Source organism: Homalodisca vitripennis, chromosome 6 (genome assembly GCF_021130785.1).
Source record: "Homalodisca vitripennis isolate AUS2020 chromosome 6, UT_GWSS_2.1, whole genome shotgun sequence".
Classification (NCBI taxonomy): domain Eukaryota; kingdom Metazoa; phylum Arthropoda; class Insecta; order Hemiptera; family Cicadellidae; genus Homalodisca; species Homalodisca vitripennis.
This window is the reverse complement of record NC_060212.1, coordinates 48,748,988-48,821,076: the sequence shown is the minus strand read 5'-3', so window position 1 is coordinate 48,821,076 and position 72,089 is coordinate 48,748,988. Positions and strand designations below refer to the sequence as shown.

Here is a 72,089-nt window from a genome sequence, read left to right as displayed (position 1 = left end):
CACAGCTAGTATTTTTTCAACTGTTTGTTTTATGTATGTGTAATACTAAGCTACTAATGAACACGTGAATATTAATTTCATACTTCTAACTGGAAAACCCCATAGTGTTTGGATGAAAGCATATACAGTATAATATATTTACTGTCTACCATTCTTATAATTATAAATACTTCAAACCATCTCTATTTTGTTTCATTCTTTAATATAAATAAACATTGTTTTCACATTAAACTTTGAAATAAAATATATTTTCTGCCGAAACTCACAACTGAGTTTTTTTATAAGACCCCTAATCCTATTATAGAGTCCTGATTTAGTGACAAATACACGAGGGGAATTATGGGCTTTAGGCTTTGCAGTCCGTAAAGTAAGAGATTAAATTAAATCTAACTCAATTTGGGAAAATTGTACAGCTTAATGTGCAAATTAAACTCATAGCAATATGATTCCGTATAGATTTAGTGAATAAATATTTTACTAAAAAGTTTTTTATTACTTTATAATTGAGATAACAATGTATCCCAATCAGTATAGTATAAATAGACCCATAACATTCCTCCACTTAATTTTCATTATTTACAAATATAATATAACATACAGAAATAATTTGATTTCAAGTTTTATATGAAACCCATCAGTTAAATCAAAATATTGTCAAATTCTTTAGAATAACTTCCTGAGCAAAACTTGTGTTTTAGGAAAAAAAATTGTTTTTAAATAAAAAATATAAATGACTCCTACATTTGGTTGTATTTCAAGTCTACCAAATTCACTTTTAAAGTGTAAGAGCTTCCTATCGATACCGAATATAAATCCTGTATGTATAAAATAATAATAACTGTGCTAATTTCAAGAAATTTCATTAATAACACAAATATTCTATGAGAATAGTATAAAAATTATACAATGTAATGTGAATTTTAGATGAAACAAATAAATGGGCTGCATAAGGAATCTGTTCTTCCAGTAAAAAGAACTAAAGGTATCTTTCTGCATGGAATTTGGCGGGTGGATTCCTTAATACATACCTACTTTTAAAATGTTAATGTAAAAATTGTAGTGTTATTCTTTTAAGAAAAGTAGTGTTAAGTACATTATGTTTAGTATGGCATTATACTTGAATTTATCGAATAAAAATTATTGTTTACCTATTTATGCTTAACATAATAAACTAAATTGATGAAAAATATAACATTTACTACCAGTATTTGTTTTTAGTTTATAATATATGAATTTTTTCGATTAAAAATTAAAATTGTTTTAAAAACTCTTCAATTTATTTTACGTATTTTAAATTTATTTAAGAGTATTTGTTTTTTTATAGTAAATAATAATTCGACCGAATTCATACTTATATAAAACAAAAATCATTACGTTCGTAATTTTTAACATATCATTAAAGGTAATTACTATGAATATTCTACAAGTAACTTCGAAGTTGAACTAGAAGTTCCAATAGCACTAAAGGACAAAGCGACTAAATCATCGCAGTTGTATGCATATCTTTTGGTATTGTATACGCTTTCCTGTATGGTCTAAACACACACGATAAACGTCCTAAAACAAGAACAAAAAATCGATTTTGAGTACCTCTGGAGCCACAATCAGTTTTACGCAACGCTCGTAATGTGCTGTACATTTTCGATCCATAAAAATATGTGTGTTTATCTTATGGTAGTTTTAAATAGCTTTTAAATATTTAAAGCAACAAGGCGATACACCCGAACCAGAAACGTTTTCTCATGCAACATCAATCCTACTAAATCTTTAAATACATGGATTTGGATTATCGATATCATAGAAGGAAAATACCGATTTAAGTTACTTGGAAGTAATTGTAAACTTCCCCTCCACCCGCTCTTAAAGGTCATGTATGGATAAGCTTTACGTTTACAACCCATATGTTTGTAAGTACTCATTTTTGAAGTATTACCTTTTAAGAACATTCACTCTCTCTGTAGAATCAAGACTGTGGTCGCCATTCTTAATGTATCTTTACCAAACTTGGTACGAGTATTCTACAAGTGAAAGACCTAGTCAGGTTCGTAGTTCGACGAAATAGGGTCATGAGCGGTGAAGCTTCAGGGTCAAATCCTTTTACTTTACAAAGGGCAATAAAAGGGGGTAACATTAATTTTTCAAATGGGAAACCTCTATTCTGTGATTAGTCATTTTTAATAACTACTTAAAAGAAACACAATGGCACTAAGAAAACACCTCAGCAATGTTTATAGCAAAAAGTGTTGGTTAATAACTCCTTACATTGGTAGAGGTAAGGTGCTGTGCACAAAAAAAGTTTGGTTTACACAGAAAAGATGTACTTTACACTCAAAAGCTTAGTTTACCTAGAGGTAGTGTACTGTCCACTCAGAGGTTTAGAACATTTGTCATAAAAAATAACAGCTGTTACATTTCTGGTCAGAAATATAAATTGCTCGAACCAGAACTGATCAGCGTATAAAACTCAATGTGAAGCCACTAATTCTACATAAGTAAGTATATCATGCTACATTTATGAGGTTAATAGATAGTTTGAATAAAAACTCGCAGTTTAGTATTATGACTTCTCTTAAGTGATAAGCTAAATGTTTTAGAACTTAAGTGGTACATTTTTAACGATAATTTTTGTACTATAACGTCACTACATAAATGAGTTTTCTATTGAATTGTTTGTTATTATTCATTCATATAATTAATAGATGGTATTGAGAGAAATAAATATAATTAACATCCATTTTCTGTTCCAAAAGTTGTATCCCTTCATCACTGTAAGTAGGGAGTTGTCGTTTAGATTTGTTTATAAGTCTGTAGTCGCAGAGTAATTAACACCCTAAGCTTAACGTGTTAATTGGTCCTTGGAATGTTGAAAGTGTTGAATGAACACTTCACTCCTAGCTGCCATTTAGAAATGAACTGTGGACTGCAGTAATATAACATGAGCTATCTTAAAGGTATTCAAAACAAAACTGTACATTTTAATATGTTAAATATATATATATATATATTGCTCCCGGCGGAGCAAGTACTTTTTGTGATTCAATGTTTATTGAAATTATATATATATATATATATATATATATATATATATATATATATATACATATATTATTGTGATTAATAGTTTTTTTTTATTTGCGCTATATTTATTTTAAGAAACTGTTTTTTTTTAAAGATTTTTATCTTTAAATGTACATAAGACTATACGTTATGGTTAGCTAATATTACAAATAATTTTCTTATGTAACATAAATATTAATTTTCATTTGTAGGCCGGTATGAAAACAAATTCAAATTTTTGGAACCGTAAATAAAATTTTTACTTCAGAGCATCTAAAACGGATTCTTTAAAATCTGAAATCTACTTATCCACTTATCTTCTTTGAAATGAACTTGCATTCAGCTAACAGCCTTGCATTGTAAACTAGTATTAACTTATTATTTTCTCAATTTTAATATCGTATGAACTGTTACACGATATCTCGAATTTTTATTTTAGATTTTGTTACAAATATGTCATAATGTTTTACACCCGCTAGTGGGTTGGTAAAAAATTTTAATTATCAATATTGCACTGTGACACTGTATATTGTCTTTAATATTATTAAATTTTTACCACAACGCCATAATTTAGCAGAGAAGTGCACCATTAGTTGCACAAGAAATTGTAAGACGAAACGAGGACAATGCAGTGAATTATTTTCTCACTGTATTGCAATATTTTAATTAATATAATAATTTAGTAATTAATAATATTTAATACGATAATATTAACAACATTTTATTAGTTGCCACTAGGATGATGCATCGCTGTAAAACTGAAAACTGCCTAAGTGGTCGTTTCAACCCTACGTCGCCGACACTGAGACATAAACACCAATCCATAGGAATAAGGAGATGTACGCTAGGAAAAGTGGGGATGAGGTGGTTCCAACCGCATTGGAAGAACTTCGTTTAATAGTCGCTGAATACATCTGAAAACTAGAAGTAAGAGGTTCTTGGTCTAGTGCAGGTAGTATACATGCTCAAACTTGACCACTTTGACTCTGTAACACCGTCCTTGCCTTTTATTGACACCTGAAAATCACGCTTCGATGGCCGCTGGGTGCTCGGACCCATACGATACATTGACAGTTCAATACATTCATGAAAGTATTGTAGCAATAAACCAAAAACCCACTATGCATATAGTACCTTAATCAGTCACTTAGGATATCAGAGCAGAATACCAGTGAACGTCCTTAATATTACAGACAAACATTTATCAAAAATTATCACCTAAACTTTCTGTGTTTGGACAAAAATTCATTAGATGCAATTTCTCGCTTATGGTAATTATGAATTCTCTCAATTGGATACTGACATTTTCGTCACATTTGTACACTACTTCACACCTATTTTCGCTCTATTAAAATTGTCAATTATTCATTGAATACAATATAAAGGGAGATATGTGGAAATCATTGTAAGTTAAACTGGTGTTCAAGGCCTCACAGTTTACTGTAATTCTGTGTAAAAGTTTTGATCTAACGAATATATTCGAAGTATATTTCTCCTGTAAATTATTTTATTTAGATTATATAGATCCCCAAATAGGGACTTATATTTATTAAAAAATAAGTTCTTTCAAATTTTCTGTTTTAAGGCAATGGATTTTATTATTATCGATGACTTCAACATTGATGTCTTGGCCACACTCAAACTGTGACCGCACTAAGTCGCAATGTTCTCAATTTTTTATTAGGTTCGGTCTGGTAACAAATTAACAAGAGTGACATATAGATCGAATACAGCCATCAAACAATGTTATAAAAGTTTTGCGGCTGATTCTAATTCTGTTCTTTCTTTTATCTTTTAGCGTAAGAAACCATAATCATATAATGTATTCGTGAGTTTAAACTATAATACTGAAAATACCCATACATTTTAAATGTGTTCCATAAAAGTATGGTTGCCTTTTTTTCATAACTGAGAATAAAAATAGGAAGAAACTATATCTCTGAAAAAGTTTTCATTCAAAATTATTAGTTCCAAATAATAGTGCTGCATGTTTCTGAGTTAGGAAAAACAATTCCCCTATTGAAAAACTCACTGTTTGGGCTATTGAACTGGAGGGTAATATAATTTAGCGTATGTCTTGACTTTTCATAACCCTTTTACTGCGTGCATTATTATAAACTGTAGCATCTGAAATGGAAAACAGATGTTCGAGGTTTGCCGCATAACTTAGTAGCAAACAGCAGGTTGCGAGCAACCTGTCAAGGTAAATTAATATTTCAAAAGGTGTCTCCCAGGGTTTATTATCTCGGACCATTTCTTTTTCTCATTTACGTCAACACGTTATATTCATTAATGCAAAATGAGGAGGTGTTTTAATATGCGGAAAATGCGACTCTCAGTTTATTTTAATACGAAACAAATACTAAGGTTACAAGCATATGCTGAACTATAGAAAACATAGAAAACTTTCAAAGTTCAATTTAAATAAAACTCTGTTAAAACCTACATGATCAGATTTTGTCTCCGTCACCCAAACATTTACAGCGTACGTAAAACAGGGCATTTGGGATTATAGATTGATAATATGGGGCAGCTGCATTAAATAAAACATTTGTTTTGTATTTAAAATAGGTGAGAAGGCTGTTTGAATCATTTTTGTAACTATTATCCAGAGAATTGCCATTGAATTGGTTGGTTTAGTGACCTTTCTCAGCCTCTATAATCTAGATGTATTTCTTGAAAGAAACTTTCTGTTTTCACACGTACTCTGTTGTTTTTATTTCAATGGGGCACTGGGATTAAAATAAGCATTGTATCATTGTTTAATTTTTCCTTTTATGATGCAAAAAACAAGTAAATGTATCATCATGTCAAATGTGCTTTGACCCCGTAATATGCGATTATATACATGTATTACCTGTATATCAAACAAGAATGTTTCTAATGTTTGTAACTGCACATGATTAATTAGGAATGCATACGTTTTCTAACAGTTTTTGAAATGAGTTTGCAATACAATTGTGTAAGAGATTTATTTTTGTACTATAAGTCAGTATATCTAAGAGAATTTATTGCTGTTTATTGCAAATAACATAATAAAAAAGAATTTAAATGAAAATAAAAGAGTTATGAGTAATTTCAATATTAATAATGCTATGGATTAGATACTCCTGGACGCTCGATGTACCATATTAAACCTGATAAAGTGTCTAGTTGGCAATTTTCCAAAGTGTTAAAAAATTGTAAATAAATATAGATATTTAATTTTCCATAGTGAAATCATTCATAAGCTGAATGTATTGAAAGCAATCCTTTATTCAACTATCACAAAACCCAATCCAATTAGTGAGGTGTTAACACACATATCTCTGCCACCGCTTTTGTAATTAATTAATTATCGACTTGATGGAGGTGTTCGTATCTAACACTATTTCCTTGATAATATGCTCATCATTAGTGAATATATTCATTATAATATCTGGCTTATTCTTAATCATTTTATTACTTTCCTTTATTTAATTATCTTAACGAAGTAGTACAATTTCCAAGCTGTTAAATAACTTAACTGCATTAAAAACTATATAAAGATCACATCATCGGATTTGGTTTGCGTGAATGGAATTAAATTTTGTAGGATTCTTAAAATTTACTTAGAGATTTTGCCTTGCCTAAAATTTCATCCTCGTTATTTGACATTCTTCTACATAATTAGTCTTTTATCGTGGATGTAAGGACAAATTTTTTTTTCATTTTAAAACATTTCATATTTTTAATCCAACTTATTTTTACTTAGAATATAAAAATTACAACATGACCCATATTACGTGTTTTTACAATAATTTTATAATTTTGCACCTAAATTAGAATATTTTTATAAAGAAATAGGTTTTTGAAATTTTCAAAGTAGGAATGCCACTTCTGGTCAAAAGACTGAATGTTGAACATTTACTTTAGAATCCCAGTTAATATCAAACATTATCCTTTTATGATTGTTACTACAGTAAGCTAATTTATTGTTGTTCATTCGTTTTACTTATGGTAAATCTATTATTGAGTAAAATCATCTTTCTGCATTCAGTCCAACCTCTACCATTTCTGATACGTGAAAATTGTATCGAGCGTCGATTACTGAAACACGTCAAGTACAATGGACGGAAAATCTATTTCATCCAGCAGTTGTGTCGGGCCTAAAACATATGGAAAAGAATTTAGTTTTCCTCGATCATAACGCATTTGACTGATATTGCAGATCTCCCAGTTGACGTTTGGTATAGGTTAGTCGCAATAATAGATTAGCTTAGAAGATCGGGAAGTTTCTAGTTTCTGGCACTACCTGTGTCTATTGTAACACAAGTAACTAGGATTAAAATAGGAAAGTATTGATATTGTATGAAAAGAAATATCTATGGAGACTTGTATTCAAGTTAGAGTACAATGTTATTTGGGTACGATTATTTTAGAATAGTTCCAAACAAATCAGTCCTTCCTATACTGTTTTCCTGAGGTGCCTTATATTATGACAAACTTACAAATATCAAGTTATAAATGAATTTACATTAGTTTAAGTCCTCTAATTATATATAGAGACTGTGATGATTAAAATGTATGTGTGTGTGTGTGTGTGTGTGTGTGTGTGTGTCTGTACAGACAAATTAAGTGTAAAACTGTTAAGCATGGCTGGGGTGTTTTATTTGGGGTAGAATGATTTATAACAGAACTCTTCATTTTCGATGTAAATAAGACAAATGACAGGAAACTTACATAACTTCTCCTGCGTTAAGATATGACATTGAATTGACGGGAACAATGCGCAAAACTATAGCAAGTTATTAATTATCTATGTGAAAGTTTGATGTATAAATATTTAATATATTTAGGAAGAGTAACTTTCTAGAACACAAGTTTAAGAGATCTAATACAATACATAATGGGAACAGTACTGCTAGTATAATTTGGTACGACAAAGAATAAAGTAACAGAAGAAGAATCAATAAAAATTTTAAATTATAAGAAAAAATACGGATGGTTATTTTCTCATGATATAGAAGGACACAAGATTGTCTACCATGTCCGCGCCGTGAAATAAGCCCGTAAGTATAATGTAAGTATAACATTTCATTGCTGTAGTTAAGTTTATACACATTGATGAAACGTTTATTTTTATTAAATGGGATACAGCAGCTTGACACTTCCTTAAACAGATGAGTCACGATCCCTTGAAAAATATAGAATGACTTATAGTACTTCAATATAAAACTGAATTATATTAATCTGTTTTGAAGTAGAGCGTTCGGATAAGAATCTCATAACCCAGTAAAATCATTCCCATTTAAATGTACTTGTCATTCTAAGCCGCGGGGAATTGATATCCGTGTAATATCCCACAGTCACGTGACCTCGTCCGCTCATTGAATTTTCATATTGGACCAATACCTGAGGAGAGTTTAGAGTGGTTGTATTTTAAAAAGAGAAATGACCTTTACAAAATTATACATTAAACGACCATTTTCAATATAACAAAAAAATGATTAACTTTGAAAAGACAATGTTTCTTATTTTAACAATAAAATAATTATAATTTTCCATTGCACATAATTTTACTGTAGACCTAATACTTATAACATGCTCTGACTAGTGCAAATATATTTTAGTATCTAAGTACCTTATCCTCTGGTGGATAAATCCGATTAGAAATAGTTATAACATATTAATTTTTTTATTTCTAAACAATAATATTTGAAGTTGGTGTTATGTGAACATAAATCAATTATACTATTGAAATGTTAACAATTGCTTTTATTTATATTGTTGTAATCCTTAATCGACATTTAAATTTTTTACAAACTTAAGTAATTATTAAATTATTCTTGTATAATATAATTTTGATAATAGCACATTTCAGAATAGTTTACTTATAACTTAAATAATTTTGTTATTTATAAATTCAAGCTAATTGGTATATCCGAAAAACATTCAAAAGCCAACATTTCAAATATTATTAGTATTTAAAACTTAACATGGTAAACACATATATATATATATATATATATATATATATATATATATATATATATATATATATATACATATTTATATTTAAAATAAATCAATTAGTTTATTTAAACAAAGTACTAATAAAATATACACACACTTAAAATTGGGTTTTCTATAAATCCCGCCCAAACTCTCTGCCTACACAGCTAAATCACACCAGAAAGAAATGTAAAGCCATTCAGTTGTTCCAGTTCAAGCTATTTTAGGAATTACTTCATTTAACCCGCCATCACGCGCTTAAAATTAGAAACACCAACAGGCGCTCACGGAGGTTTCCTCCAGGTTAGCGAATAATGGATATCATAGTCGTTTAAACTGTTTTTATTTGTTTAAATATTCATAATGATTTAATTACAATGTAATAATTTTTTAGAAATTAAATAAAAATTACTCTCTTATGTAATGAATTTTCCAAATAAGAAATAAAAAATAAAAAATAATTTTATTGTATAATAACAACATGATTTATTTTAAGAAATAATGCAATTAATTGTAAAAATGTTTAACCTACTGTAATAATATATGGAAATTAACTTCTTTTTTAACATCTTAGAAAATCAACTTACTTCAATTCTTGAGATATTATACAATTGTAATTTCGATTATTACTCTGAAATCAAAATTTTCTCTTTACTAAAATTTTTTTAACACTACACAAAGTTTCAAAACATTTTCCTTCTGGTTCTTATAACGACAATGTTCACTCAATAAACAGTACTGAAATGTTCCCTAGCATACGGGTACTGTACTGACAAGTCTCTCGTCTTCATTCTCCATTTCACAAAATTCAAATAAAATATATTGTAAAACTAAAAAAGAAACCATCACAGGTCACACATTTAGGCGCACACGGATTATTACTCCATAAAAACTAAACACTATAAGGCGCTCACGGAGATTTCGTCCAAGCACTACAAACAAAACATCGGGCGCTCACGGAGGAATCGTCCAGTCTCGCACGGAAGTAGACCTCATACTGACAGATTTTGACAAAGATAAGCGGGAGGCTATTGTTTCTCTTCCCCAAAAGATGCTCGTGAAGTAAACTGCGGGAAACGACTGCCAACATCAGAAAAGTAGTACTATTTTTAATAATAAAAAACACACGGAAGTAAACTCCGTTTAGCGCCCGATGTAGGGTTAATATTACATCAATGTTACATTTATTTATATATGATTAAACTAAGCTTATTAAATTAAATAGTTACTTAGATTAGTTAATTTTTCCATTTTTTAACAATGTGTCATTGTTACTATTAACAATATACAGGAGTCACTCACTATACATATTATCATCGTATTACAAAAGGTGTTCTCAGATATATTGATGGTGTAAACATAAATTCACTAAGCAGACCTTTAAGACCATTGCATTTACACAAACATTGGGCAAGAACATGAAAGTTAAACAAGCTACATTATAATAGTTTTAATGATGTACCTTAATTGCATGCAATTGTAATATTTATAAGTCAGAACCTACGCCAGACTTCCCCTTGGGACTCACGCGTGGGAGTCTTTGTGTTCACTCAACAGCGTCAATATCCTGGCCCAGAGAGCGAATCCGAATTGACAAATCTTTATAACTTTCCATTTAAGCAAAATATGTTACCTCAAAAACAGTTATCAACCCTCCACGTTAACTCAATCTAAATTTATCAGTTACACAGACAGACACACAAAGATGCAACTGGTTTTCTTAATTAAAGAGACTTAATTACAGAGACTCAGGTTATTTATAGAGACTTCACTAAACACTCAATCATTAAAACTAGTGCAGGCTTGTTTGAAATACATGACTTTACACAGGGAGACACTTATGTTTCGAATACACTAGTGTCTGAAATAAAATAAAAATAAATAGAATGTGCCGTCCCTTAGAATATCCAACACATGCATTACACGAACAATAATATATGAGTATTTAATATATGAACCATATTGTCGCACTAGTATTTGGTTTTGAGCTTTGTTCTCTGAGAAACACTAAAGAGTTTGATATTAAAAGCGATAAAATCTTTGACTGCAACAAGTATCCACGAAATAAAGTTAATAAACAAATTTAAACAACCACATTTGAGGTCCATATCTCAGATTTCATCTGTGATTGCAATAAACATAATACAGTTTAGCTTGTTAATATAGCTCCACTGCAAGTTAAAATAAACTTTTCAAGCTTTGTATGAAACCACTCCTTCCACGTAACTACGTCATATATATTAATAAGTTACTAAAAATTTTCAATAATATTTGTACTATACTCTGTTTTCAAATGTATTTATTCTGTGCATTTCTCATTGCCAAAGGTGTTATACATACGACAGGAGTCAGGCCTTCGAATGGTCTGAAGTTTACCATTTTAAATAGCGATATAGAGTTGGTAGAGGTCAAGTTTAGTAAAGTCAAGTATAAATTGACTTCATCAGTCTAATTGGCAACACTCATTCCTTTCCAGTACTTTTCCACTAAATATTTCAATGCGTAATCTTACTAAGTAACGTTTGTCCTTCCCTAGTTGATAATATTCCTACATATACTAAACATTATTATATGCATATATCATTTATTTGTAATTTTATTTATATTTACTAAGCTTCATTGTTAGTAGTTAAACAGTTTGATTTTAGGTAGGAAATTTAATTTCTTGAATGGAAATATTGCAAACTAGGGAAAGATAAACGTTATTTAGTGCATCGCATTGAGACAGAAACATCTCTAGAGGAATAATTCTGGGAAAAAGAATGAATGTTACCAATTAGAGTAATGAATACGCTTTATACCTTGCTATGCTTTAAATGAGAACAACATTATTTTTATTGCCTTACGTTTTATTTCTGTATGTACTGTTGTTTAACAAATCAATACTTATGTTTATACTTTATTAGCTGAATATTTATTTAGCCATGCCTCACCCGCCAAATGCTGAATAATAAATGCCGGTTTTATGTCTACCTGTAACGTGTAATAACCGTACTCAGACTGTAAACACACAGCTAATTCCGTTAAATAGTGTAAAGAAGCGATTACAGTTGTTTATTTAGGTCCTGATTGAATATAGCTATAAGCCTAGTACAGCTTTTGAGGGACTGAGTTAGTTGTAAGAACGAACAATATAGTAACCCCCTGCAGTACAACTCTGATTGTGGAAGTGTTAGGAAGCTTTTACAGTTGTTTGTTTGGTCTTGATTGGATCTTTCTCCTGTTACATGCCTAGTACAACATCCGTAAGACCGGGCTTGCTGTCAAGACTAAGACTTATTTTGCCCGATACTGTACAGATGTGTCCGAGGAATGATGTAGAGAAACCATTAAATTTTTTTCTAAGCCTTTATCGTGTTTGTCTTAGGTGAAAAGTCATAATCTGGGCAAAATAATCAGCTATAAAGCCATATACATATATATATATATATATATATATATATATATATATATATATATATATATATATATATATATAATTTCAATAAACATTGAATCGCAAAAAGTACTTGCTCCGCCGGGAGTCGAACCCGGATCTCTCACTTGCCGGGTGAATGTGCTACCATTACACCACAGAGCGCTTACTTTTTCCGATTCAATTATTTTATATTTGGCCGTATCTGTCACATATGCGTTTAAATAAGCAAACTAACATATGATCGGAAGACCAAATAACTGTCAAATGACTTTTATTTACGTTAAACATTATAAATGGCAATAGCCTTATTTAATTTCAATAAACATTGAATCGCAAAAAGTACTTGCTCCGCCGGGAGTCGAACCCGGATCTCTCACTTGCCGGGTGAATGTGCTACCATTACACCACAAAGCGCTTACTTTTTCCGATTCAATTATTTTGTATTTGGCCGTATCTGTCACATATGCGTTTAAATAAGCAAACTAACATATGATCGGAAGACCAAATAACTGTCAAATGACTTTTATTTACGTTAAACATTATAAATGGCAATAGCCTTATTTAATTTCAATAAACATTGAATCGCAAAAAGTACTTGCTCCGCCGGGAGTCGAACCCGGATCTCTCACTTGCCGGGTGAATGTGCTACCATTACACCACAGAGCGCTTACTTTTTCCGATTCAATTATTTTGTATTTGGCCGTATCTGTCACATATGCGTTTAAATAAGCAAACTAACATATGATCGGAAGACCAAATAACTGTCAAATGACTTTTATTTACGTTAAACATTATAAATGGCAATAGCCTTATTTAATTTCAATAAACATTGAATCGCAAAAAGTACTTGCTCTGCCGGGAGTCAATATATATATATATATTGTAATTGTACTTTAGCAACAGAAATTCACAATCTAGATCAATCAAAAAACTTTAATAGCTTCCTGACACTAACTATCGGGCACTGCTGTGGTGTTTTCAGGATCAGTACTTATTGCACCTTATAATTCTTACAATGAATAACTCTTACTGCATCAGTGTGTATAATAAATAATTAAATAATATTATATAACATACGTTCATGGTAATAGGATTTTTAACATTTGACACGGTTGTATGAGATAAAATACGTTACACTCAGAATAAAGGATTAGAAAGCTACCCCTTTCTTAAAGCGTAAGAACATTAAATATATCACAAAAACTCAAAAAGTTTAAGTTGCCAGAATGGATCTAAGATATTGATATAATTTATTAGAATATCGCCATACAAAAAGCAAACAAGAGTTCCATCGCACCAGCGAAAAAAGATTAAGTTTTTTTGGCTTAATAGGGTTCTCACGTATTAAACTATAGTTGAATTAAAGACAGAAGGTTATTGGGACCCGGCAGCGATGGCCGAGTTTCGGGGCTCTTCGGGACCGGTCGGCTACAGTGTTGCCAAGTTGTTCTGTCTGACTCGATCATCCACAGCGTTCACATCAACCGCTTCTAGGTAGGGGTGGTTCGCAGCGGAAATATGTGGACACATTTATCGAAGCGATAAATTAATAGCGTTCGTTGTTTTGAGAATTGTTATTTTATAAGTGATTTAATCAGAAATCAAAACCTTGTAAAGGGTTTTTACTGAAACCACGAGTGTATTATTGAAAATATATACATTGGCCTAATAATAATAATTTGAATATGGTACATTTTACTGTTATTAATAGTTACCTTCAAAACAAAAAGGAGTATATTGAAAAGAACTAAAATTATATTCGTTAAGTAAATGCAAGTCTGCTAAGTTATAATTATATACTCAGTCTTATCAGTCTTAGCAAATCCATTGAAATGACCACTGTGCAGCGGTCAAAAATCAACTTAAAACAAATAAAGGTACTGCAGTTTGAACCTGATAAAGCTCGTTTAGGATAGTATTTTTAACCAATAAAAGGTATCCTGTTAAAACCGTTATAGTATAATAATTGTTAATTGTTGAGTCTAAACTTAAATTGCTAGAGTGACCAAAATGCAAAATTTGCGACTAGGGCGTCAATCCGACAATGATATGAAATTTCCTTCAGTGTGACTTTCATCGATCAATTTAATGTAATCTAATTACTTGACAAAAAATCTGTAAAAATATTTCGAAACTTGTTATATTTTTAATTTATTACTAAATGTTACTAACTTTAACCACAGATTTGTGATGAAGGATGTTTTTTTTTTAAATTTTCTTATCATTCAATTTAGGAAATCAATTTGATATACAGAAAACGTGGATTTATTTACAAAATATAAGATTTAGTGAGTTGATTATTTTTATTTGTCTTATAATTTTTTCATTTACTTTTTCAATAGCGCCCATTTTATAATCGGCTAAAACCTCTTTGGAAATTACTTTTATTTCTGAGTAAATTAAATATTAAACAGTACATATAGAAAAAGCCAACAGACTTTGCTGCACAGTTTAACCAGGAAATAAGTAGTGCCATTAAAATGCATTTAACAAATTTTATTAGTAACATGTAAGGTGTAATATTTACCAATCATTACAAACTATCAATCAATACGGCTTTTTACAGTTCATCGAAGTCCAACACTCTTTCTGCCACCGGAGAGAGAGGGAAAATACCACTCACGTTACTGCCGCGTTCTTCCTCTTCATTGTCACTGCTGTCACTGTCCGAATCCTCTTCACTGGAGCTGTCATTGCCGATGTTTATTACCATCTGCTCAACGGAGTCTTCCATCAACCCTTCATTTTTCCAAGCATCTAGGATTATATTCTTCGTGTGGTCTACTACCTTCTTCCAATCAGACTCTGTTACACGTTCCAACCCCTCTTTCGTCAACTGTAATTTTTCAGTTATATTAAATTTCCTGTTGCTTCTTGCAACATATTCCTTTACTTGAGCCCAGATTAATTCTATAGGATTGAAGTGACAGTGGTATGGTGGCAGACGAAGTACTCGGTGACCATGTTTCTTCGCAATTTCGTCGACTTCATATTTTGTCTGAGGTTTGTTTCTTTGAATAATTTCTAACAATTCAGCTTTTAACATCGCCTTTTCATACTGTATGTCATGATTATTTAACCACTCTATTATTTCATCCTTTCTAGAACTGCTGTTAGGTGGTTTGTCAACTACTTTTGAGTGGTACTTTGCATTGTCCATTACAATGAGCGAGGGCCTCGTTAGGTTTGGAAGTACAGCATCTTGAAACCATTTAAAAAATACTTTGTGGTTCATCTCTTCATGATACTCTTTGGTTTTCTTTGATGTAAAAAGTAATGCACAGTTAGGAATAAATCCAGTAGAGCTGCCAGCATGCAACACAATTATCCTCCTCCCTTTTCCAACGGGAACAGGAAACGTACCTTCAACAGAATCATCAGTCCATCCAATTTTTTTACAGTGCCCAGAATTTACCCAAGTTTCATCAAGCCAAACTATTTCCTCAAAATTTAAATCTTTTATTTCTCTAAGAAATCTGCACCTCCAAGCAATGATGTCTCCTCTTTCCATTAATATTTTACGGCTACCAAATTTCTTGTGTTTGAAACCCAATCTCTTCAATATAATGGCAACAGATGATTTGCTTCCACGAAAAAGATCTGCTTCTGCAAGACTTACTTGTAGCTTCCTTACTGTGGGATACTCTCTTCTCACGAAGAATCCGTAGACATGGCGGCGGATGGCATCTTTTTTAAAGGCGTCCAGCTTCGTAACAGGCTTAAACCTCGAATATTTCTTATCAGGAGTGTTCAGTTTCAAGCCACTCTGTTCACTTTGTATTTTCTCCTTTCCAATTCTCACAACTGTATTTTTTCCTATCTCCAAAGCCGCAGCAGTTCTTACGATAACTTTTTCTACTGGAAGTATCGGTGCTTTGTTAATTTTCTCTCGCTTGAAGTAGTCCTTCACTCGACAAACCAACTCACGGGATTGGCCTCGCAATGGAACGCCTTTTTCTCCAACCTTGGTGTAAGGCACACTTATCACGCGAGTGCGGGACCTACCGCGTTTTTTTATCACTGTTTCAGTGCACTGAGACATGGTACGGAATTAACAGTAATTAAATAATGTCTGTCACAAAAGTGTAAAACTAGAAAGTACGTGCGTACACTTGTCTTTCAAATAAGGTTTAGTCTTGAAAAAGACTGTTTAAACACTTGGCCACGAACAAACAGAAGCGCAATAACACCACACGAAACAACATATAGTATTACCTTCTAATCCTAAGTGCAGCTATAGTTTAATTCTATTCTTGTAGATTGTGGCAAATAATTATCAATTTACTAGGGGATATGTAAAGGGATGTTCTTAATTTTTATAGTGCTTGGAGGATATTTATTATTAAGAGTAAATTTTTTGTTTCATATACAAACATTAATAATTTTAATTTTAGTTTTAGATTTTGAGGTTTTGAAGTATTTTTTACAATAGTCTATTTTTTTTAAGCATAGAAATCCTGGTATCGAATATGACCCAGGAACAGTAGTAGCGAGAGCTATATATTATGACCAAACTATCTCAGCTTAGGTTTACTTTAATCCTGTATTTTCATCTATAATAATAATAATTTTAATCTTTATAAATAATAATTAATCTAATAATATTTATAAGGGGAAAGATATACCATATTTGTATTGATATTCATCACAGTTACATCTTTATAACAATAAATATATTAAATCATAAACTACTGTCTTTAGCTTTCACCTCAGTAAGAAAATTTTCCCGCTCAAAGCATCTAGGTGAATTAGTTAATATTTTAAAATGTACTTAATATAATGTTTTTAGTTCAACGATTTCAATAAAAAATTTCTTTATTAAAAAGCTAATTTTAGTAACTTTATTTTACATGCTATTCCTTTTATCTCAAAGAGGTACAATTTAACTTCTTACTAGGTTTGTACAATATAAAATCTGGTCTCTGCAATTACATTATTTCGAGTATAAGTGGTGAATCTTATTTAACGAAACCAATTAACGTATGTAGTAAATTACGTTAAAATTTCAAATGTATTGTACTCTGAAGCATTATTAAAATTTTAATTAAAACCTTATATAATATTAACTAAGAATATTTATCTTCATTGAAAACGTATCCTCAATACTTATCATAGACGGTGATATATGGGAGTTGTGGCTAAAACTTTATTTTTGATTTGAACAACGTGCTCGTACGTAAAACCCTGTTTAGTGTGTATGATACACGTTTTGTAATAAAAAACAGCACTTCATAATTTTATCAACTTTAGTAATATCTAAATGTTGTATTATCAAAACACGAACATGTTTGTATGTTCAATTTCTTTTAAGAGCACTTAATATGTTATGTTTACATGATATAGTAGATGCAATATATAGTTTTCTATAACTTCCAGACATTTAGTGACACCCTTCACACGAAACAAAGTATTGTGTCATGAAACAATGTGTATCTTGTAATATTCTGCCTCAGTGCCACTTGTTTATATTGAATAAAAATATGCAACATTACGCCAAACCACATCACTCGTAACAGACATCGCTGAGATTCTATCGAAAACATTAAATCTATGTGTTAATATTATTTTCGTGATGTTCTGGACAGATAAACAGAACGAAAAGAATGAAGAAAAGAAATATTGATACATTCCTTAAACAGACAAAAGAGAAAGTGTTAGCCTAAGGAATGATAGGCTTTAATGACCCACAACAATGTTAGACTAAATTTTAACGTTTCATTGATAAATATTTATTTATTTGTCTATTAGGCTTTGTTTTAGAGCAAATCTCCAAATCATATAAGTTCCTAGGGAAGGTGAGTTAGGGAGGTTACTAGAAAAAAAGTATAAAATATAAAAAAAAATTGTACATCTTTTAATATAGAATTTTCGGTATATTATTTTCCATAAATTATGAATAAACGTGCTACAGGTGCAAATCTAATATGAATCTACTAACTTAATTGTTCACAAATGAACTTATTCTACTATTTTCTCGTTGCCATCATCGTTATACATACAATCGTTCTAAAAAGGTTCACCCATGCTCAGCCAAATTCCATGAAGTAATATTATCATCATAGAACACAGCATTACTTACATAGGAACTCATTGAAAAACGTTGTGAAAAATTCAAAGTCAGTTCATTTTCGAGGTATCGTGTGGAGGGAGAGATAGAAGTAATGATAGTCAAACATACAGAAATGATATTGTTCCAGCCTTTTGTGTATTATGCTTATCTAACGTTTTAAGAAATCGAACAAGTAGGAATATATTTAATTAAATAGGAATAAAAAAGTTTTATATCAATATTCGATATAACATGGGTTCTATATGAACAAAGTGAAAATGACTTTTTTAAAGGTTAGTTCATAATCATACCCAGAGGATGGCAGGGTATATTTTCTACTGATTGTGTGGTGTGCATGTAGATTTACATGAATCGCTAGAACTGGTGTGCTGGAGAATAAATGATTCAGATAGAAATAGTACATTAATATTTATTAATGAAATCTAGTCAATACGATTAGGTTCGTTCATATCGGAGAACTTTTTTTTGGATAAAGGATTAATCATTGCGAGAAACAACTTTTATCAAATGCAAATCAAGTCAACTGAAGTTATTTTACTAGTTTTTTTAACAAATATAAATTATATGTATATGGAAATCAGTCGTAATAAACTTATGTTTAATTTTGTCTATATTTAAACTGCACAAATACTAAATTTCTTATTTAGGTGTTATAAAATCACTACACATATAAAGATGACAGTTCAGTTCACATTTACTTTTCTTAGAATATCCAACCTGTACTAAAGTCCTCGTTAGTTAGCTCAGAGTACAGGTATTATTATTTATCCCCTGAAAAGTTATCGAAGGATAACTGGTAGAATATATCCCTAATATTAAGTTCATGAATTCCACATGGATAGCCGAGTTTACCCGGAGTTGAAAACGTGCACTGAAGGTAGCATTTAGCCTAAGGGTGTAGCTGTACTGACGGACCTAACAGTCTTACCTCATTGACAAAACCGAATACCCTGGACTCAAGATTTTAAAATACAAGGAAATATTTACCGACAATGAGCCGTGTAGTCAGGATGTATTCGTAAAATCTTATTATTTAATTATGATGGTTTTTTACGTATCGAAATATTATGTTGTAGCATTCAAAGTAACAGAAAATAATAAATATTACGAAAAGAAATTAAATTAGGTTACCTCTGACTTTAAGTCGTCTAATAGAGTTCCCTAGTGTTTAAAAACATCGTCGTTGCTCCTTGGAGGAGGATGTTTAAAGTTTATTTACATAAATATGGGCACAGAATTATCACAAAATTCAAAAGGGGATACTGTAACATCCATGTGATTTTACATAATCTGTCCATATCTCTTTAATTTTTTTACACATTTTAATTGTTTAATACTGGTTATACATGAATTTCAATAGTTTACCAGTGGCGGAATTCTCAAACTATATAACGGAAGCCATGAAGTGAGTGAAATATACTGAACTGATCCGCTCACCACGGAATTAATTTCATTCAGCATAATCTCTATTACGAGCTATCAGTGAATGCAACTATTACTTTCATCAATTTGCTATCGCAGCAAACTAAGTAAAAAATATCTCAGACACCCATTGCTGGTACTACTGACATCATACTTTACGATTAATTATTTTTTACAGTTTCATGTTTCACAGGATTGAAGCAGAGAACACCAGCTGTTCCGAACTTAGAGTTGAGAAGTTATTGTTTCTGCTTGAACACTTCTCTTACAATATTGTCTATCTGTCAATTGAGAAATGTGTAATAATTGAAGAGTGAAAAAAGATAAAGAATTAACAATATCTCCAATTTAACATAATCTATATAAAACCACCATGCAAGGCTAGAATATATAGTATTTATAATATAATATAATATACGATGAGTAGCCTTCAAACCTCCAAACGCAGTACAATCGTAACATATAACTATTAATAACGCCTTAGTTCCTGAAGTACATTTAGAAATTGTAAATTTAAAATGCTATCTAAAGTTTTAAATGCATTTCTATTTCTGTATGTAATATTCTTTCAATTAACGTTTTCAGAAATAGCGTTTTGTTTTTCCAAGTTTGACATTATAATTATTCCATGGCACGCATTCTGTCAATTTGTTTAACAGTACAATTTGTAAACTAAGATTCAAATGTAAAACTAAACTAACATATTAAGTTATTATTAAATTAAATATGATATATTTTAAATACATTAAGGTATATTAAAATTGAAATGTAATACTTTAAAATTTCAAATGTAATACTTAGAAAGTTTAACGTTAAAAAATTTATTAAAACTTTTGGTAGAATGTAAAATGTCAACATCATTTGTTTAAATAAAATGTGACAATAGACAACTAATTACATTTTAACCATTATTATTTGTATATGATGTGTTGTAAATGAAATACCATTTATCATCGTTTTAACTCTTAAACAATAGGTACAACTTTTATGATCTATCATTTTATAATTTATTGTTTAGTTCATTTATTTCAATTGACATTTATAGCATTTTTGAAATGAAGCGAAGAGAAGGACCCTTCGAAACTTTTATTAGGATCTCCAGGACGTGCTCGTAGTAAAAAGAGAAAGTAAACTTTGTCTGCACGTGAGTGAAACACAAGCTTTAAAGGAAATATTTTCTAACTTAACGAAGTATGTCGCTCTGTCCCCATTGTTGTGTTCTTTCTGACAAACAGAATCCCTCGATGTCCGTTTAATGTGAACTCGTACATATACATATATGTCAAGTTATTCAGTGCTATCCTTTCGCTTCATATATAAACATTGATAAAAATATGTCTTCTAGATTAATAATTTATTTTCATAGTATTATTTGTAAATAATAATTGCTAGGAATTTTTTATCCGTCCCCCATCTCCAGGCTTGTAATACAACGTAATTTCATTGTTTAATTTAGTTCCAGTTCACCTCTCTTGTATTGCAGCGTATGGTATCTGCCACTGTCTCAGACTTTAATCCTGTGCATAAGGAGATCTTGCGCTGTTAAACAAGTTTCAGAACATTTGAGTAGTTTCATTTACAGTAGGATTTTTATTCCCACTAGTTTATCCTAGTGAGAAATATCAACTTACTCGGTTATATTTTGATCTTCCTTACATAAAGTACCTCTTCAACACAACAATCCAAACTATGATTATTTTGCATAGTTATTAAAAACTCGTATTTACTAGTTACAAGGTAAAAAATAATGAAATATTATTGAGTGGGCTATGATTGGTAAAAATTTTCCCAGCCTAGCTACAGCCTGACCGCAATAGCTCGTTGACTGGGCTAATCAGTAACTGGCGGTTAAAATATGTTTCCACCACAGTCGCCTGGGGCCGGAGGACACATATGACTTCTGCAGTAGAGCTTATCGGTATCTCGTATAATACATGTCACTAATTATCACCTGTTTCTCATTTATAATTTATATGTTGATACAGTTTGTACAGTTTTGACAATTTATTATGATTGATAATGTAGTATGATGTCAGAAGATAAAAAGAAACTTATATTTGTACGTATACATATAACGTAATTAGTTTACCACTCATATGACATTAGTTCAAATTAGTTATATTTAGTTTAAAATGTAAATATTGCTATGCCTAAAAATTTGAACCATTATGGAATGTTTCACTAAATCAATGCGGACTCATAACAACCTATTCCATTAATAGCCCTGTCTAAATGAAGTAATAAAATTTAATATTCACTTTGCCATTCTATAATTATGTGGCGGGGAGCGCCATTTACTATTGGCTGCAGTGGTTGATAAGTGGGAGCAGACAGCGGCCGTGACCTGTGTTATTCAGTAAACGTTTATGTAGAGAAAGTGTAAATGGAGTTTACACAAAACATGTTTGTTGTGAGTTTGTAGCAGTACGTGTCAGAGCACATGGTTAGACTTTGTTCCTTTTACCTTACATGTGGCTTGTATCAAGTTAGATATCCTCCTGCGGTAGCAATTATTCTAGATCAGCAAATTTAATGTTAATGTTCTTTGTTGTAACTATATAAATAACTATAGAAACCAAAAATAAAAAAACCTATATTATTGGAGTGTTTGTTTTAAATGAATATCTAATTTCCAATAAGAAAAGAGCTTCAAGACTGTATCAAATAAAGATTATAATAATAAGCAATAACACTAGGCCCGTGTACATTACACCTTATTTTATTAGACAAAAGGTATTTATCTCTCTTTGTATAGGAAGCTAATTACATCACTCAAACTCCTCTAAAATATATTATTTAATATATAGTATTCAGTTTAATTTAAACACAGAAGTATTTATTATGAAGCTAGGTTTGTTTATAACGGACACTAATCTTTGAAAATTAATATTAATATCAGCTAAGTTTATTGAACGAATACCATACAATTTCAAGGACACAGACTCTTGAATGAGAATACAAGGAAACTTATACGCTCTCTAAAGTAGGCTCTCATCCATATTTATAAGTGTTCAATTCTAGGTTTGAACCTCGTAAAAGGAAAATACCCACTATCGCATAGTAAAGAGAAATACTGTATTGCACCCCGTCTACGAAGGCGCAAAGAATACATTCAAAGAATGAAACCCCAAAGCACAATGAAGAAAAGGTTTTCCACGAAAATAGAAATGCTAAATCATAATTTAATTGTTTATATAATATATGTATTATTTCTAGGTTTGAAAATTTTAATTTAAATTTTAAAAAATCTAGTTTTCTAATATTTTAACATTTCACATAAATTTATATTAAAAATTATTTGATATAATTCCAAAAGTTTTGCTTATTTCTGTCTCACAATTATTAGAGGTTTCCATCATAATCGCTCACTACGGAAAAGTAGGCTAATTGCGACTATATATTGACCTCCTAACTCTCATAAATAATTCCATATTAACCTTTATTGAGTCATTTAACAATATTTCATTGATTTTTTCTTGTCTTCACAGTGTGCTCTTCAGTTTCAGAAATTCTAAACTGTCCCTGATCTGCCTTTAACATAAAATTATGATTAGAACGGTAAGGTAACGGTTTAAATATCACACTATACTTTAATTTTGTACACGTTTTAAACATATCTAGGAAATTGGTATTTAATTGAATTTACCTAATAACCTGAGCTCTCATTAGCAGCTTAATACAAGTTAATATATGTAATTAATTCGTGCTATATGTGATCTGAGCCCATTTCAATCATTATATTGTTTAAATTTTATTACTTTTCTACAGTATAATAGTGTACGGGCTATTACGAAGAAAAATAATTATCTGTAACGTCGATTTTATTTTAAGTAATATATATTGTATATTGAGACGTTCAACATTGTTTATTTAACAAATTTTACTGAGGTTTACCCTTATAGCTAACACGCTTTATTAAAAACCTTAGTCGTTAATATTTTGCAGTTATGTTGGAATCGGTGCAAAAGAGTACTGATACCTGCTGCAAGCATAGTTCTTCTATAAAGTTTGTACTTTGACATTAAATTACTTATTTCACGGTAATTCAGGTATACTGCTCCGGTCGGTTATGGCGCTTCCCACTACCGAAGAAATATTGGCAGATGCCCACTCTCATTCTTCAGAAACCGTCGCAGTAAAGGAAACTTCTGTAGTTTCACATACTGCTAAATAAAGTAAAATTATTTTACAGTAGAAAATTTTAATTTGCATGTAATAAATAATACCAGATACTCGTGGGTTTGCTCTCAATTTTACTAACTGAAAGGCTTAAAAAGTTTAGTGAAAGCTTTTATAATGTATTATGATATAACTCTGTAATAGTATTAAAAGAGTAATAACCATAAATCGTGTAATTATTTATTTTAGCGACCATTGTATTATAGGTTACCAATAAAGTTTATATTTAAAACTAGACCCGTGGAGCAACTTATATTTATGGCACGAATCAATTAAGTTTATGACGCAAGAGATGGGTTTGCGTACCCTATTGGTCAAAATATATAAAAATAAATGTCTCAGAAGTCTACTTTAGTCTGACACATCTAAATTTTGCCTTGATTTCCTTTTCTTCAAATATATTTCAAATGCAATTAGTTGAGTTTGCCTTATTGACAAATGAATCAAATATGTGTACCTAAGAACTAGTGAGAAAACACTCTATGGCATTGTTATCAGTGAATGGATGTCTACAAATATATTTTCAGAAATTTACGTCTGGTCCAACGTACTTGCGGTGCCACAGCTAAATTTGATTTTGTTGCCCTAATATGACATATACATGCCATGTTGGATTTATAAATCTACTTGAAATCAAAATGGGTTTCTGGGTGTTATGAGTTTACGTTTGTCTTAGTGCACTAATTAGAAGATATGAACTAAAAAAACCCTACGTCTATATCAACGAAAGCATCTTTATTAACGAACAGTCTAAATGTGACAATTCTATCTTTTTAAATATCACATCATGCATTTAATGATAATTTTATTAAATTAAATTTAATTAGTCATTCATCTTATAGATCGTACCGAGAGATAAAACAATATTGAATAGACGTTTTCTGTTGAAAAGGGAATTACCGAAGCATATATTCAATACCGTAAGTAGGTAGTTGTCTTTCAGATTTGTTTGGAATTCAATAGTCGCAGAGCAATCAGCAGCTTACGATGAACGTATTAATTGGCGCTTTTGAATGCTGAAAGTGTTGAATGAACACTTCACTCTTGGCTGGCATTTAATAATGAACTGAGACTTCAGTGATGTAACTTGATCCATCGTAGTGTCACTCAAAACAATACTGTGCACTAGAAAATTGTATCTTTATATTTTATTATATATAATAAAGATGTTTATATAAATTTTTGTATTTATTTATTAATTGTGGAAAATATTTAATCGGATTTCTTTTTTACAAGAAATAAACATATTTCAATATTGCTCACCTTACAATTACACTACAATACATTATATTGTTAAATAATAGTAAACGATACTTTCCGAACTTTAGAAATAAACTAATTTTAATGTTTAGATTGTGATGAAAAGCTAATTCAAGATTGCAAATGAAATAATAGTTTTAGATCATTCTAAAAGTAAAATCCTAACTTTACTTATAAATTTACCTTCATCAAATGATTTTCCATTCTAATTAAAGAAATAAATGATAAATAATTATATTCTTTTTAACCTTGACCAAGATCAAAGATTTTTTCAAGAATTTATGGCATTATGGTAACTTTAGGATATGGTTTTAAACTATAGGATAATTTATATTAAATAAAAGTGTACATTACATTTAGAACAAAAAAGAAAGAAAGCCGTAAGAATCCTTTTGGAATTATAACCCAGATAATTGATTATGGAGAATTTTATTTGCTGACCTTTCTGAACATCTATATACTAGATAAAATTCTGCTTTGATAATTAAAATGTGAACTGATTCAGGATAGGGATGTCCACAAATACCACACCAGAGTCATAGATGATTTCCTGTTAGAGGAACATAGAACGAGTACTTTCCATCTCTTGCTATCTCAAGTAGGAGTTAAGTAAGGTATTCAATAAGCTCATAGAGATCTCAGACATAACTATGAACCCCAAAAATGAAAGACCGCGTTTTGACCCTATTCTAAGGCATTTTTCTCTGTTCATGACGTTTCAGTGGACTGGATGAAAACTAGCATTGTATCACAGTTTTATTGTTTCTTGTCTCATACTGATAACAATTAACAAATATTAAGGTTACATGTGGATATAAACGTAATATGTGGTATTAAAATGCAAACATTTACATATATTTTATAATATAATTCAGCGTGCCTATTATTGCCTACGGTAACATTTTGATTTATTTGAGAAAGTGATTTAAAATACAATTGTATCCACTATTTATATGAATAATAAATTATTATTATTGTTATTTTTAAAGCTGGGTAAACAATCTTTTATTAGCTTTTAAATTCTAAATATTGGTAATGTAAATATCAATACCACTATGATGATTTATTGAAAGTTAAATTTAAAACATACAATTTTAAGTAATGCTAATAATCTAGTTATATAATTGTAAATAATACTAATATTTAAAACAATATAATTAAATATAAGGAAATCGAGCAAAATAACAGAGTTATGAAATACTGTTTTGTCAATAATGAAACATATTACATACACATGAACACTCCCTGGAATATGTTAAACCTGACACAGTGTATCGTTAGTAAAGATAACAAATGATTAATAATTTATGAATATTTGTTTGGCAGTAGTGAAATAATTTAAAAGCTGAATTTATTGAACAGAAGTCCTTCATTCATATATCATAAAATCCAATCAAATTAGTGAGGTGTTAACATACTAACGATATCTCTGCAACCGCTGTGGCGATTAATTAATTAAGAACTTGATTAAGCAATTGGCATCTACCAGTATTTCCTGGATAATAGAATCCTCGTTGTAAATATAATTTGTAATCTTTGGTTTTATTCTTAATGATTCGTTCCTTTTACTTGGCCCAAACTACCTGTTTTTACGATCATTTTTGAAATTTGTACCAAAATTTAATATTTTTATAAAGTAATGTGGTTTTAAAATTTTAAAAATTAGGATGTCATTTCTGGTTAAAAGACTAAATGGTGAACACTTACTTTAGGATCCCGGTCAATATCTAAAATGATTATTACATTAGAAAGCTAATTCTTGTTATTCGTTAATGTTAATTATAGCAGGTTGTCATTGAGTAAATTCATGTTTCTACATTTAATCCAACCTCCACCATTGCTGTTATGTTAAAATTGTATGGAGCGTCGATTACTGAAACAAGTCAAGTACAATGGACGGGAAATCTCGTTTCTCAAGTAGTTCTGTAGGGCCTCAAACATATGGAACAGAATTTAGGCTTCCTCGATCTTAACGCATTTGACTATAAAAACTATAAATAAAGTTTCAACTAAAAACTATTTAAAATTATATTTATAAACTATGTGAATAAATTTAGATACGTACATTAAAGGAGAATAAGTGTTTGTATCTCATAATTTAGATTGCAATTAAAGTAAATGCTCAATAATGTTAATAGATTTCCTTTTATTATGATATGATGCTAAATAGGCGATAAAATGTACAAAGTTATATCAAGTAAACTACGTATATAATATCAAAGTGTAAAACAAAAAATTAGAATACCTACATTTAGAAAAAGTACCTCTATAGAGAACCCATTTAAGAAATCAAATACAATGAAATCAATACACCTACATAATAGGGTAAAACACTAATTAAAATGTAACAGGAGGAGAATAAACATATTTTCAAAACATGTTATGTGATTGGCAAACATTCTAAAAAGTACATACTACTACTTTTCAGCAACCGAGACGTATGCCGTGTTAGATCAGTGAAATACATCAGTAGGTATAATATTTAGCGATGTTTTATAGTCGTAGTAAAAAATATACACGACGATGACGCATGTATGTATATATATATATATATATATAATCAATACATTAGAATGAGAATTCCTTGAGAACATTCGATTATTAGATTTACTGGAAACGTGTGTTATTTCTAGGAAAAATATAGAATAACCTAATGTACTTGAATAAAAACTGAATAAACAGAAAATGATTTGAATCTGGGGTGGTCGGATAAGAATCTCATAACCAAGTAAAAGGTTTCATATTTAAATGTACTTGTGATTCTCAAGCCGTGGGGCATCACAATGAATTGAGCGCTACGCCGACCTTGTGATCCCTGCCGTGTAACCTAATTGAATTTTCATACTGCACTAATACTAATATTCTTACAATTTACCTTAAAGTAATTTTTCTGTTCAGACTTTCCAATACAAATTTGGAATATGTGGCATTCAGTGACAACTTGTCTCCAAGACATGTCAGGGAGGTGTGTAGCTACAAATTGTATTTTTGGTTCAACACATGCTTGTACAAAAAAATTATACTAGTTAATACAGACGTGTCTGTTATAATAAAATTTTGTATTTGAGTCATTGAAGTCATTTTGAATTTGTACAACTTCATAGGTATTACAATTTTACATTATCGAAACTCGGCCATGATTGTATGTTCAACTTCGTACTAGAGAGGGCTACTATGCTACTATGTTTGCATAAGAGCAATTGATATGTCGTGTATAAATAATGTAACAGGTGCAACTACATTATAAAATTTAAGTTTCTGTCACTTAAACTCCTAGACGTTATGTGACTGCACACTCATGAAACAAAGTATTGTGTAATGAAATATTCTGTTTCAGTGACACATGTTGTTTATTCAATAATTCAAGGTAAGAGTGCGCCACATCACGTTACTCATAAGACCTTTCGCTGAGATTGCATCTACTCTTTGAAATGTATAATATATAGTTCATAGCATTTCATATATAGGCTTCAATAACTCTCACTACAATTTTTTGGTTAGAAATGCAATATTCATTCTTTTCTATGTAAAAATAAGGTTAAATGCAAAACTTTAAGTCAACAGTCACAATTTTTATCAATAAAAATGTGAATATTTTATATGTTTAATATGTTACAATCACATATTTCGACATAAAACTTAAGTTTCATAGGAAATTTCAAACCATATAATTTCGGGTGAGATAGGAAGGTTACTACTACGCAAGATGCGCTGAAATCAAAAAATATGGTTACCATAGATTGTTGTTAAGATATAATTTTTGCTTCATTATAATTCCGCCTCAGACTCTTTCAATAAAAGTGTCACGTGTTCTTATGTCACATTAATGTATTAACTCAATTCTTTTAAAGTCTTTCTATTCTGTTATATTCTCCTTCTCCATAAGAATAATGTATAAATGTTTACCCATGCTTAGCCAAGTCCCATGAAGTGACATGCACACTATAAAACAGAGTTTTATATACATGGGAATGCCGCTATTTCAAACACTTGAAGTTCGTTTTTAAGGTATCGTGTGGACAGCCAGACAGGAAATTGAAATTTTCCCCCAGCCCTTGTGTGCAATATGCTTTGCTAATCCCCGGCCAAAATAATTGTATAACAAAGAAAATTATATTACAAATAAATAAGGATAATATAATTTGAATTTAAATACTCGATATAACATGGGTTTTATACATAACATACAAGCATGATATTTAAAACTAGTTTTTTTCTTTCTCCCCAAAAATTTCATGGGATAATTTATAACGTAAGTGTAGTGTGCGTGTATGTTTCAATAGATCGCTATAACTTATGAGCTATAAATGATATGATTCAGATAATATTTATTCGTTAACATTTATGAAAGGAAGTAAGTGATATCTATTGGCTCATTCATTTCAAAGTAATTTTATACATAACTTTAAATAGCCCAAAATTTTTAAAATAAGTGACGAGGGACATTAAGTGAGTCAAATCTACACTGGTCTGCTTACGACAGAAATAGTTAATAGTACAAATAGTTAAATTAAGTTAATAGTACATCAGATGTTATATATGATTTAAATAGCATAGAAAGTTAATAACGGGTTTCCCTTATGAAACACTCCACAGCCGCTTTTAATGCATAATAAAAGGTGTAAATAAAAGCAAATATTACTGTCATCAATTGCCATCGCAGACTACATAGTATAAAATACTCAATATCAAAAACTCACAAAATCAAACCAAAAACCTATTGAAGATTCTATTGAAAATCTTCTATATGAAAAATACTTGTAAACAGTTTCGTGTTTCCCCGGATTGCAGCAGAGAACACCAGCTGATCCAAACTTTGATTTGAGAAGTTATTGTTTCTGCTGGAACGGTTCTCTTGCAATAATGTCAATCTGCCAAACCAGAAATATATAGCTAAAGATTGAAAAAATTGTAAAATAAAAATGAATTGATTTCAAGTTCCTACTAATCTAACTATTGCTAATACTTCGACCTATGTTGACTAACTCGCTTTGTAAGGAAGCAATAAAAGGCAATTTTTTTAATCATATAATTATAGAATTGAACATTGTAAAAGCACGCTGGAAAGAAATTGTTATGTTTAAATTAATAATCACACTAATACAAACTCTTCCAGAAGAGACATACTCTAGACGTTTCCACAAACAGTCCTCCCAGTATAAGTAAGTGCAGGCCTGCATAATTTTATTTTGTCAGAATTGTTGAGTCCGGGAAATATTATCTATATTTTAGAACATATTCATTATATTATTATGTATTTTACATTACATTACTCAAATTAACAAATTAATTATCAGTAAAGCAAGTTTTTATTTATGTATGACTTTAAATACGTAAAAAGGAAGAACATTATAAGTCAAACGTTTACAAAGTTTCAAAACAAAAGTTCAGAGAAGGTGATAGATTTATATAAAAAAAATTATTTTCATTAAGAAACATTTGAACTGTTTTGATTAATTCGTTTAAAAAAATTAAATAAATTATTGTAATGTTAAATATAGCATAATTTCTGTCTTTTAATTAACAAATTATTGCTAAATGTGTTGCTGACTACTCATATTGAGCCCATTCAGACGACTTAGGCTGGTTATTATTGGTAAATATGAGCAGAAATCCGACAAAGGTTTAAAAATGATATAGAGCTGATAAATATTTTGAAATATTTACAATATAAAAATTATAATATTTATAACTTTAACAGACGCCAAAAATCTATTAACACTAACTTCATCCAAGCGGTAGAAACATTTGTTTTCATTGAAATTTAGAAGAGGGCTTCATCTGTAATGTAATTTACATAGCAATGGCACTGTTATTATCTAGGTTTTACTCCATATTTTTTCCAGTGATGAAATCAAAACTAATAATTTATTAAAAATAATATTCAAATGCAGTTATAACTCCCTTCTAAACTAAACTGTAAATATTTACATAAGATACTCGAAAATGGTTAACCTGTACGACATTGTAGATGGACATTAGATACGAAACTTTTACGGTGGGTTATCAAAAAAAGGAATGAACACTAACATGCCTAAATGAAACATCGTTACCATACCACAGTCCGAAAAACAACTATACTAGATGAAAAACTTTATCCTACACATTATTTTTAAACCACACTTGAACCTAGTAAGAATTTTCGCTCTATAACGGATACTATTTATGTAAGTATCATTCATTATTATATGAGCTAAGTGATATATTTGTATGTTAAATTATTAGAGTGTACAATGATTACTTTCTAATTAATATGATTTTACATAGTACGTAAGATAAGTATATTATCATTTAGTCATAAATAATATTATTTAAATTAATATAATAGTACTTCAGATGTTATATATGATTTAAATTGCATAGAAAGTTAATAACGGGTTTCCCTTATGAAACACTCCACAGCCGCTTTTAATGCATAATAAAAGGTGTAAATAAATGCAAATATTACTGTCATCAATTGCCATCGCAGACAACATAGTATAAAATACTCAATATCAAAAACTCACAAAATCAAACCAAAAACCTATTGAAGATTCTATTGAAAATCTTCTATATGAAAAATACTTGTAAACAGTTTCGTGTTTCCCCGGATTAAAGCAGAGAACACCAGCTGATCTAAACTTTGATTTGATAAAGTTATTGTTTCTGCTGGAACGGTTCTCTTGCAATAATGTCAATCTGCCAATCCAGAAATATATAGCTAAAGATTGAAAAAATTGTAAAATAAAAATGAATTGATTTCAAGTTCCTACTAATCTAACTATTGCTAATACTTCGACCTATGTTGACTAACTCGCTTTGTAAGGAAGCAATAAAAGAAATTTTTTAAATCATATAATTATAGAATTGAACATTGTAAAAGCACGCTGGAAAGAAATTGTTATGTTTAAATTAATAATCACACTAATACAAACTCTTCCAGAAGAGACATACTCTAGACGTTTCCACAAACAGTCCTCCCAGTATAAGTAAGTACAGGCCTGCATAATTTTATTTTGTCAGAATTGTTGAGTCCGGGAAATATTATCTATATTTTAGAACATATTCATTATATTATTATGTATTTTTACATTTCATTACTCAAATTAACAAATTAAGTATCAGTAAAGCAAGTTTTTATTTATGTATGAATTTAAATACGTAAAAAGGAAAGAACATTATAAGTCAAACGTTTACAAAGTTTCAAAACAAAAGTTCAGAGAAGGTGATAGATTTATATAAAAAAAATTATTTTCATTAAGAAACATTTGAACTGTTTTGATTAATTCGTTTAAAAAAATTAAATAAATTAATGCAATGTTAAATATAGCATAATTTCTGTCTTTTAATTAACAAATTATTGCTAAATGTGTTGCTGACTACTCATATTGAGCCCATTCAGACGACTTAGGCTGGTTATTATTGGTAAATATGAGCAGAAATCCGACAAAGGTTTAAAAATGATATAGAGCTGATAAATATTTTGAAATATTTACAATATAAAAATTATAATATTTATAACTTTAACAGACGCCAAAAAATCTATTAACACTAACTTCATCCAAGCGGTAGAAACATTTGTTTTCATTGAAATTTAGAAGAGGGCTTCATCTGTAATGTAATTTACATAGCAATGGCACTGTTATTATCTAGGTTTTACTCCATATTTTTCCAGTGATGAAATCAAAACTAATAATTTATTAAAATAATATTCAAATGCAGTTATAACTCCCTTCTAAACTAAACTGTAAATATTTACATAAGATACTCGAAAATGGTTAACCTGTACGACATTGTAGATGGACATTAGATACGAAACTTTTACGGTGGGTTATCAAAAAAAGGAAATGAACACTAACATGCCTAAATGAAACATCGTTACCATACCAACAGTCCGAAAAAACAACTATGCTAGATGAAAAACTTTATCCTAACACATTATTTTTAAACCACACTTGAACCTAGTAAGAATTTTCGCTCTATAACGGATACTATTTATGTAAGTATAATTCATTATTATATGAGCTAAGTGATATATTTGTATGTTGTATTATTACAGTGTACAATGATTACTTTCTAATTAATATGATTTACATAGTACGTAAGATAAGTATATTATCATTTAATCATAAATAATATTATTTAAATTAATTTAATTGTACTTCAGATGTTATATATGATTTAAATAGCATCGAAAGTTGATAACGGGTTTTTCCCCTATGAAACACTCCACAGCCGCTTTTAGTGCATAATTACTGTCATCAATTGCCATCGCAGACAACATAGTATAAAATACTCAATATCAAAAACTCACAAAATCAAACCAAAAACCTATTGAAGATTCTATTGAAAATCTTCTATATGAAAAATACTTGTAAACAGTTTCGTGTTTCCCCGGATTAAAGCAGAGAACACCAGCTGATCTAAACTTTGATTTGATAAGTTATTGTTTCTGCTGGAACGGTTCTCTTGCAATAATGTCAATCTGCCAATCCAGAAATATATAGCTAAAGATTGAAAAAATTGTAAAATAAAAATGAATTGATTTCAAGTTCCTACTAATCTAACTATTGCTAATACTTCGACCTATGTTGACTAACTCGCTTTGTAAGGAAGCAATAAAAGAAAATTTTTTTTAATCATATAATTATAGAATTGAACATTGTAAAAGCACGCTGGAAAGAAATTGTTTATGTTTAAATTAATAATCACACTAATACAAACTCTTCCAGAAGAGACATACTCTAGACGTTTCCACAAACAGTCCTCCCAGTATAAGTAAGTGCAGGCCTGCATAATTTTATTTTGTCAGAATTGTTGAGTCCGGGAAATATTATCTATATTTTAGAACATATTCATTATATTATTATGTATTTTACATTTCATTACTCAAATTAACAAATTAATTATCAGTAAAGCAAGTTTTTATTTATGTATGACTTTAAATACGTAAAAAGGAAGAAACATTATAAGTCAAACGTTTACAAAGTTTCAAAACAAAAGTTCAGAGAAGGTGATAGATTTATATAAAAAAAATTATTTTCATTAAGAAAAATTTGAACTGTTTTGATTAATTCGTTTAAAAAAATTAAATAAATTATTGCAATGTTAAATATAGCATAATTTCTGTCTTTTAATTAACAAATTATTGCTAAATGTGTTGCTGACTACTCATATTGAGCCCATTCAGACGACTTAAGGCTGGTTATTATTGGTAAATATGAGCAGAAAAATCCGACAAAGGTTTAAAAATGATATAGAGCTGATAAATATTTTAAATATTTACAATATAAAAATTATAATATTTATAACTTTTAACAGACGCCAAAAATCTATTAACACTAACTTCATCCAAGCGGTAGAAACATTTGTTTTCATTGAAATTTAGAAGAGGGCTTCATCTGTAATGTAATTTACATAGCAATGGCACTGTTATTATCTAGGTTTTACTCCATATTTTTCCAGTGATGAAATCAAAACTAATAATTTATTAAAATACTATTCAAATGCAGTTATAACTCCCTTCTAAACTAAACTGTAAATATTTACATAAGATACTCGAAAATGGTTAACCTGTACGACATTGTAGATGGACATTAGATACGAAACTTTTACGGTGGGTTATCAAAAAAAGGAATGAACACTAACATGCCTAAATGAAACATCGTTACCATACCACAGTCCGAAAAAACAACTATACTAGATGAAAAAACTTTATCCAACACATTATTTTTAAACCACACTTGAACCTACTAAAAATTTTCGCTCTATAACAGATACTATTTATGTAAGTATCATTCATTATTATATGAGCTAAGTGATATATTTGTATGTTGTATTATTACAGTGTACAATGTTTACTTTCTAATTAATATGATTTACATAGTACGTAAGATAAGTATATTATCATTTAATCATAAATAATATTATTTAAATTAATTTAATTGTACTTCAGATGTTATATATGATTTAAATAGCATAGAAAGTTGATAACTTGTTTTCCCCTATGAAACACTCCACAGCCACTTTTAGTGCATAATAAAAGGTGTAAATAAATGCAAATATTACTGTCATCAAATTCCATCGCAGACTACATAGTATAAAATACTCAATAATCAAAAAACTCACAAAATCAAACCAAAAACCTATTGAAGATTCTATTGAAAATCTTCTATATGAAAAATACTTGTAAACAGTTTCGTGTTTCCCCGGATTAAAGCAGAGAACACCAGCTGATCTAAACTTTGATTTGATAAGTTATTGTTTCTGCTGGAACGGTTCTCTTGCAATAATGTCAATCTGCCAATCCAGAAATATATAGCTAAAGATTGAAAAAATTGTAAAATAAAAATGAATTGATTTCAAGTTCCTACTAATCTAACTATTGCTAATACTTCGACCTATGTTGACTAACTCGCTTTGTAAGGAAGCAATAAAAGAAATTTTTTTAATCATATAATTATAGAATTGAACATTGTAAAAGCACGCTGGAAAGAAATTGTTATGTTTAAATTAATAATCACACTAATACAAACTCTTCCAGAAGAGACATACTCTAGACGTTTCCACAAACATTCCTCCCAGTATAAGTAAGTACAGGCCTGCATAATTTTATTTTGTCAGAATTGTTGAGTCCGGGAAATATTATCTATATTTTAGAACATATTCATTATAATATGTATTTTTACATTTCATTACTCAAATTAACAAATTAATTATCAGTAAAGCAAGTTTTTATTTATGTATGACTTTAAATACGTAAAAAGGAAGAACATTATAAGTCAAACGTTTACAAAGTTTCAAAACAAAAGTTCAGAGAAGGTGATAGATTTATATAAAAAAAATTATTTTCATTAAGAAAAATTTGAACTGTTTTGATTAATTCGTTTAAAGAAATTAAATAAATTATTGTAAATGTTAAATATAGCATAATTTCTGTCTTTTAATTAACAAATTATTGCTAAATGTGTTGCTGACTACTCATATTGAGCCCATTCAGACGACTTAGGCTGGTTATTATTGGTAAATATGAGCAGAAATCCGACAAAGGTTTAAAAATGATATAGAGCTGATAAATATTTTAAATATTTACAATATAAAAATTTTAATATTTATAACTTTAACAGACGCCAAAAATCTATTAACACTAACTTCATCCAAGCGGTAGAAACATTTGTTTTCATTGAAATTTAGAAGAGGGCTTCATCTGTAATGTAATTTACATAGCAATGGCACTGTTATTATCTAGGTTTTACTCCATATTTTTCCAGTAATGAAATCAAAACTAATAATTTATTAAAATACTATTCAAATGCAGTTATAACTCCCTTCTAAACTAAACTGTAAATATTTTACATAAGATACTCGAAAATGGTTAACCTGTACGACATTGTAGATGGACATTAGATACGAAACTTTTTACGGTGGGTTATCAAAAAAAGGAATGAACACTAACATGCCTAAATGAAACATCGTTACCATACCACAGTCCGAAAAACAACTATACTAGATGAAAAACTTTATCCAACACATTAATTTTTAAACCACACTTGAACCTACTAAAAATTTTCGCTCTATAACAGATACTATTTATGTAAGTATCATTCATTATTATATGAGCTAAGTGATATATTTGTATGTTGTATTATTACAGTGTACAATGTTTACTTTCTAATTAATATGATTTACATAGTACGTAAGATAAGTATATTATCATTTAATCATAAATAATATTATTTAAATTAATTTAATTGTACTTCAGATGTTATATATGATTTAAATAGCATAGAAAGTTGATAACTTGTTTCCCCTATGAAACACTCCACAGCCACTTTTAGTGCATAATAAAAGGTGTAAATAAATGCAAATATTACTGTCATCAAATTCCATCGCAGACTACATAGTATAAAATAACTCAATATCAAAAACTCACAAAATCAAACCAAAAACCTATTGAAGATTCTATTGAAAATCTTCTATATGAAAAATACTTGTAAACAGTTTCGTGTTTCCCCGGATTAAAGCAGAGAACACCAGCTGATCTAAACTTTGATTTGATAAGTTATTGTTTCTGCTGGAACGGTTCTCTTGCAATAATGTCAATCTGCCAATCCAGAAATATATAGCTAAAGATTGAAAAAAATTGTAAAATAAAAATGAATTGATTTCAAGTTCCTACTAATCTAACTATTGCTAATACTTCGACCTATGTTGACTAACTCGCTTTGTAAGGAAGCAATAAAAGAAATTTTTTTTAATCATATAATTATAGAATTGAACATTGTAAAAGCACGCTGGAAAGAAATTGTTATGTTTAAATTAATAATCACACTAATACAAACTCTTCCAGAAGAGACATACTCTAGACGTTTCCACAAACATTCCTCCCAGTATAAGTAAGTACAGGCCTGCATAATTTTTATTTTGTCAGAATTGTTGAGTCCGGGAAATATTATCTATATTTTAGAACATATTCATTATATTATTATGTATTTTACATTTCATTACTCAAATTAACAAATTAATTATCAGTAAAGCAAGTTTTTATTTATGTATGACTTTAAATACGTAAAAAGGAAGAACATTATAAGTCAAACGTTTACAAAGTTTCAAAACAAAAGTTCAGAGAAGGTGATAGATTTATATAAAAAAAATTATTTTCATTAAGAAACATTTGAACTGTTTTGATTAATTCGTTTAAAAAAATTAAATAAATTATTGCAATGTTAAATATAGCATAATTTCTGTCTTTTAATTAACAAATTATTGCTAAAATGTGTTGCTGACTACTCATATTGAGCCCATTCAGACGACTTAGGCTGGTTATTATTGGTAAATATGAGCAGAAATCCGACAAAGGTTTAAAAATGATATAGAGCTGATAAATATTTTTAAATATTTACAATATAAAAATTATAATATTTATAACTTTAACAGACGCCAAAAATCTATTAACACTAACTTCATCCAAGCGGTAGAAACATTTGTTTTCATTGAAATTTAGAAGAGGGCTTCATCTGTAATGTAATTTACATAGCAATGGCACTGTTTATTATCTAGGTTTTACTCCATATTTTTCCAGTGGATGAAATCAAAACTAATAATTTATTAAAATAATATTTATTCAAATGCAGTTATAACTCCCTTCTAAACTAAACTGTAAATATTTACATAAGATACTCGAAAATGGTTAACCTGTACGACATTGTAGATGGACATTAGATACGAAACTTTTACGGTGGGTTTATCAAAAAAAGGAATGAACACTAACATGCCTAAATGAAACATCGTTACCATACCACAGTCCGAAAAACAAACTATACTAGATGAAAAACTTTATCCAACCAACACATTATTTTTAAACCACACTTGAACCTACTAAAAATTTTCGCTCTATAACAGATACTATTTATGTAAGTATCATTCATTATTATATGAGCTAAGTGATATATTTGTATGTTGTATTATTACAGTGTACAATGTTTACTTTCTAATTAATATGATTTACATAGTACGTAAGATAAGTATATTATCATTTAATCATAAATAATATTATTTAAATTAATTTAATTGTACTTCAGATGTTATATATGATTTAAATAGCATAGAAAGTTGATAACGGGTTTCCCCTATGAAAAAACACTCCACAGCCGCTTTTAGTGCATAATAAAAGGTGTAAATAAATGCAAATATTACTGTCATCAAATTCCATCGCAGACTACATAGTATAAAATACTCAATATCAAAAACTCACAAAATCAAACCAAAAACCTATTGAAGATTCTATTGAAAATCTTCTATATGAAAAATACTTGTAAACAGTTTCGTGTTTCCCCCCGGATTAAAGCAGAGAACACCAGCTGATCTAAACTTTGATTTGATAAGTTATTGTTTCTGCTGGAACGGTTCTCTTGCAATAATGTCAATCTGCCAATCCAGAAATATATAGCTAAAGATTGAAAAAATTGTAAAATAAAAATGAATTGATTTCAAGTTTCCTACTAATCTAACTATTGCTAATACTTTCGACCTATGTTTGACTAACTCGCTTTGTAAGGGAAGCAATAAAAGAAATTTTTTTTTAATCATATAATTATAGAATTGAACATTGGTAAAAGCACGCTGGAAAGAAATTGTTATGTTTAAATTAATAATCACACTAATACAAAACTCTTCCAGAAGAGACATACTCTAGACGTTTCCACAAACATTCCTCCCAGTATAAGTAAGTACAGGCCTGCATAATTTTATTTTGTCAGAATTGTTGAGTCCGGGAAATATTATTCTATATTTTAGAACATATTCATTATATTATTATGTATTTTACATTTCATTACTCAAATTAACAAATTAATTATCAGTAAAGCAAGTTTTTATTTATGTATGACTTTAAATACGTAAAAAGGAAGAACATTATAAGTCAAACGTTTACAAAGTTTCAAAACAAAAGTTCAGAGGAAGGTGATAGATTTATATAAAAAAAATTATTTTCATTAAGAAACATTTGAACTGTTTTGATTAATTTCGTTTAAAAAAATTAAATAAATTATTGCAATGTTAAATATAGCATAATTTCTGTCTTTTAATTAACAAATTATTGCTAAATATGTTGCTGACTACTCATATTGAGCCCATTCAGACGACTTAGGCTGGTTATTATTGGTAAATTATGAGCAGAAATCCGACAAAGGTTTAAAAATGATATAGAGCTGATAAATATTTTAAATATTTACAATATAAAAAATTATAATATTTATAACTTTAACAGACGCCAAAAATCTATTAACACTAACTTCATCCAAGCGGTAGAAACATTTGTTTTCATTGAAATTTAGAAGAGGGCTTCATCTGTAATGTAATTTACATAGCAATGGCACTGTTATTATCTAGGTTTTACTCCATATTTTTCCAGTGATGAAATCAAAAACTAATAATTTATTAAAATAATATTCAAATGCAGTTATAACTCCCTTCTAAACTAAACTGTAAATATTTTACATAAGATACTCGAAAATGGTTAACCTGTACGACATTGTAGATGGACATTAGATACGAAACTTTTACGGTGGGTTATCAAAAAAAGGAATGAACACTAACATGCCTAAATGAAACATTCGTTACCATTACCACAGTCCGAAAAAACAACTATACTAGATGAAAAACTTTATCCTACACATTATTTTTAAACCACACTTGAACCTACTAAAAATTTTCGCTCTATAAACAGATACTATTTATGTAAGTATCATTCATTATTATATGAGCTAAGTGATATATTTGTATGTTGTATTATTACAGTGTAACAATGTTTACTTTCTAATTAATATGATTTACATAGTACGTAAGATAAGTATATTATCATTTAATCATAAATAATATTATTTAAATTAATTTAATTGTACTTCAGATGTTATATATGATTTAAATAGCATAGAAAGTTGATAACGGGTTTCCCCTTATGAAACACTCCACAGCCGCTTTTAGTGCATAATAAAAGGTGTAAATAAATGCAAATATTACTCGTCCATCAAATTCCATCGCAGACTACATAGTATAAAATACTCAAAATTAAAACAAAATCACAAAATCAAACCTAAAAACCTATTGAAGATTCTATTGAATATCTTCTATATGAAAAAAATACTTGTAAAACAGTTTAGTGTTTCCCCGGATTGAAGCAAAGAACACCAGCTGATCCAAACTTTGATTTGAGAAGGTATTGTTTCTGCTGGAACGGTTCTCTTGCTATAATGTCAATCTGCCAATCCAGAAATATATAGCTAAAGATTGAAAAAATTGTAAAAATAAAAATGAATTGATTTTAATTTCCTACTAATCTAACTATTTGCTAATACTTTCGACCTATTTTGACTAACTCACTTTGTAAGGAAGCAATAAAAGGCAATTTTTTAAATCATATAATTATAGAATTGAACATTGTAAAATCACGCTGGAAAGAAATTGTTATGTTTAAATTAATAATCACACTAATACAAACCCTTCCAGAAGAGACATACTCTAGGACGTTTCCACAAACAGTCATCCCAGTATAAGTAAGGTGCAGGCCTGGATAATTTTATTTTGTCAGAATTGTTGAGTCCGGGAAATATTATCTATATTTTAGAACATATTCATTATATTATTATGTATTTTAACATTTCATTACTCAAATTAACAAATTTAATTATCAGTAAAGCAAGTTTTTATTTATGTCTGACTTTAAATACGTAAAAAGGGAAGAACATTATAAGTCAAACGTTTACAAAGTTTCAAAACAAAAGTTCATAGAAGTTGATAGATTTATATAAAAAAAAATAATTTTCATTAAGAAAAATTTGAACTGTTTTGATTAATTCGTTTAAAGAAATTAAATAAATTATTGTAATGTTAAATATAGCATAATTTCTGTCTTTTAATTAACAAATTATTGCTAAATGTGTTGCTGACTACTCATATTGAGCCCATTCAGACGACTTAGGCTGCTTCTTATTGGTAAATATGAGCAGAAATCCGACAAAGGTTTATAATATGATATAGAGCTGATAAATATTTTGAAATATTTGCAATATAAAAATTATAATATTTATAACTTTAACAGACGCCAAAAATCTATTAACACTAACTTCATCCAAGCGGTAGAAAACATTTGTTTTCATTGAAATTTAGAACAGGGCTTCATCTGTAATGTAATTTACATAGCAATGGCACTGTTATTATCTAGGTTTTACTCCATATTTTCCAGTGATGAATTTAAAACCAATAATGTATTAAAATACTATTCAAATGCAGTTATAACTCCCTTCTAAAACTAAACTGTAAATATTTACATAAGATACTCGAAAATGGTTAACCTGTACGACATTGGTGATGCGACATTAGATACGAAAACTTTTACGGTGGGTTATCAAAAAAAGGAATGAACACTAACATGCCTAAATGAAACATCGTTACCATACCACATTCCAAAAACAACTATACTAGATGAAAAAACTTTATCCTACTCATTATTTTTAAACCACACTTGAAACCTAGTAAAAATCTTCGCTCTATAACAGATACTATTTATGTAAGTATCATTCATTATTATATGAGCTAAGTGATATATTTGTATGTTGTATTATTACAGTGTACAATGATTACTTTCTAATTAATATGGGGGGTGGGGGGGGGGGGGGGTGGGGGGGGGGGGGGGTGGGGGGGGGGGGGGGTGGGGGGGGGGGGGGGTGGGGGGGGGGGGGGGTGGGGGGGGGGGGGTTTACGAACACAAATAATAAAAATAAAAAGATTGGATTAATTGATCCACCTGAGGTTTCCAAGATCACCACTTAGCAACATATTTAGGGATTCCTTTTCATTTATGAGCTATGATAGTATGAAATAATTTTATATTAACTCAATAAAAAGTATGTTTAGAATTTTTGTTAGTGCAAAGGTTAAAATTATCTGAACCTTTTACAATAGATGACAAATAATCGTAAATTCTACAATGGAAAACTTTACCAAAGAAGTTCTTATTCTTGTAAACAGTAAATATACTCAATAAACACACACCAATAATAATTACTATTAATCATTACAAATTAATTATTACGGGTAGTATATTGGTGTTTAGTTTTAAAATATTCATTGTTTTATAAGTAAAACGATTTCTTAAATAACATTTGTTTTTAGTTATAAATAACATGTTTGTTATTATATCTTAAAATCGTGTCGTCACTTTACTTAGAATTTATGAGTCTCGGAATGGGTTCGCGCTGAACATGAGAGAAGGTGGAGGCTGCATCTGGGTATCAGAATGAGCAGAATGATACTACAGTCGCCATCCTCCATCTGAGTAAAACAATTTCTTAAATAACATTTGTTTTTAGTTATAAATAACATGTTTGTTATTATATCTTAAAATCGTATCGTCACTTACTTAGAATTTATGAGTCTCGGAATGGGTTCGCGCTGAACATGAGAGAAGGCGGAGGCTGCATCTGGGTATCAGAATGAGCAGAATGATACTACAGTCGCAATCCTACATCTGATCTTCTCTCACTAAGTAGATCAATGCTTCTCGGGTTATAAGTAAAGTTACGGGACATGGAAATCTGTTGAAGCATCTTCACTGAGTCGGCATCCTTCGGGAGGATCCGATCTGTATAATGTGTGAGGACAGGAGTTGACTGGTGAACACCTGCTCTTTGATTGTCCTGCAATAGCAAGGGAGTGGTATGCCATCTTTGGTAGTTTAGACAAGGGTGGTGGTACATTTCCCCAGAAGGGCCTCAAAGGTTGTTTTCGGTGGTTTGTGGTACTGCTGTAATCATAGACTGGTAGGCCTCCAGGTGTGCTTTCGGGATGAGCAACAAGCCCTTGAAGGATAAATGCATGGCAGTAGGCCGCCTCATAGAAGAAGAAGAAATTGAATTTGGTTGGCTCCCTTGATATTGTATGTGACGTTTTTTCTCAAGCTTCAAGACAATTAAAAGGGATGACATGCTAGTCCCCATACTGATAGCAGAATATAAGCGACGGAAGTAGATGGTGTTTTAAAAAAGTTGCCTCCTTAAGCTTGCATACACGTAAGTCCATATTTTCTTGATTGAGGTAAAAAATGTAAAAAAATATCGTAGATGTTTTAAATCGAAATTGAATTACAAAATCCAAAATTGTGTTACTTGGTCAGTTAAACAACATAGACTCAATTATGAAACAGGAAATAAATTAGTGTGAATTTAAACGGCGGGAACTGACAATTTTTAACCGTAGTAAATATGGTATATATAAATCCTGAACTAAACTAGTCACAATTTTATTGATTTTTTGAACCTCTTAATCGTGGATACTGAAATAATATGTTCTTGATAAGTCTAATTCTTTTTGAAAATAGAAATGCTTTCACTAAGAAGGCTTCACTCTTCGATCTGAGAGTTGCTTCTAAGTTGCGGGTAGCTGCTAGTAATTCTCAAATTTTGCCTTCATTGCTAATAGCACAGTATTATTTAAAGATTTTAAGAATATTAAATGTTTTATAGGACATTAAATTTAATCATTTTATAAAATGTACAAACAGGGGGATTTCAAAATAATTTCATAGACTTAGATGTAGTTGAGATCCGTCAAGCTAAGGATACATCATTTGAGGCCATGTACAGTACAATTTTAAGATATATTGCTAACGGATAATCTACTTTAGCATACAATATTTAATTTATTAGTACGATACTGTTTTCATTACAACCATTTAGACATTAAATTTGCAATGATATCTTTAAAGTGCTAACTTCGTCTTTTTAATAAGATGTTTTAAATTTAATTTATTGTTCATAAGTGAAAACCTTCAATATCTCGTGCTATAAAAAAGATTTGTATATACCTGTAATATTATATTTAAATTCACCAATCAGGACTTCAAGTTACTGAATAGAAGTCATTGTTGGAAAGGATTAAAGGATTTTGTTACTTCAGTGAAGGAATCACTTTCAGACGATTGAAATGTTGGCAGTGGATCCACAAACTTATTTATGAGATTTAAAGTTCCGACGAATTTATCACAAACTTGAACTCGGTTTCTTGTTATACTTTTCTTGGCCAATTATTTACTTTCAAACTTTTTATTAATCACACATTTCTATGTACAACTAAAATTATAAATATTTATTAATAGAAATAATGTATTAGAGCATTAAAAATACTAATGTTCGAAAAGCCATTTGTATGAAAAACTAAGCCAGTCAGAGCATTTGCTTGGTTTTAATACATAGCTCTAATATGTTTAGTATAGTTTTTGTTTGCACCAAGTAATGCTTTGTATTTGATTTTGCTAACGAGTAAGAATAATTATGGTGGAAAACATGAAGTTATAGTCGAATAAAGTAGTAAGTTTTATACTAACGGAAAACCTTAAGTTATAACTGCAATACAACTGTTTGGATACAACTCCATCAAATTCTCAAGAGATTTGAATATTCAGTAAAATATTATAATTTTGAAAGTTTTCTCTTCAAAGAGGTAGAAAGAAGTACAAGACTTTTTTAGTGCTGCATTATCTTCCAATATTTTTATTATGGGACTATTTGTGATGAATGAAAACAAAATATACAGCAATTGAAAGTTCTGAAATGTTGTAATATTTATAAATAAATGATATTCTTAAACAGGTTTATGATACTTTGCAATGTTACTATAACTTTATAAAGTGTGCCTTAAAGAAAGAAGGCTTATCTATTATCGGATAAGTTTTATAAAAAAAAACTAAACTAAAGTCGATCTTCACTTTGAGGGGCTAATTTTTAAATACTCTTAACGTCATTCTTAGTTCTATTGTTGTTAAAACCGGTGGTTTGTATTAGTAAATTTTGTTAATGATAAGTGCTAACCGTGTTAGCAGTAATCTTAATAAACCCTAACATACCGTGATAGAAAACATCAAAAACCTTATTTTACCTCTGGTAAAGAGTAAAATTTTGCTCATTGTGACTTAATATAAGCCACAGCTTTTCAATAAAATAAAGACACGGCTGAAAGTATGGGAAAGATTATTGTGAAACACAAATTGATATATAACATATTATATTATTGGTTTCAATCAAGAATTGTAGTAATTAACTAAATTAGCGTATTATTTACAATAATACACATTCGATTGACTTTTTCACACAGTTTTATAATTTTAATAATATATATTACTATCAAAGTATCAAAATTAAAATTGGTATGTTTTAGAATGGAGGTATAACTTTAATAATCGTCAAATCTGTTGTGAAGTTATAAAAGATTTAGTTAAGAAATTAAAGATAGGTTATAGCTCAAATCATATTTTTTGTTGAGTAACGAAGACCAGTAAACAAATCCGTTTGAGTAATTCTCTTAAAAAATGTAATTCATCTAGATGTGTAAAAAGCTGGATTTTGTGAAAATAAACTTAAATTCAGTATATTACTTAGTAATATAAATGTACAAATATTAGCGGACTGAAATAAGTGTGCGGGTAAAGCAGTAGTAATTACTGGGGAATAATATTCCAGCAAGCCTTACTCCTGCTAAGGCGCAGTTTTAAGAACTTATATTATCAAGCAAGTTCAAATCGGTTATTGGTTTGCTTAATGGTTTACTTAGTTGAACTCGTCAGTGGCGTGGAAAAGTTCTATTGGTGTAATGCATACATAATGCAGAAAGAACTAAAGCAGTTTCATATAGTCGAACTAAACAGGGTGGAAAGTTCGAAGTAACTAATATCGAACTTCAGTCTAATACACACGTTGCCCTATCTTGTATAAACAAAAACTTATAGTTGCAGTAATTAAGTGATTAATGGGCTCCCATGTACACTAGTAGTTAAAGAGTTTCTTAGTTTTATATGGTTTTACTATCGGAGTTACACTACGTGGAATATTCATTAAAAGGTTAAAGTTAGTTCATTGTTATACTGGGTGTTTAGAAAAAGTGTTCCAATACGTTAAGATTCTATTCTACACATAAAAATAGCATAAAAGTTTATAAGAAGGTATGACCTAAAAACATTAAGTTATCCGTCTATCTGTCGGTATGTGTTAAACAAAAAAAACTTTATATCTTTTGAACCAGTTATGATAAAGTTAAGAAACTTAAGAACTGTATTTAAATTTGTTATATACTTTTTAAAATAAAATATTAACAAAACCCTTTTACCCGTTTCAAAATGGTGGACTTTCTAAATATTCCATCACAATAAACTCAAAACCGATTAACGATATATAAGAGTTGATTTGATCGAGACAACAATATTCCAATTAGACATTGTTAACAGCCATTCAGTCAGCGTATTGTTTTAGACATAACAGAAACTAAAACGGGGAAAACTGAAAAAAATAAATAATAGGCATTTAAGAAATGAGAGGATAGTGCTGACCACAAAAATGAGTAACACTGAATTGGCATGAGAGAAGGAATAAATTACCATTCAAAGATTTCGAATTTCTCATCACTTTAAGAATTGATATAGCTGCTTTAGTAACTCCTAGTGATGATTTAACATGTGGTCGAGACGTAAATTCCGAAGTTATAAGTGACTGAAATACCTCTAACTACTTTGTGTACGAATATTTTAATAGCATGTATTGTAAGACAATTTGATAATTAACGTACTTTGTTTAATGACTGTAGAGGGTGGATCGCTGGAGTATAGAAGTGAGTAAAACTCCGACCAGTAAATATGTTTTGGCTATTTTACCATGGGAAAATGTTAAGTGTTAAATGTTAAGGTGACAATAAAAAATCCTTATTGTACAATAAGTATGTTGGTGGAAAACAATTTCAACTCGTTATGCTACATTGAACATCCCACTACGAACCTTTGATCCCTTAATCATTGTTATTTCACCGTTTGCGCTTTCTTTCTTTTCATTTTTATAAAGTGAAATTTTACTACCGTGGAGTGTCGTCACTTTCTTATATCGCCTCACTCCTGGAAAAAGTTTCCTTTTTTTGTAATATCCCCAACGCACAAAGAAGGGAAAGAAAACTTAACTGGACTACATGCCAACCAGCTTTTGGTTATATTTGAACCCTTTTCTGTCCCCTTCTATTCTTCTTCCTGTTCTTTATTTTTTGTATGTACTAATACCTGTCCCACATGACGAAGAGTAAAAGGTTCCAATCCTCCAAATGTTATACCGATGGTAAAAGTCCGAAATCCTGTTATCCTGCCTCTCACATAGCTGTACTTAAACCTCACCTGTACGAAAGCCTCACATAAAAGCCTTGTCACTCACTTTGATATAAACTTAGTTCTGCTGAAAATAATCGCACCGGAAATAGGCTGCAACACGAACAACTCTGGTAACATGAGTAGATAGCGGCTCTTGCCGAGTGTTTTATGCAGTGTAAAGGTCAGAGCGGTCAATTTACTTGCTCCTGCACTAGAGTGAGAGTATGAAAATAACACTTCTAGCGTTGACCCGACACACTGTTCTCTCGCAGGTATTGACTTTAGAGCTTCTATTTGAACAGAAAGTCTGTTAGTGAACAGTTGGAGTCGTGTGGTGCAGGAAAGTTTAGAAATGCGCGGGTAAAGTAGATCCTGGGATAATAAAAATTGTGATAATCTGAAGCTAAATTATTAATACTTCAGTAATGAATGTTTTTTATTAATTTTTAAAAAATTAATTCTTAAATTTAAAATTATCTTCTTCGAAATAATTGTATATAGGTTATTACAGGTCATCAAATTTGTAAAATTGAAGTGTCATATTTCAGTGGCGTAGATTAACATAAGGCTATTTAAATTATTATTGAGGTTTATAATAAGAGAATCTGAAGTATTAGAGAAAGTGGGCTTAAAATGTCAATAATAAATTACGATCAGATTTTAGTGAAATCAAATTAGTAGAAAACAGATAATCGTCAAATTAAATCCAAGTAATTCGTCTATTAGTTGAGAAAAAAATTAAACAGTTTATATAAAATTACTCAAGGCCTTTTCATTTCATCTTCCAGATTTTTCATTGTATTCAAGGATTAACTCCCCCAGCTTTGGGACGAACAGCTTATAGAGAGTTATTGAACGAGAAGACAGTTATTAAAACTCTTTGTCTCACCATTTTTCCACATTTAGGAGTTAATTTCAACAGCTCCTTTGTAAATTCCTTGCAATGGTCTTTGCTTTAGATTCACTTTTAGAACTATATTTGTAACATTGATACAAGTTCCACTCTAAGCAGAACTTAAGATCTCTGTTCAAACCTCAATCAGCAACTTTGCACAAGCAGAGATCAGAGACAGCGGAAGTTCAAATTGTGCAGCAGTTTATACTTGTGGTCACTGTCCTCTTCTTTGTGATCATTGTCTCCACCAACCCCCGCTTGCCTAGGTTCATTGTTATGTTAAAGAAATATATCTCAAATTTAGAACCATTTACAAAAAAAATTATACATTTACATATGCCGTAACAAAGAATTGACGAACATTCTCCCGAATATAAAGAAAATTTTAAAAATAACCTCAATAGATCCTTGAGTAAGAGTAATGAAATAAACTCACCAGTGGATTTAGCATTTATTAATGAGTTGTATACTTACGAGCAGCTACTTAATAATTGTCATGAAAAAGGAGATAGGGAGAGAATAATTAAATGATTAATATTTATAGCGCAAGTCTTGTAGAAATAACTAAAAAGTAATAAAATACGTGACAACGTAACTGAATCTTCTACCAATTTTGAAACCTAAATATCTATATACCATATTTATACTCATTTAACAAAACAAGTTTATAATTTTCAATTCTTAAATTTACGTCTTGTTACAAACTATTAAGTTGTAATAATAATAAAACCTATTAATAAAAATAGGTTTGGAAAGAAATTATTAATTTAGATTTAAATAAAAAAATCTCCAAACTAGATACAATAAATAATATTTAATCTTTAATACTTTATATGTACTGTTGCCGATTTGCCGTCATTGGCATATTATTGTGATTTCAATACGACTTACGCTCGATTAGAACAGACGCTCTATGTGTATCTTCGAAGAAACGTAAACTAATGCAACATATAAATTAAAGATATCACCACAATTTTGTTTATTAAGCGTTACGTTAAACAATGTAAAAGTTCTAGAAATACGTACCGAATACAGTATAAGTTGACACTATTCTATCTACTTTAAGGAACAACAACGATACGAAGCACGTATGCTCCTGTCCCGTATTTCTTATGAAAACTGTGCAACTATGACATGTAGGGAAATATATATATATATATATATATATATATATATATATATAGAGTCACGGACTAAAATAAGCTAAACTTTTATCAAAACGAAAGTGGTAAAGGAGCATTTGCCATCACGAGGGCTAGGACTACTGAATGGAATATAACTTAAAATTAGGGTTTATGCGCAAAAAAAAGCACAAAACTAGAACTGTTTTGTTCCAATTCTATTTGCAGTCTTTTGTACGAATTCAGCACAAAATTTCATATGTCATGTTATTTTTATAAATTTCTTATGAAATATTTTAAAACACATTATAATGGACAAAGATTACTATTCCCAGATAAAATATATTAAGAGTTAAACAATTTTTGATAATATTTTCTAAAATTATTTCCAAAGTTTATTACAAAAATTAATAATGGAGTTAAAATTACATACCGAATAAACAGCCAATGAAGTTCAAATATAAAATATGATCATATGGACTGGTATTATTGATGTTATCATACTAATGATTCCAGACTACTTTTAAAACTTGTATACCAATAAAGTTATACACAAATAGAAACTTGGCAGTTCCATCTGCCCAGGTCTCAATTGGACTTGGTACGTTAAATCCAAGATGGGTGTTTCAACTATGTAACAGTTTTAACTAGAGGGAAATCGACTTTGATCAGTATCAGGAGATTAGAGACTTGTAAAGTTCCGACAGTATCCCAGTTCTAAATCGGGGTCAATCAACGACTATTTAGAACATCAGGAGATCAGAGACAGTTGCAAATTTCAGCTACATAACAGTTTCAAATCGAGGTCACTCCTCCCGTAACTTTGTATAATATCTGGATTTTAAAGACACCAGAAGTTCCAGCTGTGTAACGGTTTGTATTTGCGGTCATTACTCGATCAGTGGTTGCAAGTTTAATTTCCAATTTATAAAAGTAGGTTTTGAATTAGGACTCACATTTTTGAAAACTTTTTTTATAAATATACGTAAAATATCAAGCTTTCACATAATATTTTAATTTGGAATTAATGACACAATTTTAAGACATAATTACAAACATGTTTATTTAAAAGAAAAAAATAAACATTATTTAAGATAGCGATTTATTTATAATACAAAGAATATTTCTAAACGAAACACCAATTACACTACCAGTGATTTTTATTTTGTAATAAATAATATTAATTTATTATTGGTTTGTTTTTAATGAGTATATTTACTGTTACAAGAATAAAACTTCTTTGGTAAAGTTTTCCATAGTAGAATTTAAATTATTTTGTCGTCTATTGTAAAAATTTTAGTTCGTTTTAATCTTTAACACTAACAAAACTTCTAAACATATTTATCATTGAGTTAATATGAAATTATTTCATACTATCATCCCACTAATATTATAAATGCGAAAGTTTGAATTTTTGGATGTTTTGATGTCTGTATGTTTAGATGTTTGTCCTCGAATCACGCTGAAACTGCTTTACGGATTGTCCTGAAATTTGGAACTGGTATAGTTTTTTAAATTCTCTGCCGATTTGTTGAACAAGGAATGTTGTTCAAGCGGTAGAATATGGATCCTCTGTGGTTTCTACCCATCGTTACCGCACTAACATAGAAAAATATATACAGATCAATATAATTTCATTCTGAACAACATGGCAATGTCAAAAACAAAAATGATTTCATTCTGATTCAGCTCCTATCTGGACCTGGTCACTCTCTTACTCTTTTAAATATATAATTCAGCTTTACTATGAGGAGCACTTATGCTGGTTTAAGTACACCTTATGTTGTTAGGTTCATTAATTTTAATTCCTACAATGCTGTCGAATAAATTATATTTTATTGCTTTAAGTTATTACGATGTGTGTCTCTATTATCAAGCATATTGCTTTCTATGGTGTTATCTCACTTGTTATTTGTTCTTATTGTTAACTATTACTCATTAAGTAGCTGTCATATCAATAATTTTATATATTACTAGTACTAGGTGTTACACGCGGCTTCACTCCGCAAATTTCAAATCGAAGTACCTAACATAATTAGTAAAAACTAATGAGATAGTATGATGGAGCCATATGAAATTTTTCAAACAATAAGGTTTAAGCGTGCATGAGCATTTATGGTTCGAATTAAATTATTTCCAACGCTACAGCTGACTTTCATCGAGAAAATACATTTCTCGGAAACGTACTTTGATCAAAAAGCTTTCAATTCAAGGCCTTGTCCTATACTTCTTATCTAACACATTTCAAGTGCCATAGTTTTTCTTGTCCCGATGAAGAAATAAGCACGAATAATTACGGCAGGGCTGAGAAGCCTATACTTTAAAAAAATATAATACTTTTGTATTAAGAGGGAAGTCCTTACTACGTTCATACAACATTAAAAATATCGTTTATAAAGTTTTAATGTACTTTATAAACGATGTTATAGAAGACTTGGCTATTCCGACTATAGTCTGGGATAGAATGGCTCGTTGAGGCATGCTAGTGTTTCCACCACTATAGAAATGTCATATCACAATAACCAGGAAGCTAACTAGTTTCGAGTACCTTATGTTAAAAAAAAGTACAGTGGTGTTCATTAAGTTAGGTTTCATACCAGTCAATACATTAGTTGTATTACAATTATATCCTGGCGCAATCTGAAATAAAAGTTAAATATAACTTTATCTTTGCTGCCCCCACTGATCAAATTACTGTTCTAAAATATAAAAGCAAATAGATGTTTCAGCCTCTTTAACAAACTTTAGCTGTTATCAAAGTGTCATTAGCTGTTTGATGTTTGTAAATTTACCAATAAATATACCAATTTTTCGAAATCTGAAATACACAGGGAAACTACAAACCTTTCTTTTAAAATAAACCTTCTTTGGATTTCAACAAATATTTTAGAAAAAGAATTAGCCGAGGTTGGTATATCCGTTCTCGAGATTACCTCTTACTAGCAACCAATTTATTGATTTAATTTTATTTATAAGATCATCGGAGATAATAATTTATACCTCAAATTCGATCATTATCTAATAAAACTAAATGATTTTAAAGTGTATGATTTCCCACCAATACAATTAGCTAATTGTCATATTTTGAAATGCATTACTGTTAGAACTGAACATTTCCGGACTTGTTCATACAGGACTTAACAACTGAACATGTTCATTTGCTACTATGTTCTTAGGCTCAATTACAAAGTATATCGCAGCAGCTGACGGAACTTTATTTTAGCTCTGGTGCTAGACTAGCATTTGTCCCTTGAGGTTAAATTAGTTCTAGGGTGGTAGACGGGGAGCATTTTTATTTTAGTAAACATATTTTGTTACTCCATTCCATCATTGTTGTTTTAAACAATAATAGTAGCAATAAAAAACTAATTACTTAGAATTAATTTACGAAATATAGAACTAATGTGGTTTAGCCGATTCAATGTAACAGAGGATTAGGTCGGGATATGATTGGCTACAAAGTGTGTAATAACAGTGTTTTGTTATGGAGGGTACAATGGGTTGCAGGTACCTATATATTTGCCAAACAGGGTTGTTTGGCTTGTGGGTAGGGGCTTGTGTTATATGTTACTTGTAACTCATGTTTTGTGGTTTTAAGAAAATATTTATAGATAAATAAAAAAAGAAAATTTATTGATATACATGAAGAAAGTAACAATAAACAACAGTACTTCAAGTTATATATAAATTAACATTTTATATGTCTTTATGTTGTACAACATTTTCATATTTATAATTTAAATAATTAAGCTTAAAATCATTTAGGATTTAAATCAAGCTTAAGAATATATTCAAATGAGATGATCGGCAAATATTTATGAGATGAAAACATAAAGATAAAGATCGCTTCTCTGTAACAGATCCGGATAGATGTGGTAGCCGTTATGAACAACTGAACAACAAAATGTTGGGTTTAACACGAATATGTCTTTAGTTAAGGAATACCCCATCTTATTACTAAACCTCAAATAGCTAAAATAAAGCCCTACGTTACCATTGACCTTTAAGATTGTTACAAGCTTAGTCGTCAATTTAATCCATTTAAAAGAACTTTATAATAGCTTTTCAATTTCTGTTAGGCTGGCCCATATGTTACTTTCTCACGTAAGTATTAAGCTCGAGATCTTGTGGAATAAAACAAGATATCGATCGGAGCAGCAGCTTAGTTAGTTATACAGCATTTCCAGAGTTCACTGATAAATACCGGAAAAGGTCTTTATCATAACTGATACTTTTCTAAACCTCTCTCCACAACCCTTATGTCTCTCTGAGGAGGCGTCATTGTAAATCCTTAACAATATTTACATTATATTTATAGTCATGAGCTCTTGTAAAACCCAATGATATATGTATAGATGTACTTGACATAGAGTAGTGTAGACTAACACATTCAATCCACAAAGACGTACTCAAGAAAGGGCGGGATGGATAATACATTGTTGTACTTTTGTGTTTGGAAGATTTCCATGAACAAGCAACAGATACACAATTATGTTTTGCAATAAAACATTATTGTTATAGATTGTAAATCTTTCACTCTTTAAAATGAATATTCCTATTTTTAATTGCTTATAATTATAATTTGCATCTGTTGTGAATAATAAGACACGTGTAACAATGTTACCTACAAACAATATTTAACATAAGCCAAAAGTAAAGGCTAGCGCATTTGCTACAAATACAAAATACATATTCCTGTTTCAAGAAGAAATATAGATGATTAAATATTTATTACTTTATAGTTCTGTAAAATTTTCGGTATGGAAAGGAACCATTACGATAACAAAAATTAAGATTAAAGGTCTTGAGGGATATTCTATTATCTCTAGGTGTTATACTTTAAATGTAAAACTGGGTTTTAAGAATGGATATTCAGAGAAGCCGTTATCTGCGGTGAGGTGCAGCTTTGTTGTAAAATCTCCCCATTCACAAAACACGGTCCAGCCAATAATACTGTTACAACGTGAGCAGAGTAAACCTTATAAAGAGTGATTATGATTTTCATATTAGTAAATTTTAAATTGATTTTTTTTCACAAATTTTATGAAATTGTGCATGAATGTATTCATTCTGCTCGTGTATTGCTTCAATGGAGTCCTCGCTTCATATTAAACAGGTTACAACATTCAATTCAGAATCAAACTGATTAAATTTGGGTACTTTACCCATACAGTAATGTCATTTTATATATCAAAACATATTTAAATTATATGGCAATACATTATTCTAATACTGTGGAATTTTTATATTACGCCCAAATAGACTTTTTTTACTACCAAGAAAGGTATAATCAATTTATAAGGCAGTTTAGTTCAATCCACACGCCGCGTGATTAAGCGTAAAAAAAAGGTTTCACAATTAACTAAATGAACGTTACATGAATTAAATTATTCTGCATTTGCATTATAAAAGCTATTGATTTTATATGTTTCTTCAGCTTATTTATAGTTAAAACAGATAAAACAATTAGATCATTTAATGACCAGTTATTGTTATTCCTCATGATGATGACCCTGACGAAACTGAGCTTTGGTCGCTACAATTCGGATAGCCGGGGAGCAAATAATAACCTTTACGAAACAAAACTTTTTCTACATATAACTGAACTATGGTGGAAGGGTTGGTTCAATGTGAACGTTAAAATTAGCTCCAGTTCACCTTCCTGTTACGTGCAGCGCCTGGAAGCCTGGATTCCAGGAGTGAAGCCTGTGACAGCGTCAGATTCCAGACTAAGATGAAGGTGGACTGGACATACACTAAACATTCACATGAAATCGTTTTTAATAAACTTTATTTAACGAGAAACACCCATATATTTAACAATAGATAATTAATATAAAATAATATACAGTGTTAGTTGATAGTGAAATGTGATAGCGTCAGATTCTATACTAAGATGAAGGTGGACTGGACATTAACTCAACATTCACATGAAATCGTTTTTTAATAAACTTTATTTAACGAGAAACACCCATATATTTAATGATAGATAATTAATATTAAATAATATTACAGTGTTAGTTGATAGTGAAATGTGATAGCGTCAGATTCCAGACTAAGATGAAGGTGGACTGGACATAAACTTAACATTCACATGAAAGATTTTTTTTCAATAGACTGTATTAAGAAATTATATTTAACGAGAAACACCCATATATTTAATAGTATATAATTAATATAAAATGATATAGTGGTTAGTTGATACTGAATAATCTTTTACTATTGTAAAAATTAAAGTATTATTTATATTTTCCTTCACTTTAATTCCTTAAACAATGATTTTATATTTATAGTTAGTAACCAAAGACTATAGTGAACTTTAGAGTTTGAATGAAAACCAAAGCAAAAGATTTCGATAATTTTATGCGTAATGTTAGCAACGCAAGTTTGGTTTACTAGTACTATTGAAGAAGCAGTGTACATTTTTACTAAATGTAAATAAAATAAGGAAACGCAAAACCTTCTCAAGGATCTCATTTGCAGTTTTGCCGTCTTGAGTGACAAAATGGGGACAGCAAGAATATATTGTATTGTTAAGACAGCGCTGGATAGCTTTCTTGTTATCTAGAGCTAACATCCAATCTAGCCCTTACTTCCCTCCAAATGTTCTTGTGTGGTTAACAGCTCAGCCGAATCAGCTTTGTAATGTTGGTACTGTGACAACATATATTATATTTTTATTTCAGATTGGTATATAATAGTAAGTAGACATTAATTTGTTTCTGCCAATCACCTAGTCTGGTTGTTTTTAATAATAAACGCTCGTATTTTAACTGTATAAATATTATTTATTTCTTTATGTTTTTGTTATATTGGCGGTTAAAGTTAACAATTTTTATTAATTGGATTGCATTGAATAGATCATGTATTGTTGCCATTCTTTCTGGATAGCACACTTCCAATTGAAAATTTTTCTCTAGTTCTAGTTAAAAGTAAATTTTGGTCTGGGTTGTGGTGTAGGCAACTTGTTCTGCTCAGGGCCTCACGGTACACAGTTTAATATCTAACTTGTTCTGTTTATAATGAATCCAGTTCAACTGCCCGTATTGTCACCTTTACAAAGTTCCTACCTACTTGATATGTTACCTATATTTTACATCGTAGGAAGTAATTACAACTATGACTAATGGAAATAGTGTGTTTATAACTACAAGAGTGTTTACAATGATATGTTCATGATACCGGAAATAATTTCCATCATGACTGTGATACTTAAGACATTCAATGTGAAATTAGGCTGTGAAATCTTGCAATGGAAAGTAAAATAATATTTTCGTTAATTGTGTTTGTTTCAGTCATATCACTATGCTTTAGCTTCATTACTCAACTGCATGACTTGATTTAGTGTGTATTAAATTGTGCTTAGGACGTTTAGAAGGATTAAAAACTCCAAACTTCAAATCATACGGTAGCTTTTGACAACATATCACAGACCTCATTTTATTGGTAGCCCTTCTGTCAGGAAAGTCACACACATTAGTCTGAACACCGTTCACAGCTCGATCCAACGACCAGGCCTAGGAACTACCATTGATTGGACGTCACTTAACTAGCGAACTCTATTTAAAAAGGTCCTGAGTTATCAATCTTAGTAATACTTCTGTGTCTTTATTGTCTTTTAGCCTTACTACTGTGGAGGATATGGAGGCATCGAAAACTCTTAGATTGCGAGGAGAGAAGTTTTTTTGTAATCTGAAGAACAGTGACCTAAACCGATAAAATAGCCGCTATCTTAAATTTTACATCTGGATGAAGTGGCAACACTTATTGTTTACTAGCTATCTTAAAAATAATTTACTAGACTTCGAAAGTCCTGTCTGGAGACATTGTTCTCATTTTGAACTCGGCATTCGAGTCCTCAACTATGTATTTATCTAACGTTATTAGAAATTCGGTACGACATTAAATATGTGTCTGAATGTTCTGTCTGAATCTAAACTACGTTTAAGGTAAAAAAAACAAGCATGTTAGTAATTAGATTTAAAAATCTAATTAATAGCCTATATGTTTTAAAATTCGATGGTCTTATAGTTTACCTTAATAGCTATGAAGTTAAGGAAGGCTTTATCTTTAATGAATATGGAAATATCATTAACTTCTATAAGATCTCACAAATTGTAGTTACCAGGAATAAAAATTAAATTAAATAAAATATTAAAAAACGTTTGGCTTGAGTAGTTACATGATGGTGTTTCGTGTTTAAAAAGTAAGTAGGTTTGACCAAAAATATATAACAATGTATGAAGTTTAATTGGTTTGAAAAAAGGTAAAACGCAGTTTCTATATATTAAAATATGGATTAAGATAAATGTGTTTATTTAAACGTTGAAAGTTAAGATGTGTTACAATATGAAGGACAAGCTGGGTTAATGAATTATTGCACTGGAAGGACAAGAGCGACATCTGCCTTGATTTATGTAAAACCGGCCCAACTTATACCCTCCCAGAATCAACCAAACGTTTTTCCAATCTGTTGGGTTGTCCCAGTGTTTGTTAGATATTCATATATTTTATATTCTGATTTCCACAGTAAAAGATGTCAGTAATTACTTGGAAACATAAAACAAAAATACAATTAATTATTTCAGTCACGTCATTTGTTGTACTACGACCCCCGCAAGTAAAAACGTAGATGTTATTTATATAAGATTAAAATAATTTCTAAGAATACATTAATTTGATGTAAACAAATTGTTTTACATCGTTGAAAACGTAAAACTGTCGATATATCTGAATTAAAATAAACGTTTAATATGCCCCTGCACATGAAACCTATGACTTAAAAGTAGATTACGCTTGCGGCTAGAAATCTCAAACAGCCTAAATAAAAATCGGGATGTTGTTGGGAGAATCCGGGCCTGAATCTGATGAACTTGGAAGAGTGTGAATTTTTCTAAACTCAAAACGTGACAATTTGCTATTATGGTTTACTTTGAAATCGTATCACACAAAATCCTAGAATTCTTGTGTACGTAATGTTAAATCGGTTTCAAATTACGTATTACATTCTTGATAAACAATATGAACTAAAAAACACATATTTTTTCTTATTTTATTCATTAATTATATAATTTTTATAATGTGTAAATTATTATACATTTTTGGCGAAAAACATATTCTATCAGAAATAATATATATTTTAAGTGTTTACAAAATATTTTATGAGGAAACGTTAGTCTATCATAGTATTTTCGGCATTTTCCGGTTGTAACAGTACTAGTAAACTCGGATAAGAATTTTGAATTACTCCTCTACCATTCGAAAAATATTTTCCCTTCATCTCTGTTAAGACAAGAAAACGATTTCATAAATGTACTTCCTGTAGGAACTGAAAATCTCGATCTTATACCTTATGACACTTTGGCCACATCAGGCAGACTTTTTCTAATCTTTAAAAATAATTAAAGCCCGTAAAATATAAAACAACTAAAACATCAAACAAAATTGTAATTTGTAATTAAATACAAATAAAAAATTGTTATTAAAATTAATAACAGCTAACACTGTGATGTGGAACACTCGTTACAAAAGTATTCACTGTACCTATTTATTTAGGTTTACGGCCGCGTCATACTGCCCAAGCTATCTGGAAACAGCCATATTCTGTTATCCAACTCCTAAGATTTGTCTAGCTATTATTCTTTTGTTTCTCACCGTCTTCAAATTTAATGAAAATTACAAATATGTTATAAAACAATACTACACTATACTGTTTAATTATCCTTATTGTATGACATATTATTGTTTTTATATGGGCAAGCATAAACGTATTATAACGAGAATTCCATGAATACTTGCACGCTCAGGCAGTTTATTATTTTACACAATGAAGGCATACAATAAGCTAATGGTGTGTTTCTAGAGACATATTTTTGGGGTTATGGGGTGGGGGTGTCTCAATGGGGTGTATGTATCACTCAGTATTCAATTCCTGTTGGGATCTCTGTTTTTATTAGGAAAAGAAGTGGCGTATAGTAAATATTTCAGTATTTTTGGATTTAAGTAATTTCCTATATAATATTATTTCATACCTATTTTTTGGCCTTAAAAATAAATAAATCAAAATACTTCATGCTCAGTATGAAGTGTAGACTAAAAGTGTTACTCTGTATTCATTGTAGTAAACGCATATATTTGACAATAAATAAATGTATACGTGGTAGTGTATAAATATGTAACGTTATACACGATATAATTATAACCATTTGGTCTCCGGCCTGGCCTGTCACTAAAAACTGACACCAGTTTCAATTCTGAAGGAAAGACTGCAGAAGAGATTGCTCTCTCGCTTTCGCTAAAACATCTTCCGATATTGCTGTGCAAATCATATAATGTTGTTATTTCTCTTATAATATGTGCTCAGAACATTCTTTTACTCTAAATGTCTTTTTAAAAGTTTATTTAAAATTTCATAACTTTATTCCTACACTTTTCCATATATTTTAACTTTTGATATTCAGGATGATAAAGCTTTGAAATGAAATATTTTTAGCTAGCTATATGCATGATGAAGGAGAAAGTTTGATATGAATTTTAATTTTTGTTAGGTTAAATTGTTATGCAAAGAATTCCAATGCTATTGTAGTGTTAACCTTGTACACATTAACCTTAAAATGTACTGATGGAGGTTTATTTTGATTTTTAAGTCAAGAACTATAAAGAAAATTTCTGTTTCTTCGATTGTGCTAAAAAAACCATCTTGTTAATTTATTTGAACATTTCAATATAGAATATGATAGGAAAAAATCTTAAATATAATTGCATGTAATGATGTTTATTTATCACCACATGAGATTATGTTAGTATTGTAAAAACACGTTACAATTATTTGAGAGGTTTTATTTATAGGGTGAATAAAAAGGATAGTAAGCCTTGTAAAGGAAATATCGGAAAATTAATGTACATATCAGGTTTATATGTAGGAGAATAGCTAAATAATGTTTGGAAGTGCCTTACAATGAAAACAATATACAGTTGTATCTGAGAACGTAAGGTGACAGAACAATCAATCCAGAGTGATTGGCCTCAGTGGAGACATGTCACTGTACAGCCCGGTATTTTGTATTGCAATGTTCGTCTGTAAAACTTGGCAGATCCTTTTTACATGGAAACATCCTAAGTATATGCAGTAAGTATATTACATAGGTATAAAACTATAAATCTCATTCTTATAGCTCATAGTAAACCTGAAAATGTAAAGAAGTTGTTTTCATATATTGCATAATTACAGTGCAATAAATCGATTTAAAAATATACTTAAATATACTTTGTTGTTGTTGTTGTTTGTTTCTGACACAGAATTTTAGCCCTGAGGCTCACGTTCATAATATTTGCTCGAAGGCAAACAGAATGCTTGGTTTTATCTCCCGTTTTTCTAAAACATATAACAAATATGGTAGCCCTGAGGACTATATACTGTGCCCTGGTACGCCAGATTCTGGAATATGGATCGACTGTTTGGAATACACACCAAAAGTACCTTTGTGATGATCTTGAACGAGTTCAGCGTCGTTTCATCCGTTTGGTGGGCGTCAGAAATGGATACCAATACCAACAAGTACCAATTGATGATATGTACGCCAGACTTGAACTGGAACATCTTGATACTCGCAGGACTGTAGCCGACTTAGTGGTTCTCCATAAGTTGGTGAACGGTGAGATGGTTTGCCCGGACGTCCTTCAACTCCTCAATTTCAAGACACCATCCAGCACTCGTTCGCAATGACCTCTTCATCAGGCAACACTATGGAACAACAAACTATGCAGCAAACAGCACGGTGGCACGCCTGCAGAGGGCCGGCAACAACCTGCCTATAACTGTCGACCTGTTCCATGATGGCGTGAGAACATTGAAGTGGAAAGTGAAAGGTGCAGTGCTGCCAACGTAAATGCCTCCACTTAATGTCTATGTTTGTTCATTTTCTCTGTTAATTGTATGTCGTAGTTTGTCTATTTACTATTGTTATTTTTACTGTTTGCTGTTTTGAAACACTGTTATGAATATCCCTGTTATATTTATTTTATAGTTTATTATGTTTTTTTCTGTTATTACTGTTATTATGTTATTTCTATTGCTATAGTTTATTTATTGTTGCGTTCTTTCATTATGGTATTGTTATAGTTTTAAAACATTTATATACGTATTTATTCTAGCATTATGTCATTGCCTTGCAATAGAGTATTTTGTAATATTTCCTTTCAGTCTTTCACATGTTTTTGTTGTGGAAAATTTTTTGTTTAGGTTAAGTTGTTAATTATTGTAAATTATTGATCTTGAATGTAAAATGGAGTGTGTCCGTTTGAAATAAATAAATAAATAATTTGTTGAATAAGAGCGGAAAAACTAGTGGTTATGCGATTCTAGGGACACCCTCAAGTTTAACGAATGGTAAGTTGCTTCAAACGTAAAAAGTCTCAACATTGGTTTAACGATTTTTTTATCTTATTACAAGTATGTATTCCAGAGTTAGGTTTTTACTATATAGACGTTAAAAGTTAATACCAAGCTCAAAGATAAAACTCTACGAAGCGGTTGTATTGTTGTACTTCTAGAAGATTTTCTTGAAAGAAAAACAATCTCGGACCCGACCTGTTCCTGATTCGTTATTGATGTCAATATCCGCCAACCTTGCCTCTCTCTGAAGCAACAATTTTTCAATTCTACAGACCATTATTACTTGATTCAGTCATCAAGTAAAAGAACAAACAATGCATTCTCTGTGTATTGTATATTGTGAATAACTATAATATTTTATTTTATAAAAAAGGAAATTTTAATAAAATTTATTATATGTAATAAGGTTAGTTTAAGATAATATCAAAAGCAAGATTGATATAATGTTAATACAAAAACCTCTCATGTAGCTTGAATGGGATATGTTCGATTCTATAAATAAAAAATTGGTAATGCATTGCATAAAACTTATTTTCTGATTGGTGCAGAGGCATGAAACTTGTTGACCAATAAGAAACTTATTAGGTTACATGTGATGTAATGTTAAAACAAAACTAAAGGAGAGGTTCTGCTTATATCAATAGTGTGTGGTTTAGTCTTGTAGGCAGAGAGTTTGGTCCGGATTAATAAAACACTCTAGTTTACGGGTTTGTACATTTCATTAGAAATTTGGAAAATAAAAAATGAAACAACTGTTTTAAATTAAATAAAATTTTATTAGTATACATTTTAGTGTGTTAAGTTTCTAAAAACGCCAATTCCAATTTCACTCAAAATGTTAAATGACTGAAAAGTAAATTGTTTTTTAACACAATGATAAAATCTAAAGTTTGTTATAAGTTTAGTTATCTTTTTAATTTTATTTGTATTATAGACGATGTTATTAAATTATATTAAGTTGTTTTCAAGTCATTATAACAAAATGACGTATTTTACTTTTGGTCGGGACGTATCAATTCAAGGCAAGTTCAGGTATTACAACATGGTTTAAGCGAGCAAACCATCTGAAATGTACTATTTTTAAAATTATATAAAAAAAATATAATTCATAATTGAGAAGGATTCGTAAAAACAATCAAGCTGTCGAGGACTACAACGTGCTGAATGAAAAAAAATTGTTAACATAACTAAGCTACAATTTAATTTAACAGAACCCAAACTCCTCTTATATATTTTGGCTTTATGAATAAACAATAATCTACTCATAACTATTTGTGATGGGAGTATCTGCACTAGTGGATGTAATGCATAACTAAATATATTTTTGATAGTGCAATCGTATTAAAAATAAAATTAATACATAAAATAGTATAGCTAAAATTGTACTTTTGTATTTTTTCTTATTTGTATACGAATAGAAATATTAATACAAACAATATCTGTAAGAGTGGGCATGTAAGTATTTATATGGTAGATAGCATAAATGATAAGAATAGAATCACCTATCTGGAGCATTATTACATGAAGAATTCTTAAAACATTTATAAACATAAGTTGATTTTAAATAAGGGTTTGGCATGAGAGTATTGATTTACGTATTATTTCATTTATGATTCCATAACTTTTGAAATATTAATGAAATAATTTACAAATCATGGCAACAAATAGTTTATTTTAGCAAGAAATTAAAGTTTCAGTAATGAAGGATGACTTGTTTGGTGTTGAAATACGAGACTGAGAAATATTTAAATGAATGGCATGAAGTGAAAATTAAAAATCAAAGCAATAAAAGTGACATTAAATATTACTACACATGAATTAGTTAGTTTTATGTGCGTTTATATCTTAAACAATTAATAAAAACGAACTATTTCTTATACATGTGAGTAAAATATACTATCCATTTCAGGACGCCATGTGTGGCAATGAGAAATATAATAAGAAATTTATGTGTGCTAAAAAGCGTTATTATCCTGCCAACACAAATTATTTTCCCCATAAAATAGTAAAATATTTCAAGCATCCAATAGTAAGTTAATATTATCTCAGTCAAAGCATCCATATATTTTATATTAGAAAAGTATCTGAAAATTTTCCCCTTTATGGCGAACTGCAAAAGTGACATTGGAATGTAGTACTTAAAATAGTATCAGCAACAATTTTTAAGTACGTGGATTGAGACAAAAACGTAATAGGTTGTAGTACAGATTACCTTTAGTTATTTTATAACGATTTATGTTTAGAGTTATAACTCTTGACAGAGAGGTTCTGTAGATTTGAAACTGGGTACATAGGGTTCCTCTTGGTCAGAGAAAACCTTTATTGATTTTGAAGTGAAGGTAAATAGTCAGCTAAGTGTAGTTCAAAATATAATTTTAACTGTAAATTTTTGAAAATGTTATGAAATGCAGGGCCTGATTACAAAGATATCAAAGCCAAAGTAAATCGTACTATATAACTTTTACCGTATATTAAGACTTTTAAAAAACCTATTTCTGTTTTCTTGACAGAAGTGGGCTCTCAGACCTGTTTTATACGTACACTTTCCAGAATTATTTAAAATTCATTCTTAAAACTGCAGAACTGTAAAGAGAAATAAAAGCGGTTTTATAAATAATTTAAACTATATATAAAATAATAATTTTATCCTATAATATATTTAGAAACTACATTGATTTGTCACTAAAAATTTCAAATGTTCTTATCTAAATTTGGTACTGAATTTTGGTTCAATTTTAAAAACGTTCCATAAGGTAACATTATATTGATCGCTATTCAGCGATATGTTGTACTACAACCTCTCATCCATAACAAACGTATGTACAGGGATGTTACTCTACCGAGGAATAACAGAGAAAATATTTTGTAAATTGCGCCGCTATCGGGAGAGAGATGTGCAAACTGAGGTGTGACGTCAGAGCCGACAGTTTCCATGTGTGTTGAGCCATAGGCTGCCGCGACTGCATCTCGTTATATCCGTTATTATACGACAATAAAGGGTACCATCCGTGTTCATACGTTCAGGTAATATTACATACAAAAATGTGATCCGAAGATGAAAAACACACAAACAAAGGCAACCACAATATGTTCTATTGTGGCGGCCAGAATATTTTAGTTTAAATAAAAATCAGTTGTAGAGATTTAAATAGAGATAGACTTGGTTTTCAGTTTATTCAACAGTCGCTTCAAATCTCGGATGTGCTGGAGTACAGTAGTTGGCATTTGTTCCCAACGGCGGTTTACTCACCATTAGGCTTTAAGTTAATAAACAAAATTATCAATTTAAATGCTTAAGAAGGAATGCAATGTATATCTTTTGATATGTAATTAAAAATGTAGTAAACTATTTTTCACCAAAAATTGTTTTCTTTTAATTTTGGGGTAACACTAGTGTATATTTCGATTTTAGTTTTCTCTTAGAACGAATAAAGTTATATTTAAATGATAATTTACTTACACTCCAAAACTAGATGTCGGAAATACTTATCACATTGTATAATTTCTGGAGCACAACGTTAACTGTAAAAATTTGTTATTAAATATATTTATATGCATCATATATAATAAGTCAAAAATATATTTAACCCTGAATTCCTTGTTTAAAGTTTGTTATTGACGATGGAAAGTTTAGAAGGATAACAGAATTTCGGACATCTGCCATAGTTATATGTTACAAAGTGTACAGCACATATTTTTCGGGGGTTTGAAATCAAATAGGGTAATTTATCTGTTATCTATATTATTTCGTGGGTGGAATCTTTCTGTTCTATGTATTAATAGCTCCTCAACCTAACGAAGTTGTTTTATTCCTTTTGTATCATATAACGATGGCAAATATCCGACATCCTGTTATCCTTTCAAACCAGAGGTTTTATTTTAACTCTATGTAGTGAGATGAATACCGGTTTCTTAAATCGCGTCTTTAAGCTTGATGTACAACCAATGTTAGATTTTAAACCGAAAAATATAATTTTAGAATGCATATTATATAGTACTAATTAGGATGGATTATGCAAAATATCGATGAGAAAAATATAAACAAAATGTAAGTATTATTTACTGTCTAATCATTAAATCTTTGAAATTACAAAAAAATATATGCAGCTATTTTTAAAATGCTATAATAATAATAATAAGTTTTATCTAATATAAATAATTCACAATTTCATCGCAATAGCCCATAATAATTACCTATTACAACCCCTTTGTTTCTACCTAAGCTGTTCATTAACGTACATTCACGAAACTTTAAATGCTTACGCTTACCTTCATTCACATTTTACGTTAGATCCGGATTAAATGTTCAGTTAGGTGGCCTAGCGGCCTTCAGTGAACTCCTCATCTGAGAAGAGCGCATTATACACTGAGAGGTGTTTAAGACAAACTATACACTGTATCAAACAGTTGGCTTGTTTTACCCCATCCGGTAGTCTATTGATCACCTTGACATCGCCTCGCGATGACATGTGCTCAAAGGTCACAGTTCTCTGTTGTTGAACTCGCAAGTTGTCCCTGCCTCTTGTTCCGTACTGGTGTATATCTCTGTCCTGCATCATAGCACACTTGGCATTGACAGTACAAAGCCACCTCATATCTATACAGGCAGGGAAAAGTCAGCAATCCAAGCTTCTGAATGCGTATTTGCATGACTCTCTGTAGTGTCAGAAGCATTAAGTGGTTCAGGACCTTTAGGCATACAGGACACAGCTAACTGATAATGAATGGCCTAATTTCCTAATTCCAGTTGAGTCAAGTACATTTGAGTTTGTAATACTGGAAGTTTGTCAGTAGCGAAATTACTAGGCTTGAAATAAGTATCTATGGTTTTAAACGTTCTCGAAGTGTCTTTGAAAGCAATGTTATTCAAAATAGAATTTCATACACATAAATTTAACGAGTGTGCTACACAAGATATTTTGAAATGGTCACATTAGGCTTTTTTTAATATTGGACACATTGTCAGTTGTAATAGCTGTAACCTAAATGACTTCCTGATTAGAATCTACTATTAAAGCTCCTGTGTGACTGCCCGGAATTTCCTTTGTTTCCAAAACAATATTTTTCTCTTCATTATTGTAAAGTTAAAAGTAACAGTTCAAATGATTTATTGGAGTTAGACGGCGTACCATATATATCTGTAGTTATTCTATCGTGATTAGTTTTTCAAGCATTTTTTTTTATTAGGAAAAATTCTTGGTGGGAATTTCATGACATATGAGTAGTATAGATATGAGGATTCTAACTCGCCTCAGAAACGGTCGAGAAAGAGACGTCTGGGATTTTGACCTCTAACCACCGACTTGGCTCAACACAACTGACTATTTATGAAATTTCTTACGAAATAACTCTTTTACAAAAGGTGTAATGAAAAAATTCTGTACAGGTAAATTAATAAAAATCCAAGTTCTTTATTGCGTGAACAGATAATCAGTATCAAAATTATATAGAAAAAAAATCACATTTCCTAAGTACCTACATCACCTACATCAGAGTAAAAAAACTCTTTGAAAGGATAAGGTGATAGTTATAATTTGTAGTTGTGAGTGTATTTTGTGTAAATAAAATAAATGTAAACGATGGGTCCATTACCAATAAATACACTTATTTTGTATTATACGTTGACTACAAGAAGGCTTTCGAAGCTACTAAACGTTTTTTTGTTTTTTGTCCCTAAGGTGAATATTCAATTCTTAATGTTACCCTACGTTATCCTTGCGGATTAGGTGGTGATGTATCGTCCATGAAGATGATAGTTCGATCTAAACTCGATAGCTGAGGATAAAGCCATGTCAAGAATAGTGCAGGAGTTGAGTCTCCATTTGCGTTTTATAAGCACAGATTTATCATGAAGTCGTTATAGAAGTTTGTTGTGAAGGAATCGATTGTCAACCACGCTAGTGTCAGGTACACCACAATTGTTTGCCTGTTGATCTGTTAGCCTTAAAAATTAAAACTTAAATTATACAGTTAAACGTGTCGCGACAAAAGCCCCACTGAGGTAGCACGCAAAATTTTAAATCTAAAACTAATTTAACTCTCGATATCCTAAGAAGTAAGCAATCATATAGAGAAGAAACATATCCTTCTTGGAGACAAAAATATAAATTGTATAAGTCTACTGAGTAAAAATATGACGCTCTTACAGTCTTGATTACTGAAATACGGTCAGATTCCAGTCATTGCACTAAGAGGAAGATGAACTGACAATAAAATCAACATTCACATTCAGTATAGCTAAGATATAAAGAAAACTTGGATGCTCGACCGTCCTTAGAGTCCATATCATTAAAATCGCAGTGCGCTAAATTGTGCACAGTGAGAATTCCTCTTCGTCTATATTTAATATTTTGTAGTCTAGATTTCTCTGATGTCAACAATATAAAGAGTTCGTTCTGAGGCTCTTCGTCACGACTTATTTTTAATGTCTTCCAACGAATATGACTCCAGATACCAGGAGTCAAGTCTGTGATAGTGTCAGATTTCAGACTTTGCATTAAGAGGAAAGTTAATCGGAGATTAAACTCAATATTCACATTCAGTATACCTTCCCACCATCGATTCTATTAATGCGATGTCTTAAGCATATAAATTGATTTCCATTCATGCTCTACTTGGCATGAAATTATTGGTGTATACGAAGGTTCTAAACCTAAATCCAAATATACCAAAAGTTAATTAGTACATTGATTGCTTCTTGGATCAATTTATGCCGAGAACTGTTTTTCCAATCAGTGGTGAAATAATTTTCTTTTTATGTTCTGCAAGCAAGCAACTTCTAAGGTTCCTTACTTAGAAATGCTTATTAGAATTAGAACATTCAGTTACAACATCTCATACATTGAAGGACGTAGAAAACCATTTTAACAATCAAAGAGCCATGTCGTAAACACACGGTATCGTAATGCTACGTTCTATTGATGTTTTTCGTCACCTGAGAATATCTTTATCATGCATAGATATTGAGTCTTACAGTTTTTTACACAAAGGCTATCTTAGACATTATTGTGTATTATGGTAATACTAGCAAAGCAGATACATTTAATTGTTCAGAGTATTTTGTTCCTAGTTGTGTGTCCATTAAAAATAAGTAATAAATAATTAATCTTGCACTCATTAAGTTTTTATTGTATGACTTGTAACTTTGCAAAACTTTGTACTTTGCAACATCTTTAGTAACTCAGGTAAAGAGTAAGAAGTTTTAAATGCACTGGTAAAATAAAACACTCATTAATTATGTGATAGTTCTGTATAAGAGATCATTTGTAAGACGTGATAGGCACTCCTCTAACACTTTCCAACTGCAGTGATATGTCACATGTGAGCATTTTAATATCAATAATATTATTGCCTTTCTCTCAATTTACCATTTCACTTTTCTACTGCTTGCTTCAGGTATCTTAATTTACATTTCCTGAGCTAAGATCGTAATCATACAATGTTTTACTTCTGTCTTGTAAATTGCTAACAAATAACACTGATTAAATAAGATCATGCCCCAAAGTTTTTACGACTAATGGACCTTGATGAAAACCTCATTATAAATATAACACAAATCATATAATTTTTTGTATTACAATTTTAATTACGCCCACCAAGCATTAATTTCCTTTTTAATTTACTATTACTTCTCTTTTTGTTGTTGAATTTTCCTGTGAAATTACTTAGACCTCACCAACGTAGAAAGGACGGTCATTGATTTAACACCATTCATTCATTACGCTGGATAAATTTTGTATATTTTCAATATATCTGCTTACTGTATATTTGATATAAGTTCAAAATTTTAATCTAATTAACTGCTCCTAATAGGTTTGCAATTTGAAAAATAAATAAATAACTAATTACTTATCTTACTTACTAAATAACATTATCAGCCTATCATATAAGAAATGAGAGCAGAATATAAATTGAACACAAGAGAAAAGATAAACCGAGAGCTTACTGAGAGTTATTTGTGGGTGAAAGTTTTTTTTTCCATTTCAGGGTTCCCATCAGAACTGATAACTCGTGCTTACAGGACATTTGGCTTTTAGCCGGCCTCGGTCTCATATCTGCCAGGCCGCATTTATCAGTACCGGTAGGAAATATTGTGTGTAATCATTCTATCTGCGATAAATAAAGCTGTATTTGGAAATAAATATTGTGCTATTTAAAGAGAGACTTAGCTATATAGTAAATAATGTTGATGTGTAAATAAGTCTTAAGCTGAAAGCGGTTGTTGTTACTATCTCAATTACTTTAAAATTCCTAGAGTAACATTTTGAAGTCAACTGCTGGGGGTAACACCTAGCCCACTCATGATACGTGTTCATTGCTAAGTCATTACTAGTCAGAACTCCATCAACTACTAGGTTTAGGACTAACCTTGGCAAGATGAAATCTTGGTCCTTAAAAGTTAACGATCTGATTCTCAGTAAAAAATTGTAATATTTTTCATTGAGCTGGCCCTAATGTGTTAGATTTACAACACGTAAAGGGATGAGTTTGACATTAAAAATACATACAACGCATCAGATTGAAAATAATATAAATGGAATTATATTTATAATGAAAAATCCATATTAAAGTGAAGCATTACAACACATATAGTGCTAAATATTACAACAAAATAGTTTACATGTACTTTATTTTCAGTTTTGATAAGAAAGTAATTCCAATAGTTAATACCCGTATATTTACAGAGATAAGTCAAAGCGATTCACTTACTAGAAGATAACGGGTTAACTCCAACTTGCTAAACAGTAAAACAATAAGAAAAAACACATCGTCGAGTTTAAAACAAAAATTCAAAGCCCGAATAAAATTTATTTATAGAAATATATTTGGGGTAATTTTTAACTATGCTTCGGTTATGAAAAAAAATTATTAGAGTGTCGAATAAAGAGTCAGTTTTAGGTTTTGATTACCTGATGCTAGATTACACGAATAAATAGGCGATTTTAACCTAAACCAACTCGAAATAAATAAACGCTACAAAATTTCAAGTCAAACCAAAACCAAACCAACCCAACCCAACCAAACCCTGTATCATCACACCCCACAACCCACATCACACAAGCTCACCACACTAAACGACACCACCTATCCTAGCAAAGCATACCCTGAACCTACCTACCGCAGCTTAACCTAGCTGAACCTAACCTAACCTAACCCAAACCTAACCCAACCCAACCTAACCTAACATAACCTAAGCACTTACACTGCCTAGTCTAAAGTCCCAGTGGTTTACCTATTCTTACTCTCATCGTCGGCCATTGCAAAATATTATAGCCCTTGTAGTAGAGTCAAAATTGTTAATTGCATTTCCTATTTACTACTAGTAATAGCCATAGTCAAAACTATTGTTACATAGTTTTTTTGGGGCTCTAAACATTAGTTTTATTAAAACTGTAACACCCCTATTAACAAGCGTTAATCATTGTTTATTAGGACAGTAAATATAATCATGTTCTAGAATATAAATATAAAAGTAGTTACTGAGGGTAAGCTTACGATCACTTTTGCAAAAATTAAAACTTATGTTGTAAAAAAATTCGGAGGGTTTTTAATTTTTATACTATTGGTCTCATTTGAAAGAGCAGCTCATACTGAATGTGACTCAGCAATGCGTATTTACTGCCAAAAAATGCAGTCGACGAAGAGTGTC

At 30.2% G+C, this 72,089-nt stretch overlaps 1 protein-coding gene across 1 annotated transcript; it reads right to left on the bottom strand.

Annotated features, from left to right (window-relative positions):
- Nucleotides 1–15,008: 15,008 nt before the first annotated feature.
- On the bottom strand, nt 15,009–16,490 carry LOC124365374. The gene has a single exon (XM_046821349.1). The coding sequence runs from the start codon at nt 16,488–16,490 to the stop codon at nt 15,009–15,011; it is 1,482 nt and encodes a 493-aa protein (XP_046677305.1).
- Between the last annotated feature and the right edge of the window lie 55,599 nt (nt 16,491–72,089).

Excerpts from the sequence above, each read along its gene's own strand:
- LOC124365374 (XM_046821349.1), bottom strand. The coding sequence starts at position 16,490 with ATGTCTCAGTGCACTGAAACAGTGATAAAAAAACGCGGTAGGTCCCGC.